Below are 64,597 nucleotides of genomic sequence, written 5' to 3' on the forward strand. Positions count from 1 at the left end.
AATTCTACCTCACAAATCCGGCTAGACCAGAGCATGTGCACTGGCACAGATAAGAGCTGGAAACACAGGGAATCCAGGACAGATAAACCCCTCAGGACCAATATTGAGAGTAGCAATACCAAGAGGGGAAGGGGAAGGCAGGGGAGAAAGGAGGAACTGATCACAATGATCTACTTATAACCTCCTCCATGGGGGATGGACAACAGAAAAATGCATGAAGGGAGACATCAGACAGTGTAAGACATGAAAAAATTAGTAATAATTTATAAATTATCAGGGGGTTATAAGGGAGGGTAGGGAAGGGAGGGGGAAAATGAGGAGCCGATACCAAGGGCTCAAGTAGAAAAAAACTATTTTGAGAATGATGCTGGCAACCTATGTACAAATGTGCTTAACACAGTGGATGTATGTATGGATTGTGATAAGAGTTGTACGAGCCCCCAGTAAAATGATCTGGAAAAAAAATAAGAGGCCTCTTTAGAGCATTGAAAAGCAAGGATGCTACTTTGAAGACTGAGGTGCTCGACCCAAACCCTTAGATTTTCGGTTGCCTCACATACATGTAAAAGTTGGACAGTGGGTAAAGAAGACTGAAGAAGACTCGGCGCATCTAAGTTGTAGGCTAGCAAAGCATATGGCAAGTATCATGGACTGCTAAAAGGACAGGCCAGTACTTTGACTCATTGTTAGGAGAGACCACTCTCCAGAGAAGGACATCGTGTTTGATAAAACAGACAGTAAAAATGAGGCAGGCCTTGAGATGGATGGACACACAGTGGCTGTAGCAAGGGGCTCAAGCACAGGAACCAGTGGGAGGATGGCCCAGGACTGGGCAGTGTTTCTTTCTTTCTTTCTGCTGCAGAAGATCACAGTGGGTAAAATCCAACTTGACGGCACCTAACGAAATAATGTCTGCCTTCTGGAAACCTTTCTTTGAAATGGGTAAAAAGATGACTATCTCCCAATTACTCCGCCTGGCAGCTGTCTTCCAAATGGCTTGTCATAGACAAGTGAGTGCGTCCAGTGCTTCAGCAGCTTCCTGGAACATTTCTATTGGCGTTCCATCCATTCCTAGAGCCTTGTTTCGGGCGAATGTCGTCAGTACAGTTTGGACTTCTTCCTTCAATATCTCTTGGTCCTTGATCATATGCTACCTATTGAAGTAGTTGAAGTTGGCTTGTTCTTTTTGGCTCGGTGACTGTGTATTCAGTCCTGATGCTTCCTGAGCTGTTCGACATTTTGCCCATGAAATGCTGCAATACTGCAATGCTAGATTTAAATCTTTTCTTCAGTTATTTCAGCTTGATGTCTACTGAGTAGTCTTCCTATGTGGTTTTCTAATTCTAGATCTCTGCACATTTTATTATAATGCTTGTCTTCCTGAGCTGTCCTTGGAAATGATCTGTTCAACTCTTTGACTTCATCGTTTTTTCTATTTGCCTTAGCTACCCTGTGATCAAGTGCAAATTTCAGAATCTCTTTTGACATCCACTCTAATCTTTTCTTTAGTTCCTGTTTTGTTTTTGGTTGAGGGATGGTGTTAATGACATTTTGCTTTATTCATGTGTAATGGTCCCCAACATTCAAACGGGTCCTCAGGAGCGACTATGCAATTGTGAAAAATGATAAAGACAGACAGATAGGCAGCGGGGCACAGGGGCTCCTAGTCCTTGTGTCGGGACCAAGAGAGTGAACATATTTTCCAGTGGGTATCTATAACGGGGCTTACAGATCTTTCAAAGGCATACACATCATACAGCGAATATATTGCATAGTCAATGGGTAATATCATAAGCAGGTAACAAGCAATGAAGTGAGTCGTCGTCTTGACCTAGTGCTAGTTGACCTTGGAGAGCCCTGAGCCCTCCCCAGGGGAACAATCCGTGATCCACATTAGAAGAGAGTTGCTACATTTTACAAAGATTGGTCTACCGAACCTGATTGCTCTTACCTACAGAAAACCTCCAGGCATAGTGACTAGCCAGATGCAGGAAGCAGAATCTTTTAGGTAACTCCTTTATGGCATTCCTTCATGGGGGGTTGTCGAAGGGACCATGTTCAGTCATGATAATGTGTATTAAGATTATTTATTTTAAAAAGAGGACCTGATGCAAAGGGCTTAATTGGAGAGCAAATGCTTTGAAAATGATGATGGCAAAGAATGTACAGATGTGCTTTACACAATTGATGTATGTATGGATTGTGATAAGAGTTGTATGAGCCCCTAATAAAATGTTTTTTTTAAGATTATTTATTTAAATCTCATAACCGTGAGGGCCTTTCCCCACCGGAATCGGCTTTCCAGACCTGGGTTCATAAGGGGTTTAGCTGCATTACATTGTCATGCAGTCCCTCAGTTTACCACACTCGATGTCCTCTCAAAGCTCATCAGGTCACGAGTGTTCAATGTATCAAACTTATTCTTGAGCTGTTTTCAAAATTTACATGGGCTATACTCGAGGTCATATTTGGGTTCTCATGAACTTGTTTTAATTTTCTTCAACTTCAACTAGAACTTAGATATGAGAAATTAATGGTCTGTTCCCCTGTCAGCCCCTGGCCTCATTTTGACTGCTAAAATTAAGCTTCTCCATGGTCTCTTCCCAAAGATGTAGTCAATTTGATTCCTGTTTATTCCATCTGGAGAAGTCAATCAAGGTTTACGTTGTTGGGAAAAGGTATTTGCAATGGAGAAGTTATTAGTCTTGCCAAAATCTATCATGCAATCTCTAGCTTCATTTCTATCACCAGGTCATATTTTCAAACTGTTAGGTAGGATAGCATAGGGCTGGGGATGCATGCCCAGAGGGCCAAGCTGCGGAAACAAAGGAGTGGCAAACTGCACATGCTCAGAGGTTCAGGTTTCCCACTGGTAGGCATGGGTAGGTGCTGAACCTGGATTGGCCCACCTAGGCCAGGTGAATTCAAATCAGTAAATGGGATTGATCAGGGGTCGTCCACCACGCCTCCCCGTGGAATCCTTGAAAAGGCAGGAGCCCAGAGTCGAGGGAGGCTAATTTTTGCGTGACACCAGACAGCTTCCAGCCAGGCTGTATGTTCAGGAGGAGTCCCATGGGTGCCGTGTAAACCTGAAACTTCTTCTAACTCTCATAAAACTCACGTAGATCACAAACCAGGCTTCACCGTGAATTCTTTCTCATGTGGAGCCAAGGACCGAGGTATAACTCTAGCTCCAGAGAGATCTAACATAAGTGGTGCCGTGACTCGGATCTATAAGGACTCTGGCTCCGGTGGCTGGCTCCATGCAGGCTTTCCTCTAGGCCGCTAGCTGCGGCCGCCATCTTCCGGACCACGTGAGTCACCACGCCCTGGCAGCATGGCACCACCTGGTGTCCACCATTTTGGCTACGGGGCAACGGAGCACGTGATCCTGCCAAGATGGCGCCCACCGCTCCAACCACGTGCAGGGGCCATGCGTAGGTAGCTAGCTGGCTGCTTAGGCCCCGGGGCCAAAGGTTTCCCTTTTCCCCTCCATTCCCTTTAGCTTTCTCCTGGTTTCTCAAACAAGCTGCTTTGGTGTTCTACCAGTGTGGGTTTGTTCCGTGCTACCGGCTGGCTTTCTGTTGCCCAGGCTTAGGTCAAGGGCATACGGGAGCCAGCACGAGTAACTGTTAACTTTCGCCTTCCAGTGATGCTGCCTTCAGAACTTTCTGGGTCAGCTCTTAATACAGCCCCGCTGCCAGGATGCTCCAGCCGGAAATTCCGATTCTTTAAAAGTTCCTGAGCTGCCAGTAGGCGTCTTTGAAGGCCATGGGACCACACTACGCAGTGGCCCTCCTAGCTTGTGGTCTAGAAAGCGGTCGGACCAAAATGTCGGCTGCAGCGACTGGTCTTCGACCCCTTCCCTCAGGCGGGGCACCTGCCTGAGGCCCCAGATTCATGGCACCCCAGAGGTGAGCACTGAATCTGCAGTTATTGATCTTAAGGCATCAAGCTCTCAATAACCTTCCTTGTTTTGTGTTTTCTAGATGGGACTTACCAGCTCGATACCCAGGAATTGCCCCCTTGGGTGTATCCTGTCCAATTGGGATAGATTTGATCCAGAGAGGCTGGACAAACAGAAGCTGATTACGCTTTGCAATTCTATTTGGCCATTTAGAAAAAGGAGAATCGTGGCCGCCAATGAAACACTTTCCCTTTCAAACCTGTAACAGCGAGAACATTTTTGTGGAACGATGGAGAGGTGGTGGGAGAAGCCGTATGTTATAGCATTCTTCCTTTTGAGGAAGAACAAAGATCTTCATTCCCAGTGCACCCAGAACCCCCTGAGGGACCCCGCACTAGAGGGCAACTATTCCCCCAACCCTGAAACAGCCCTGAATATTCTACCTGTAGTAGAGGCAGCAGGGGAATTTGGTCCCCCGGCAATTTACAAGCCTTTTACTCTAATTGAACTCAAGCAAATTGAAAATAACCTGGGCAGCTACTCTAACAAACCCTAACAGTACATAGAACACTTCCAGAACCTCACTCGAGCCTGTGATTTAACCTAGAAGGATGTAATGGTCATACTGGGACAGACCATGACAGACTTTGAGAAAGAGCGAGTGCTCAAAGGTGCTAGGAAGTTTGCAGAGGAGTTACATGTGATGGATGAAAAATACCCTGTAGGGAAACTGCTGTACCCTTCACAGACCTTGCTTGGAGTCACAGTGAGCCTCAGCACAAGTGGGCACGGGAATATTTCCTGATCACGGGTGGACTAAAGGCAGGTAGGCAAAAGGCCATTAATTATGCCAAGGTGACAGCGATTCACCAGGGACCTACCGAGTCTCCTGCAAGCTTCTTAGAGCGGCTAAAGGAAGCCCTAAAGAATCATACTGCTGTAGATATTGATTCCTATGAGGGGCAAGTCTTGCTCAGGGACAAATTCCTCACACAGGCTGCACAGGACATTCACAAGAAACTCCAAAAAACCTAGTGCAAAAGCCTGAAGGAGCTACCTTAGATGGTTGCTTATGCTAATACGGCCTTTTACAATAGGGAGCGGGAAGGGGAGGCTCGAGCCCTGGAGAAGGAGAGAAGGAAGGATATTATGCATGCCCAGGTATTGGCTGCACTCAATAACTGATGCCCGTCAAATGCCTCCCAGGTTACCCAGACCTTTGAACCAAGTACCAAGTGCTACATTTGCCGGCGACCGGGTCATTGGGCTAGGAACTGCCCTGACCGGAACAAGCCTCTTCAGACGCCATGTCCCCACTGCAAGCAGACTGGCCACTGGGCTGGCCTCTGTCCTTAGGCCCAAAACCTGGAGGGGAGGCGCCTACAGGCCAACATGCAGCCGATAACGGCGGAGGAGGATTGAAGGCACCCGGTCCAGACGGCCCAGCACCAATGATAACCGCTACTGCTCTGGAACCTAGGGTGAGCATCGACATGGCAGGAAGGTCAGTGAACTTCCTTTTAGATACTGGGGTCACCTGTTCTGTCCTTATTTCCTTCCCTGGACCCCTGACACCCCGCACCTGCTCCATCCTGGGAGTGTCAGGAAAACCTGTAGTTAAACATTTTACTGAACCTCTCAGATGTCTTTGGGATGACTTCTATTTTTCTCATAGTGTCCTAGTGATCCTGAATGTCCAGCTCCTCTCCTAGGCCGAGACCTACTGTCCAAGCTGCACACCTGCATAGTCATCGGGCCTCATCCTCATCCCTCTACAGCTTTCCAATTGTTCCTCACAGTGAAGGAGCCTCAGATCCCCCCACAGGAACCGTGGGAACAGGTCATAACTCCTGAGGTTTGGCACACAAAAGTCCCCGGCAAAGCTAAGTATGCTACCCCTGTAAAAATTTTCCTCAAAGATCCTATCCTGGAGAAGACTGGCAGATAGATTTTACCCAGGTTCCTGCTGTCCTGGGATTTAAGTATCTTCTGGTGTTTATAGACACCTTCACTGGGTAGATTAAAGCATATCCCACCCGCACTGAGAAGGCTCATGAAGTGGCTAAAAAAACTACTTCAGGAAATAATTCCTTGATTTGGACTTCCCAAATCACTGCAGAGTGATAATGGGCCTGTTTCATCTCCCAAATCACTCAGGCAATCTCCCAACACTTGGGGATAACCTATCGTCTCCACTGTGCCAGGAGACCCGTCTTCAGGGCAGGTGGAGAGAATTAATCAACACCTGAAGTTACCCCTCAGAAAGCTGACACAGGAAACTCAGATGAGCTGGAAAGACGTACTTCCCATAGCTCTGCTGCGTCTTAGGATTGCCCATGGAAACCTACGTGTTTGAGCCCCTATGAAGTTTTATATGGGCGGCCATTTCTTGTAACAGAGCCAGCTGTAGACTCTGAGGGAGCCTTAATACAGCAATACGCCACCCAAGTAGCCCAGTGTCAGGAGGCATTCCATCAGTGTGGGCTCACTCAGGCCCAAGGGGAGGAAAAGTTACCACCCTTGTGCCAGCCAGGAGACCTAGATCTTATAAAAACTTGGAAGGACAGGTCCCCTATTTCCCAGCTCCAGCCAGTCTGGAAGGAACCTTTACCAGTAATTCTCTCTATGCCCACTGCTGTCAAAGTCCCAGGGCAGAGTGTTTGGATCCACCATACACGAGTGAAACCCTGGAAACCCTCACCATCTGACCCCTCGAGGCAGAGGCTGCAGACGGATACTCCTGTGAGCCACTGGACGGTCTTAGGATGGTATTTCATCGCCACCCCAGGACAGATGAGGGCTGCACAGATGATTCTACCTCAGACCCCTCACAGCCTTTAGGCCAGTGAACACGTTCACCCCGTTCCTGTGTTTACAGTGACCAAACTCTCATGCCTGTTAGTCCCAAGATTTCTTTTGATTTCCTGTGACACTAACCTAACTTCAAGGGCACTGCCACCTTACAATCTTACCCTTATCTCCCTTTAACTGTTCACCCGTTGTCTGTTTTTTCTAGTTCTCAGGTTACCAAGGCCTCTGAACCAAGTGTGCCAGCTCCAGGACCACTAGCTCCAGGACCACCTCAACCTTATCCATCCTGGGCTCTAAATGGACAACCCCTTCTAACAGAGTAGGAAGGGTATGGACCCAAAACCCCACTTTGCCCCCTTTGCCATCAGGAAGTAGCTAGAGATGTCATCATCCAGTACCCCAAAGATTTGGGTCCATATCTCTTCAGGGGGGAATGTTAGGTAGGCTAGCGTAGGGCTGGGTAATGTCCGGTAACACATGCCCAGAGAACCAAGCTACGGAAACAAAGGAGTGGCGCACTGCACACGCTCAGAGGCTCAGGTTTCCCGCCGGTAGGCATGGGTGGGCGCTGAACCTGGATTGGCCCACCTAGGCCAGGTGAATGGAGTCGATCAGGGGTCATCCACCACGTTTCCCCATTGAATCCTTGAAAAGGCAGGAGCCCAGAGTCGAGCCAGGCTACTTTTTGCGTGACACCGAGCAACTTCCAGCCAGGCTGCATGTTCGGGAGGAGTCCTATGGGTGCCGTGCAAACCTGAAACTTCTCTCATAAAACTCACTTGGATCACAAACCAGGCTTTGGCGTGAATTCTTTCTCGCACGGAGCCAAGGACCGAGGTATAGATCTAGTTCCAGAGAGATCTAACACAACCAGTGTTCCTTTCTCTTGGTTTCTAACATTCTCATTCCAATCACTGATTATCAATGCATTTTGATTGCATATTCGATCCATTTCAGACTGAAGACATTGGTAGAATTCTTCAATTTCTTCATCACCACCTTTAGTGGTAGATGTGTCAATTTGAATAATAGTTGTGCTAACTAGGCTTCCTCGTATGCTTATATATTATCTGATCACCCACAGTATTGTACTTGAACGTAAACCTTGCTTAAATGATTTTATTGATAAATGCCACTCCTCTTGAATTTGTCATTCCAGCATAGTAAAGGTTGTGATTGTGAAATAGACATGTTCATACCACCACATTGAAGCAGAATGGTCAGAGAACACATTTCCCTGAGGGCATTTTCCGGATCGCCCCCACCCCCACCCCTGCCCCCAGACTGACCTCCACAGGTCATCCGTTTCAACATCACTGTGGAATGCAGGTTGGTGGGTGCCAAGTCTTTCTCTAGAGGACAGGAGTGTTCATTTCCCACCACCGCGCTAGGAGGACAAGCTAGAGATGAAATCCAGGGATGGGGTCATAAAACAAGGTGCCTGAAACCTTACGTTTTTAGTATAAAAGTACTAAATAAACTTTTGTTTTACTTCTGTCAATACCACTTAGTGATATATGTATTTTAACTTGCTTGCAGTATGAGTTAGGGGGAGCCAGCCCCCAACCACTAATCATGGGTTCAGTAAACACAATTGTATGGTTGAGATACATAAGTGTATTATATTAAAGTCTTTGAGAGCATGAGATAGAAGAAAGATTACAATAATGGGGTCAGACACATTTCATGGTAGCATTGCTCACCTCAGCCCCGCTTGGCGGTCCAAGTGGAGAGAGGGGGAAGGGAAAGAGGACAAGGGGAGAGGGAAACAGGAGAGAGGGAGCCCTGGAGAGAGGGGGGCAGAGACCAGCAAAAGAGGCCTCTATTGATAACCCAGGCTTATATATGTTTGGGGGGCATACAAGCCCACTAATTACAGGTAAAGACATACTTCACAGGAAGGGGTTGCACTATGTTACACAGCAACGAGAAGGGGTGACCTAGGGGGATCCATGCAATAGGAAGAGGAGGGATTGGGGGTACACATGTGACAAGATGGGCAGATCCTAGAGTCAGCGTGGCAGCTGGATCTCCATAGGAACCATTAGCAGTAGGGTGTAAACCCCACCTACAGGAACCAAGCTAATGGTTGCAAGCTTCAGGGAGAAATAGTCCATTGTTCCCAGCAGCAGGGAGTGGGGCCACCCCTGTGGTGGGGTGAGAGCCACTGCCTTCAGAGAAGATGTTTGTAAGCATCTGACCTCCCCCCACACTTGCCTTTTCTTCTGTTCTCTGCATTCTGCCCTCCCTGAAGAATATAAAGGGTTTTCAATATGGGACAATGTTCCTCTGCTATCATAAGGTTTTCAGTGGCCAGTCCTTCTGAAGCAGACAGCTGCTCTTAGTCTGGACCGCTCTGGGTGACCAGGCTGGTGTGTGAAATGCAATGACTTAGCTTCCAGCAACACAGCAACACACAAGCCAGACAGACAGTGGTGGCAATGAGGTCTAAAAAGAGCTTTGAGGGGACCTCCCTGCCATCAAAAGGAAAAGCCAGGAGCAGGGTGCATCCTTTGGGCCCTGGGCTCCTGTGCTGAGAACCTCCTGGGACAGTGAGCTCTAAGGCTGAGACAGCAGGAGGCAGCACCCGATGGCAGGAGAACAAGAACCAGAACACCTTCAGGAGATGGCTTCAGTGGGTTTTCTGCCCACCTACCGTGGGCTCCCTGAACCATGCTCAAGAGAGCAGAGTGGGTTTCGGGCAGCAGATTTCCTGGCTGAGTGGGATGCCTCCAGGCACTTATTAAGACAGCTAACAGCTTGACACTGTTGGAGCAGAAGCTGAGATCAAAGGCTAGCAGTGAACCCTTCCCAAAGCCTACCAGCCTACAGCCCTGGCAGAGAAGCTAGAAGCTGTGTGGATTAAAGAAGTGTCCTGAGTTGTTTCTTTTACCACCAAGTTGATCTTGAATCCTGAATTGTATCCCCTTACTTCCCTCATAAACCCCATCATCCGTGGCGTGGTCTGTGAATTCTGTGTGCCATTTGCATCAATTATTGACTGAGTAGTGAAATAAGCACAGTGGGTGGGATGGCTGATGTCAACATTGGTTTTTAAAAAAAGTTGTAGAGCTATGTCTGACCTCCAACCCCTAGGAACTAGCATCAGACTAGTGGGGATGCCGATTTCCATCTGTTCCCCTGGTAAAGAGGGAAATCACCAGATGTGCCAAATGCAGGGTGCATGCTTTGACAGCACGGACTGCGGAGTCAGCAGCTTACTCTGCCACATTCTGGCTGTGCGGCCATGACCACCATACTTGGCCTCTCAAGGGCTCCATTGCCTCATTTAGAAATGATGATGATTGTGATAGCCTTGTAGGGTTGGAGTTAGAATTTAAAGATTTAAAACAGAGCCTAGTATTTGAATGTTCATGCACATTACGATGTTATCACCCTGAACTTACAGTTTTGTCTCAGGGGCAGTGGTAAAAGGACTCGAAGAACAAAGATCTCCATGTTTACTCCAACTGCTCTGAGACTGGAGGTTCTCAACAAATGTTCTGTGGCTGCTTCCAAAACCAAGCCAGTTAGCTCTCTTCCCAGGTCCAGCCCAGACTTATTTAAAAACCTCATCCTGGAGTCCCCTTGAGGCACGGGGAGGGCCCAGCTGTGCGTCCCTCCGTTCGCACTGCTGGGAGATGGCACAGCGACTTCTCCTGAGGAGGATCCTGGCCTCCGTCATCTCCAGGAAGCCCCCTCAGGGTTGGTGGGCACCTCTCCCCTCCAGGGCCCTCCAGATTGCACAGGGCCCTCCTGGTAGCCTGGCAGCAGCAGCATCACGCAACCCTGCCCGGATGATCCACGCCTCCAGAGCCTGCGCCACCACCTTTAATGGACAGGACGGGCCTAATTTCCAAGACCGAGTCATCAACAGTGAAACCCCCGTGGTGGTGGATTTCCATGCACAGTGGTGTGGCCCCTGCAAGATCCTGGGCCCGAGGCTGGAGAAGGCGGTGGCAAAGCAGCATGGGAAGGTCCTGATGACCAAGGTGGACATCGATGACCACACAGACCTTGCCATTGAATATGAGGTGTCTGCTGTGCCACAGTACTGTCCATCAAGAACGGTGACGTGGTGGACAAGTTCGTGGGCATCAAGGATGAGGACCAGCTGGAGGCCTTCCTGAAGAAACTGATTGGCTGACACGCGGGGAGGTGTCCGACAGTCCAGGGAGGGCCGGGCCCCTATTGCCAGCTCCCCCTGGCTGGCCCTTGGGGCCTGTGTCTAGGAGACATGCAAGTCCATCGAGCTGCCAAGCCTGGGGTATCCACTCGGGGGAGTGCTGCTCCTGCTGTGGACCCTAGCCAGCTATCTTCCTGGCCACCGCCCTCCAGGGCTAACCAGTTCTCCCAGGAGGCAGCGGGCCAGCCTGGGACCCTTGGGCCAGAACCGCTGGTCCTCGTCTCCTTAGCCTTTTCTGATCAGAAACCAGCCCTTCTCTGCCCTTGTCTCTCCTGCTGCTCCTTTGTGGCGAAAAACAAACCAAATGCAACAGTGAGAGGAATAGGTCATTCTCCCATCTTTTGTAGGTCTCTCCTAAAGAACCTTAGGGTCCTTCCTGTGAAGACAGGCTCTGGTCCCCACTCTGACTGACCCAGTCAGCAGACACCCCCTCCCAGGCCCAGGGGCGGAGAGCAAGCCCTGGCAGGGTGGGAACCTCTGCAAGGTCCCAGCACCCCCTGCCTTCCGCTTCTCTGAGCAGGTGACTCAACTGTGAACCAATCAGACCAATAAAAGGAGGGTTTGCACTGCCAAAAAAAAAACAAAAAACACCTCACCCTGAGCGTCTGCGAAGAGAGACCTGAGGATCTCAATATTACCTGGAAATGTGTTTGGAAGGGAATAAATAACCCACCCATTGGGTCTATTTCATCTCATGTGACCCACTTAACTTCTATAGCCCAGTTTCCTCATCTGTAAAATCTATTCATAGTAATTACCATAAGCACAGGTGTTGGAAAGAACCAGGCGTCGTAGGCGCTATTGTTGCTTAATTATTTCAGAAGCAATGCCTCGCGGAGGGAGGGGAACTCGCACCAGCTGGTTTCTGACACAAACCAACCTTGACTTTCCCAACGCAGGCACAGGTGAGAACACAGCAACTCTTCCTTCGCCCTCGCCCGGCCCCGCCCCGTTTTAGCCTGGCCACGCCCCTCTGGTAGTCTCGCGTGCTTTGCAAGTGCGCGAGCTGCGGCCGAGACCTGGGGCCGGCGGTTGGATGGACGAAACCATTTGGTACGCCCCGTGGGGGGTGAGAGTAAAGCCGAGGCCACCACGCGGTTTCAACCTTGAACTTTGCGGCGCCAGATGTAGGTCTTACTGGAGCGTCCACGACGTCTGCGGATTCTGCGCCTCGGAAGAGGGAGCCTACTTCGCTGCCGCGAGAGTGGCTGTGTGTCTGTGAGGCGACCTCCCCTCCCGGCGGGGAGTCGATGGGAGCGGCGGACGGCCTGCGCGGGGGAGGAGGCGGCCCCAGCGCCATTTTATTAGAGCGAAGAGGTAGTTGTGAGCTCTCGGGGGCCTCGCTGCTTGTCTCCTTTTCAAGTTTGCGAGCGGCGGCGCAGTAGTAGGTGAGTCGCAGGGGTGTCGACGGCTTCGTCCCTCCGCCTGGGGCGGCCTGAGGCGGGCGCAGCGGTCTGGGCGCCCGCGGAGGAGCGAGCCGTGAGGCCCGGCCTGCCTCGTCCGGCGCAGCGGCCTCGGGGCAAAGCGCGCGGTGGCGGCCGGCGCCCCAGCAGGGAGGCGGGCCGCGGGGCCGTGCCGCCTGAGGTGGCCTTTAGGCCTGGCTTCGCGGCCCCCGCGGTGCTTTCCGCCGACTTTGACCCGGGGGAGGCTGCCTGTGGAGGCTTGGGGCCCCACCCGGGCGGCGCGGAAACGCTCCTCCCGCGCCCGTCGCCCATTGGTCTCTGGGAGGCGGCGGCCCTGACCTCACAGGACTGGCCGCCGCCGCCGCCCGTGTGACAGTAGTGTCGACGAGCCAGCGGCGAGGAAGCCGATGGGAACTTTGTGCCTCCTCTTGTTGCCTGGCTCGCGCCTGTTCAGCCCTTAGGTCTCAGCGTGCCCGGCACCCTGGTGGAGAAACCTACCCTGACTGTGACCCACTTGAGGTTCTGTCGGCCCGCCGCCAGTGTTAGAGCGCACTTCACGGTTACGCACTGGAGGCGCTGCCCGCGAAGCAGTTTCGTGACACAGTTACCCTGGCCTGAGGGTTGCCCTTTATCTCGGCCTCCCGGTCTTTTTCAGGAAAGCTTGCAGGATGTCTGAATATATCCGGGTAACCGAAGATGAGAACGACGAGCCCATTGAGATCCCCTCGGAAGATGACGGCACTGTGCTCCTGTCCACCGTGACAGCCCAGTTTCCGGGGGCCTGTGGCCTGCGCTACCGGAACCCCGTGTCACAGTGTATGAGAGGGGTGCGGCTGGTGGAGGGAATTCTGCACGCCCCCGATGCCGGCTGGCGGAATCTGGTCTATGTTGTTAACTATCCCAAAGGTTTGTTGCCCATGGGGGCTTTGCGCTAAAGCTGGGTGTCGAGGAAAAACATGAACAGCAGGCTAGCTTTTTCTTCTTTCCCCCCTTCAGCAACGCAGGTTTTTAGACTAGAATGGAAGGCTACTAGTCTAAATTAGTAAGAACTGAAGATTGCAGAACGCCTTTTCTTTTTTTTTTTACATTTTATTAGGGGCTCATACAACTCATCGCAATCCATACATATACATACATCAATTGTATAAAGCACATCTGCACATTCCCTGCCCCAAGCAGAACGTCTTAAAAGAGGAAACTGTTGAAATAAATTGTCGGGTCCAAACTAGCTGCCATCAAGTCCGTTCCAATTCACAGTAACTCTGTAGGAGGAGAAAACCTCATTTTTCTCTTGCTTGGTGGCTGGTGGTTTTAAACTGCTGACTTTAGGGTTGGCAGCACTATCAAGTAACCAACTGTGCTACGCGGCTTCCTTGTGAACAGGGGTTCCCAATTGATGGTAAAATGCAGGAGTTCTTAATACTTTGTAGGTTTATCTGTGCTGCAGCTAGATTCTTGTAAAGTGACCCAAATGTTGGGTTGTGTTGGCCCTTGCAGTCTCAGCACATTCGTTCAGCTAATGTGACACTCCCTCGTGAAGGTCAGTTGCAGCAGCTTAGTGTTTGAATTAGTATGGTCACAAGTCAGCCTTATTCTTGCTGCTGCTTGCTATTGATGCTCTAAGAGCAGCAAGAAGATTAAGGGCCAAATATAAGTACATTGTAGCAGTAGAAAGGTGTGTTGGGGGTGGGGGAGGTGTGTTAGCTGATACATCTGCCTGATATTTTTGTCATGTAGTCTTGGAATAAGATCATACCATCACAGATAGTTGAGATGCAGAACATTAACTTAAACACAATCAAGGTTTTTAAGTATGTTTTTTTAATCAATGGCTATAGATTAGTATTTGCCCGAATTTAAAGTGCCTAATTTCTTTTTTCTTCCTGTGCCAAATAATTGGCTTTAAAAAGTAACATTTTCTTTATTACATTTTGTTTATATGTGTGTTCATTATTGGATGTTGTCGGTTATAGTTGTAGTGTCTGGCCCATAGTAGGCACTTAGGAAATAGTAAATTTGTGTAGCAAGTGTCATTCTGCCATTTAGATGTAAAAGACTTCATTTTTTTGGTATATAGCTTTTACAATTATGTAAAGGCACTGGTAGCTAAGCAGGCATATTTATATAGACACACAAAGATGGTATTGTTGTGACCTTTTCAGTCTGAAGTCGAAATACTTGTTTGATGTACCTTTTGAGAGTATATAAATGGCGTGGGGGATGGTAGCTGACCTTTTCTAGCTTGAGGGGAAAGGAGAATCAAGATCAGCAGGTAAAGGCAGATAACCTATGTGGCAGAGCTCGGTTGTATCTTCTATCTACATTTTTTGCCAGTTATGACACACACTACTTCTCTGCTGGGCTCTGCAGTGGCCACACAGAACTCACAAATGCTACTCAAGTGTTAGGGACACTGCAGACTTTGGGATGAGAAACAATTGAGGATAAAATTCTTAGATCAGGAGGCCTTCATGTCTATGCCTACAGGCGGATCTCCCTTGGTCTGCCCTCTCCCCTGCTCAGCCAAGTATTACAAAGCTCTTTAGCCAGCCTGTGGGCATCCAGAGTACACGCCCCGCCGATGCTAGCAAACAGCGTGCCTTAAAGCACGCTCACCTCATGGATCAAGAAGCTACTGTACTGCCTCCTGCTGGACCCTTGGTTTGCCTGTGCCATCTGCTGCCACTCTTCATGTTCAGTGGTCCTGCTCACTGAGCTCCCAGGTTTGGGAAGCTTCCTACCCAGGACCCCGCGGCTCTTTTTTTAAAGCATGATAGGATGACAACCTTAGAGTTGCACACTTCTTATTGTTGTGGTCACACTTCTATAGGTATGCTAAGCACCTGCCCTTAGTAAGCTATCCAGTCCCCTTGGTGGGCCGCAAGCCCCTTATTTGCTTAATCCCATCCACTCATTAGGTAGGAGTTAAGGGAATGGCCAGTGACCATAACAGTTGTAATCTTAAGATTTTTTTTTAAATCCGTTGAGTATTCCTGAATCTGTAGCGGGAATGCCCCTCAGTCACATAGTCAAGGCCTTATTTTGTCCTTGAGAGTTAGTTAACTTATTGCCAAAACTTTCCGTGTCCTTCTTGTGTGTAGAATTATCTTTGACCTTTTTAGTTCTAGACTTTAAGAGGGAGTGGCATGCATTTTAAGAAGTGTTAATGGAATTTTCTAAAAGATTTTTGCACATTTCATTCAGATAATAAAAGAAAAATGGATGAGACAGATGCTTCATCAGCGGTGAAAGTGAAGAGAGCCGTCCAGAAAACGTCTGATTTGATAGTGTTGGGTCTCCCGTGGAAAACAACTGAGCAGGATTTGAAGGAATATTTTAGTACTTTTGGAGAAGTCCTCATGGTGCAGGTCAGATGATTGAACAGTTTCTTCACCCTTGAACGAGAACTTAACCTTCCTTGGGTTATCTTAATGTATGCAAAGAGAATGCTGAAAAGAAGTGTGTCGTGCCTAGTCTTTGTGCAGCTTGTCCTGTGTATTTTGCCTTTGGGACTATAAAGCCATTATATTCCCAGTGACTGAATGGGAGTGTGGGTAACATTAGCTTTCTTTTCTTTATAATTTAGGGTTTTTCAACATTGCAGTTTAAAAAAACCCATAGCAGTCTAGTTCATCTTTCCATTCATTCTAAGTGTTTCTGTTGAAATTTTGTTACGTAAATGAGTTTACTCCTGTTTACATGATCTAGATTCAACATTAACCCATCTGTTGCTTATAGCTCATAAATAATTTGGCTTAGGTTTTAATTAAACCACTAGTTAGGCTTGACGCTATTGAAATGGTATGTTAAGGAACTGATTTAGATTGTGTGCCTGCACCTGGGTACACTTAGAGTAAATGTAAATCATCTTTTCTAGGTCAAGAAAGATATTAAAACTGGTCATTCAAAGGGATTTGGTTTTGTCCGTTTTACGGAGTACGAGACCCAGGTGAAAGTCATGTCACAGCGACACATGATAGATGGACGTTGGTGCGACTGTAAGCTTCCGAATTCTAAGGTACTTTGATCCACCTTTCTCTGTGCTTTGAGGATTTTTGTTGGCACACTTCCTTAGAGCCCCTAGGAAAACCAAACTCCACTGCCATCAAGTTGATTCTGACTCATGCCGCCCTATATATCAGTGGTTCTCAACCTTCATAATGCTGCGACCCTTTGATGCCGTTCCTCATGTGGTGGTGACCCCCAACCATAACATTATTTTCGTTGCTAATTCATAACTATAATTTTGCTCCTGTTCTGAAGCGTAATGTAAAATATGTGATATGCAGGATGTATTTTCATTTTTTAAAATTGAACATAAACATAAAGCACAGTGATTAATCACAAAACAATATGCAATTATATATTGTGAAATGTTTGTGTTTGCCAATGGTCTGAGGTAGCCCCTGTGAAAAGGGTTGTTCAGCCTCCCCCCCACCCCCAAAGGGGTTGTGACCCACAGGTTGAAAACCGCTGCTATACATGGTTTCAGAGGCTCTAAATCATTACAGCCTTGTGTTTCTCTCACAGAGCAACTGGTGGACTTGAACCGCCAACCTTTCAATTAGTCCAAGACTTAACATGACTTAGAAAACACTGTAAGATCATAAATAACTCTTTGAAAAGAAAGTGACAGGTGTGTTCTTGAATTTTATCACTGGCCTTATTGAAGCCTGAAGGTAGGTTGGATATTTTGTGTTAATGTGCAGTAAACACAGCTGAAAAATTATCACTTATTCCTCTTTTGTTACATCTGTCTGTAGCTAGCATAACAATAATCAGTCTTGTTGCAAAGACTAGCTTCTCATCAGACTTGCGTCAAACATCATCATGGCCTTTGCCCCAAAGCGTTTCCAGACGTGGTGCTCTGGGTCCACAGAGGCCTTCTCGCCTGAGCTGTGTTTTAAAGGGAGGCCTTCCAAGGCGGGCGTGTGCTGATAAGTTTAGGCTGTGCCTGCTTTTTAGAAGTTGATCTTATAGGGCAGATTAGTTTTGTTACTCCTCCTGTAGATCGTGTTCTTTTTGTTGCTTGCAAAATATGTGATGTTTTTACTCCCTTTTGACTTGACCAGCAAAGCCCAGATGAGCCTCTGAGGAGCAGAAAGGTGTTCGTGGGGCGCTGTACGGAGGATATGACTGCGGATGAGCTGCAGCAGTTCTTTTCCCAGTATGGAGAAGTGGTAGATGTCTTCATTCCCAAACCATTCAGGGCTTTTGCCTTTGTTACATTTGCGGATGATCAGGTATTTTTCGCTTTCATAATTTTGTCCCAGATAATTGGGTAATTTCTCTTGAACTTTTCCCGGTTAACAAATAGCCATCTTTGGCAATGTTTTCTGACTTTGTAGAGTTGTGCATTGCATGTATTCCTAGACAACTTGTGGTAGATAGTTATTTCTCAGGGTATACGATTGATTGGGGTATTATGTTTATTTTAAAAATAAATTGAAATATTCCTGCTGCCATTACTAAAGCTAAAGATGTTTTGGGAGGAGGGGCTTTAATGAAGTGAGCATCTCTCCCCACCCCCAGCTTAGGGCAAGGTTCTAGAAGTTACTGGTCCTTTTTCTGTGTGCTTCCATGGTGTAACCTCTTACTTGGCGTCCCTTATTCCTTACAGGTCGCCCAGTCTCTTTGTGGAGAGGACTTGATCATTAAAGGAATCAGCGTGCATATATCCAATGCTGAACCTAAGCACAGTAACAATAGACAGTTAGAAAGAAGTGGAAGATTTGCTGGGAATCCAGGTGGATTTGGGAATCAGGGTGGATTTGGGAATAGTCGAGGGGGCGGGGCTGGCTTGGGAAATAATCAAGGTAGTAATATGGGTGGGGGAATGAACTTTGGGGCTTTTAGCATTAATCCAGCAATGATGGCCGCAGCCCAAGCAGCATTGCAGAGCAGCTGGGGAATGATGGGCATGCTAGCCAGTCAGCAGAACCAGTCAGGCCCGTCGGGTAATAACCAAAGTCAAGGCAACATGCAAAGGGAGCCAAATCAGGCCTTTGGTTCTGGAAATAACTCTTACAGTGGCTCCAATTCCGGTGCCCCAATTGGCTGGGGATCAGCCTCCAATGCAGGGTCGGGCAGTGGTTTTAACGGAGGCTTTGGCTCAAGCATGGATTCCAAATCCTCTGGCTGGGGAATGTAGACAGTGGGTTCTGGTTGGTTTGGGTTGGTTGGCTGGTGGTTGGTTGGGACTGGCGGGAACTCAAATTTTTTCTAAACTCATGGTAAGTATATTGTAAGATATATATGTACTAAAAATTTTCAAGATTGGTTTGTTCAGTGTGGAGTATATTCAGCAGTATTTTTGACATTTTTCTTTAGAAAAAAAAGGAAGAGCTAAAGGAATTTTATAAGTTTTGTTACTTAAAGGGTTGAAGTATTGAGTGGCTGAACGTGAACTGCTGTTTGCCTGATTGGTAAACCAACACACTACAATTGATAACAAAGGGTTTCTCCTGTAATATTTTCTCCGTGGACTTGTCAAGTGAATTCTTTGCATGTTCAAAATGGAAACCATTGGTTAGAACTACATTCTTTTCTCCTTGTTTTAATTTGAAGCCACCACATGGAGCTTTCCTTGGGAGGCTCTCCTTCCTGGAGATCCCGGTGTCAGTGTTTGGTTCATTTGTTTTTGTTTGTTTCTAATGCTTGTCTCCCCTCATGTACAAAAGTACAATAAGAAGCCTTCATTTAATCTCTACAGTTCATCTCATTTCAAATGTTTGTGGAAGAAGCACTTCATTGAAAGTAGTGCTATAAATATTCTACCGTAGGAATCCTTCTGTCTACATGCTTTCTCATTCAAGAATTCGTCGTCACACTGCACAGACTGCGTCTTTGACGGTGGGTGTCCCATTTTTATCCACTACTCTTTATTTCATGGAGTCGTATCAACGCTATGAACGCAAGGCTGTGATATGGAACCAGAAGGCTGTTTGAACTTTTGAAACCTTGTGTGGGATTGATGGTGGTGCCGAGGCATGAAAGGCTAGTATGAGCGAGAAAAGGAGAGAGCGCGTGCAGAGACTTGGTGGTGCATAATGGATATTTTTAACTTGCGAGATGTGTCTCTCCATCCTGTGGCTTTGGTGAGAGAGTGTGCCGAGAGCAGTGATAGCAAATCACGTACGAATGTTTTTGCATTCAAAGGACATCCACATCTGTTGTAAGACTTTCAGTGAGTTTTGTTCCTAGGTAACCCCCTATTAGTTGAATGTGTTAAGTGAAAAGATACTTGTATCTCCCCGACCCCTTGTCAACTGCTGTGAATGCTGTCTGGTGTGTGTTCTCTTCTGTTCCTGATCTGTAAGTGTGGGAACGTGAACTGAAGCTGATGGGTGGAGACCGTGGGCTGAGCTTGTGGTGTGCTTTGCAGGAGTACTTGGAGGCAGAGTTCACCAGTGAGCTCCGCTGTCTCAAAGAAGGGTGGACGTTCTAATGTCTGTTAGCCCCCTCCCCCCCATAAGAATGCTGTTTGCTGCAGTTCTGTGTCCTGTGCTTGGATGCTTTTTTATAAGAGTTGTCAATGTTGGAAATTCTTAAATAAAACTGATTTAAATAATATGTGTCTTTGTTTTGCAGCTCTGAATGCAAAGAATTCATAGCAGTTAATTCCCCCCCCACTTTTTTTAAAACCCTTTTGAGATGGAACTTTCATAAAGTTTCTTGACAGTAGTTTTATTTTGCTTAAAATAAACCTATTTGAAAAGTTGTCTCAGGTCAAATGGATTCCTCACCTGTCATGCATGACAGCTGACACCCAGACTTAATTGCTGTTGGTTCTTGCATTGTTCAAGATGAGTGTTCTTTCCCCCCTCGTTCTCTTTTTAGTGTGGTTTTTAGTAAGTCTGGGTGACCACACCTAAAATGGTAAGCAGTACCCTCCAACTTTGCCTCAGAGCCTCTGGGCGTTTATTTGGGTGATGTTAGAAATTGGCAGTCACCAAGCCGGCAATCCTGCCTTTTAAAAATGTGATGGGCAAAACAATGTTGATGTCGTCACGTGCTTTGTAGCAAAGCATAGCAGTTTAAAGAAAGGAATAGGGGCCCTTTCTAATTTGGGGTTTGGAAAGTGGAATTGCCATAGGGATAAAGTAGAAGAAGCCACAAATTACCTTGTGCCTGAAATCCATTCAGAGTACCAACAGCTTTGCAGAAGTAGGAGGGTGGGTGTGTCTGGAGTGTTCAGTGAAGTGGCCTTTGTCCTCAAAGGGTGGAGGGATATAGTCATGTTACCAAACTCACACTCTCCCAAAGCATTGCTAAGCATGTAGAAGCAGTAATATAGTGGCTCTTGTACGTTTTTATATGTAACGACTAATTTTGTGAGAGCTGAGGGCGCGTTTTCTAATTGGAAAAATGTTACAACTTTTGTGTTAATAGCATACCTAATACCTTTTATCTAATTAGCTGATGATAGATAGGTTTGTCGGTGTGTGATTACGTGTTTTGAACATTGATCAATGAAGTCATCCTTTAGATGTGTGATCACAACCTTAATTTGTTCCCCCACTTTCCTGTGTGAAAGGCTCTTGCGTTGTGTGGGGTTCTGTTTTTGTTTTTCCTGCATCTAAATCTGCATGATTTCCCAACCCTGTCCCATCTGCACTTTGCATTGTAGCACTTGACTGTTACTCAGCGGCAGTAACAGGGTAGCACTTAAAATGGTATTCGGGGAGCTCCACAGACTTAACTGGAAAGCCAGCCTCCAAGGAACCCAGGGGTAAGTTAACTCCTCACCGGCATGGCTTTAATCCCTTCTTTACACTGTGTAAGCATTAGTGTCCAGTAGAGAAGGCTTTCAGTGTTGCCTTTTATTAATGTGTTTGTGGTACTACCTTGCGATGGGTATGCCACCCTTTTCAAAGAAAAAAGCTTAGAAGTACTTCAACTATTTAGCAAAAAGTTGTTTTAAAAGTCTTACCTGGTCATCTAAATGCATTCATTCTAACATTTTGAACCAGTTAAATAAAGAGTTTTGTTGTCACCACAGTTTAGTGTCTGGAGTCTTACTGGAAAAACATTTCTTTTTGTGACAAGGATGCTGGAAACTGTTAACCTAAAAAGTGAGTCTTAAAAAGTTTATATTGTGCTTGTTTCGGCAGCACATATACTAAAGTTGGAACAATACAGGGAGGATTGGCATGGCCCCTGCGCAAGGATGACACGCAAATTCGTGAAGCATTCCATATTTTTAAAAAGCTGTGAATGTGTAGAAGAGAGATTTGACCAAAACGCCCATTGAATTTTTACATATAATTGTGACTACTAGCTAGGCTAAATAACTTTTAAAAATAGAACTATGTAAAATAGTTTAGAGAGGCAAATGACTAAAGAGAAATTTGGTTTTTATGTTTGGGTCAGAGGTAGAGTTGTGTCCTTAATATGAAGAAGTAGAAAGGGGAGTACTTGTACTTCGTAAGCTCTGATCATGAGAAGGACACTTGCTGAGTACTGAGTGAGCAGAAGGTCCGCACTGTCTATTAGGCTCAGTGCTTCCCTCGGCTGATGCTCTGGTCGGTTGGCCAGCCCCAAGACCCCCAACTAGTTCATGTTCTCTCTAAGAAGGGAGGACTCAGACTTAAGTACACACTGCCTTACAGTTGATGTGTGCTTCCTCTTGACAATGCAGAGTAAGCTGCGCTCTGAACGTAAACTTTGAGGTTCTTTCCCGGTGTTTTAAACATAGCAATAATATTTTTAGCATTGGAATAACTCAATTAGTTTAAAAAATGATCTCCGTTTGTTTGGGGTTTTTTTCTGGTATCGATAGTTTTTTTTTAATGTAAATTAGTCAATACCTGGGCTGAAGTGTCATGTTTCTGATTTATTTATAACCAAGTGAGTCCAGGTTCTTCCTGCACCCGTCTTGCCCCATATAAAGCACTCTTAGAGCAAGCCCAAAGCAATAGGCTGTTTATAGAAATGCACACGGTAGTATGAAAAGATCCACAAAATTGTAAGTACATGCAAATTAGGCAGTGAACTTAGAATGCTTTGGTAAGAATATTGCCAAGCTGGTTTTATGTCCCTTTGGCTCTGCTGGGACGTGGGTGTGGGCAGGCCAGGCTGCGCCTGTCGTGGCTGGCCTTCTGACTTAAACTGTTTGTTGTCTGGTTGGACAGCATGACAGCTGCTGTGTTCGGGATTCTGTGTTGATACCGCTGCTAACATCTTTTATGGGTTTTTTAATATGTAATTAAAATGTATTAATTATGTTATTGATCCAGGGGATGTAGTTAAAGACTTTGGTGTAGACGCCGTACTGCCCTGCTTCCCCACAGTTAATGGAGCCCCAAGACACTATTCCTCCCACAAACCACCGCTGGGTCTCGTTATCTAGAAACACGAAAGCCCCGCCACTGTCCCCCCTGCAGCTGTCCTTGCCCCCACCCTCTAAGCCAGCACAGAGCATGTTCGCGGTGACCCTGGCCCCTGTGGAGGAGTCGTTTGCATAGGCAGCAGTGCATTTTTGGTGGTCAACAACTGGTATGTCAACAAACATTAAGCTTCTGGCAAGAAAACCCCTTTGGGTTAAGCCCCATCCAGCTACTGTTCCAATGTCATTGGTCCTCATGAAGGATTCTGCATTGCTTCTTGGCAGACAGATAGGCATGATGGTGCTATTGATTATGACTTTGTCCTTCAGCTTGATCAGTGCTATGTCATTGTTGAAACCGGCATCATGACTGTAGTCTTCGTGTACATAAATGGCTTCCGCCCAGGCTTGTGTATAATGTGGTGATAATCTCTTCAGAGCACCCATTCTGATGTCCAAAGAGGGTGCATCGTCTTTCTGCCCATAGACTGCGTGAGCAGCTGTTAGGATCCACTCATCAGATAAAAGTGCACCTGCCGCTCTCGTTTCTCCCAGCAGCAGGACTTGCCAAGGAAAATCGCCGAGCTTTGCATTTTGCCCTCCGTAGATACGGCTTCCGGTGGTACGGCTTGATAGCCCACACACTGGGGAAAGAAGCAGATTCTGTAACACCTTTATAAAAGCCTAGGGGGGGTTGTAAAACAGCACAATTCAACTACCTGGTAGTTTTTTTGGATTTGTGAGCTCGGCAGAAAATAAGTGGAAATTAATTTTCAGCATCTTATGTTTTGCAAGTCCATGGTCTACATACAAGATGCAGGGAATTACTGAAGAGGGCAAAGGAGGATTGAGCTGATGCTCAGTGGGTGACAGGGTGGAAGAGTGGAAGGAAGTAACCTTTATTGCCTCTGTTTCCTCTCTTTACAATGGGGTCTTAATATGATTCATAGAGCAGGCAGTAAGTCACTGTCATAAGAGCTGCAAAATTTCTGCTTTGAACATTTTAAAGATTTTAGGAATTTACGGTTGTAGCCTGGACCATTCCAGTTCAGAAATTATTTTTTGATTATCCAGTTGATTGTTTCAGACACTAAGTTTCCCTGTGTCTTTATTTGCTATCTGTGCTCATTAATGTAGCTTCTGTGCTGTTATCTCCAGATATTTGTGTCCAGACTTAAACCATATAAGCTAAAATACAGTTTTAAACAGCCAAAAAACACAGGTAATGGTGCTCGCTTCGGCTGCACATATACTAAAATTAGAACGATACAGAGAAGATTAGCATGGCCCCTGCACAAGAATGACACGCAAATTCGTGAAGCGTTCCATATTTTTTTTAAAAAAGAAAAAAACACAGTGATTATAATCTTTCTGAGGTGGCTTATCTTCAGGACCATTTCAAGTTCTATTAATGTTTGAAACTTAGGTGCCATTGAAAACAATTGCTTTTGGAGAAAAAGAGTATCGAGCCAGCAGAGTTCATGTGTATAAGGGTATAAATGGGCTCAGCTCATTTTAAAAATCATTTAATTTTTTATGCTTGCCTAGTTATAAGGTCCAAAATAATCATGACTGGTGTAGTCTGCACCCAACCACCTCTCTGTTGGCAATGGGATAATGAGGACAGATCGTGTGGAGATGCGAACGGCCTGAGAGCCAGTGCTGAAGTTACATCTCTGCTCCTACCCACTTCTCTCCATCAATTATGAAGCTGGGTATAAATGCACCCATTACCGGGCTCGCAGACTGGGAGTGATTTCTCGCCTTTGGCACTCGTCCAGAATCCATCAGCCTCACACACATATTTACCTGCAAATCATTGGAAACGCAAAATTGTTTAACTGAATGTATAAGGTGGTTGTCATTTGCTTGAATACCCCTTGAAAAATGTTGATTCTTGAGCATCTGTGGGAAATAGAGGTGTCTGAATAACCGTTTTACATGAGTTCATAAATAGCGGTCTCTGCATTACCATGTTTGCTTGCAAAGTGGAAACCTTTTAGATGTGTAACTTGAATATGTATCAAGCTCTCAAGTGCTTAATGATAAGGTGTTTGACTTGTTGAATTAAACCATTTGGAATATATTGTGTGTTTGTCGTAGTCATTTACTAGATAAGATCTGTTTTCAGATTCCTGCAAATTGACATGAAAGTCACTCCAGCTGTGATATTTCACTTAGCAGGAGAGGAGAGTGCCTTCTAATCTTTGGTCTCGCAGTAGTCAAAAATGTTGGTTAAACTTGACTTTCAGACCGAGGGCTTCGGTTCCAATGTCACCCATCCCCAAGTGTGGGGCCTGTTCTTACCGTCGTGACTGGTGCTCATTGTGTAGAAGTGTTCGGCACAGCTATACTGAATCAGAGACTTGTAAGTGGTCACCTCGGCACCTGTGATGTATTCCACTCGGCCGTTGGGTAGGTCTTCAGGAGGGCCACAATCCACGACTGTTAAGACACACGGTTTTTAAAAGGACTAACTCTAAGAATGAGCTTACTGTGGACATTCTCCATCCATCTCTCCAAGGGGAGAGACTCGGGGGTGATTCAAACCTCACCAGCATCCCACCTAAATGGCTAGCTTGGGGTGAAACCATTTCGGGGGGGGGGGAGGAGTGAGAGGAAGATGATCAACTGTGGGAGAGGAGAAAAAAAGTGTTAAAACAGCTTGATTTGGAGGACACGTTATGAAGCAACTGATTAGGGAAAATAAATTCCATCTCAGACACAGCTCTAGACAGGTACTATTGTTGGCATTAAAAGGTTACCTTTAAATGGTTTGCATCTACTTGAAAATGGCCAAGTGCTGTGTATTCTAATTCCTAAATCCATGGTGATGCTGCCTGTCTAGATAAGGAAATGGGTGACGAGATGTCCAGCACAAAATGCAGCCCAGACTCAAGCTTTGGATTCTGAAGACGGCTAGCCCTGATTGGTTTCCTAACATTCACTGGGAGTTTCATGAAAGTAAAGACTAAAGTTCAGGGACTTGTAGAGACAAGTTTTGTACGTGGGTATGAGAAGTGAAAAACTGTAGAAACAGGAGTCAGATTAAAAGACTACTTAATGGAATATGCCGTCAGTACGAGTGGATCTATTAATGTTGGGGTTAATGGAAAATGCCATTAGGTGACAAGTCACCTCCAACTCAGCAGACCTGTTAACAGCAGTGAGATACTGCCCAGTCCTGTGCCTGCCGGCCTCACTAATTGTTCTTCAAACTTCTGTTAGCCTATACCAACAAAAAGTTCATGGGGGGGAAATTAGATGTAAAAGTTCACGACTTTTCCCCCTGAGCTTTTTCAAGTTCCCCTCTTTATCCCATGCATGTGGTTACTTTGAACACCTTAGGGCAGACTGCTGGGAGGGGCCACTGCTGTGGTGGGGTGACAGATGCAGTGGCCACAGCATTGAGTTCCAAGCTGCCCACCGACAACAGGATTGACTGGTTCTGTCCGTCCATCGTCCACAGGACCACCGCAGCAACGCAAATAGGACATGGGGCTAAAAAAAGAAGTGTCAGACTCTAAAGCCTCAGTGGTGGTTATGAGGGGAACTGGCTGAGCAGTGTGCCACTGTATTTTTGGTTTTGTCAAGAGAATTGAAAAAATAGGCAATTTTTTTTTAAATAGGCAATTCTTAATCCACAAAATATGCACAGATTTTGTGTACACACAACTACCATGAGCCGTCCGTGCGGAGCCTGTGTTCCTCGGAAAGCAAGGTCTAGGCTCCAATATAAAGGCGTCTGGCGGTGTGGCTGGGAGGGTGGTAGTTTGAAGGTACCCACTGGCTCCTCAAGACACCCAGGTAGGCGCTGCTTCCACACACCCCAACTCAGGCGAGTCAAGGCTGGCATCTGACAGCACCAAGTAGGTGTCTGAGGTGTGGCTGGGGACTTGGCTACAAGTCAAAAAATCAACCTTTGAGCCCTCTGCAGGGCAGCTGAGAAGACATCTGGTGCTGTAGTCAGCCTTGGAAACTCCCTGAGATCTCTGGGAAGCAGAGTCGACTGGTCACCTAACAAAACGACACTGGTGGCATCTCCACGCTGGTGGGGACTCGGGGACCACTGTCTGCTTGATAACTTCCAGCAACGTGTATTCTACTTGTCTAAAGCAGATGCTCGCTAGAGTGTGATTCTGCTGTGAACTTTGAACAGTTCGCTGAGACAGGAAAGTTTGCACCTCTGGAACTCAAGATCTCACAGCCCAGTTAAGTTACGAAGAAGTGATGGGTTTCCATACGGCTGCATTCTGGCATCGGTCGGTCCCAAGATCCATCTCTCTGACAGATGGTAGCAAATGACTTCAGGGGCAAGTAACCCTAGGGAGGAATTCAGAAGACACTCATGTCTTGTGTTTGCCATCCAGTCCACTCTGCACACTGCGCTGACATGTCCCACACATGCCCCTGAGGGCCAGCAGCTGTTTGCTATCCCCAAGCATCCTCCCGCACGCACTGGCTTACTGCGAGCCCAATTGATCTGTGCTACAATTTATACCTTATTGAGTTACTGTTTTGCTTTCTGCTTTAACCCGAGATAATATCTCATAAGTTCCACAGATAACCCATCAGTATTTCTTCATCAATGCTGAAGGTTTGTGATTTTCTTGCTCTGGCAGAAGCCCCCCTAGTCAGACAAGGAGCCGAGGTGCCTGCAGCTTTCTATCCCGTGGCCGTTGCTGGGGGAAAGGTATTGCAGATCCTTCAGCAAGCTTGCCGAGTGTCTGCCATCAGCTCCCAGTGCGGGAAGCAGCCACAAGGAAATCTTTTTGACTTTGATTTTGTGTTCGGTTTGTTCTAAAATCCAACCTGAAAGGGAGACGGCTTGGGGAGAAACTTTAGCCTTCCGACCACCTCAGGCTGGTAGTTTCTTAATCAGACACTCAGCAGGTCTGTGGCCCCAGAAGCTAGGAAAGAGCCTTCCCAAGAAGTTTTGCAAGGTGGGGAAAGCTGCTCCCTCCTCCATTCTGCCTTTGTCCCTCCCTCCACAGGACCGTGGGCTGCCTAGCCAGCTATCATTTCAATGTTATTGCTTTTCACCACTGGGACCCAGTGACAATTTTGAGGAACATAAAGGAGGACATGTTAATCTCTTACCTGTGCCCCTAAAGCCACATGCTAAGCATTTTTTAAAATTATACTCCCTCTCCCTTAACAGTGATCACTATTTATAATTTTGCCGAATATACTGTTTGCAAGGGCCATCTAATTTTTGTGTGTGAGCCCAGGCGTAGTTGCATGCAGAAGGTCATGTGGGCGAAAGAACCTTCATTTCACACGAGGGACAGTCTGTTGGCGGAGAGACTAGACCAAGGAGGGCAAGCCTGCCTCTGTTCCCCACCCACTCTTGTACCAGATGCCAAAGAGGGGAAATCGCCCAATTTGATCACTGCCCCACAAAAAAAAAAAAAAAAAAAATTCACGAAGCAGAATTCTTAAGGCTAAAAAGATTCTCTGCAGCCATCCTTTTTGTCCTTAGGCAACTTTTCCCGTTTGAGAAGCCCCCAGCAGCCGTGTCTCCGGTCTGCATTTGCCCACACGGGCAGGCGTGTCTGGGAGAGTTCGCGCGGGCGTGGAGCGCACACCGCACACCGCACACTTCGCTCACACGTACCTGCAGCAGCTCGTAGCCCGGCTCGCAGGAGACGGAGATGCGGTCTTTCAGGATGTAGCGGTCCTGCACGGGCGAAACGCGGCCACGGGGTGGTGCCCTCGGATCAGGGCACGGCTGGGCTGTGCAGGGGAGAGGCCTGGTCTGTTCGTGCCAGGGCTGCATTTGGCACAAAGTGCAGGGCTTTACGGCTGAAGGGCAACGCTTAGCATATGAGAGGAGAGCGTTCTGCAAGTGGGTTAGGCTCCTTAATGCCCTAACGCCCAGGTGCTGCTTGTACACGGAGAGTGCCTGCCTTTTCGGAAGCCAGGTGCATGCGTGGTGGGGCTGGGAGTACGGCTCCTGGAAGGTCGAGGTCCCCAAGAAGTACCTCAGAGGAAAAGCCTGGCAGTGTCTTTCCTGAAAGCCCTGGGGAGCACAAGAAGGGAACAAACCCCCAGTGGGCAGGTCACCAGCCCCCACCCCGAGGCCTGCACTCGCCTCAAAACTTGGCCTGCCCTCCACAGCTCCCCCTCCATGCCCGCCCACCTGCAGTCGCTGCTCTCTCCTGGGCTGGCGGTTGGGGCTCCTGGAGCAGCTGGGTCCCGATCACAGTCTGCGTCCTGGATGCCCCAGGTCCCCTGCTGCCCAGAGGCTCTCCTGAGGGGAGCCAGTCTCCAGGGACAAGATGGGGGGGGGGGTACTTCCCAAAGCCATTCGACACCCAAAGCAGGCTCCCTGCCCACTCTGCCCTCCCCCATGCCCTCTGGTTTCACCCTGGAGCCTGGCCAAGCCCGTCTGCCCCTACTGGCTCCCTTGGAACCAGCATATCCATTGGATGGACCAAGGAGCCTGGTGAGGCAGTGGTTAAGCACTGGGCCGCTGGCCAACATGTCAGAGGGTCAAAGCCATCGGCTGCTCTGAAGAAGAATGATGTGGCAGCCTGCTTCCAAGCACCAAGAGCATATGAGCAGGTTCTGGGGGCTGTTCTCCTTTCCGGAGACCTCAGCCAGTCACTGTGGACTCACTGGCAATGGGTTCGAACCTATGGAAAGTAATGGGCCTTCCAAAGCAGACAAGGGACACAGGGTCCCCGTTCCCAGCAAGCTTCCCCAGTGCCTCTCCTGTTTTATTGGCATATCATTCCCGCACAATTCAGTCATTCAATCACATCACGAAGTACATGATCATCACTCTCCCTACACTTCTAACCGCAAGGTCAGCAGTCTGAAACCACCAGCTGCTGCTTGGGAGACAGACAGGGCTTTCTACTCCGCAGAGTTACGGTCTCGGGAACCCAGGGGCACTTCCAGCCAGCCCGACGGACAGGGCGGCTGAGTCTCCAGTCGACGGCGGTGAGTGTGGTTTGGGCTTCCCGTCAAAGGAGTCGCCTTCCTGACCAGCTTCCCTCGTGTTCAAGAGACACACCTGTGACCTCATGGTCCCCGCTACCCACCACACGCTGAGCCCAGAGGCCTGACCTGAGAGCCTCTCTTGGCAGGAGACGGTGTTCTCCCGCATTTGGAGGTTGGGACGGACAGCTCAGAAAGGATATGACCAGTTGGATGCCCATAACCAGGAAGCACAAGAGCCCAGACGCAGTGAGGCTCGGCCGCCCGACTTGTTTTGTTCTGTTGGTGAGTGTGTGCGTCCCTCACTGGGGAACATTCACCAGTCACTGCCGCCCTGTTCTGGGGAAGATCCCCTGGCATTCTGACGGTCCGCCATTGGACAGCTGGTGGAAGGTTTGGCCAGGCTCCAAGGGTGGAAGCAGGGCCGGTGAGTGGTGGAGAGATGGAGCCTCAGCCCACGACAGACTCCTTGCCCCGCAGCTTCAGTGAAAGCCTCCATCTGTCCAACCTGCTCGCCGTCCAGAGTCATCCCCAGGGCTCCACACCGTGCCGCTGGGCTTCAACACTGGCTTATTTCTGCCCGGAGAACCCTTCTACTGGCCCCCAGCACCCCCTCACTCTTTAGCTCCAACTTGAGGGGTTTCTGATCCAGGAAACCTTTCTTAGCCCCCTTAGCTAAGTCATCTATGCTCATAATTACAGGTCTGGAAAGCCGACTCTGGTCGGGGGAAGACCCTCACAGTTATGAGATATAAATAAATCTTAATATACATTCTCAGGACTGGACCCAGTCCCTCCAGGAACCCCCCCATAAAAGAACTGTCAAAAAAGAGCTACCATATAAGATGAATCATCATCTGTCTGGCTACTTCACTGTGCCTAAAGGTTTTCTGTAGATAAGCAATCAGGTGCTATATCCCACCCACCATAGATGTAGCAACCTCCTGGGGAGGGACCAGGGGGGTTGGGGTCAGCTAGCAGTAGGTCAAGATGATGACTCACCTTATTGCTTGTTTATTGTGTTCCCTGCTTATATTACCTATTAATTCTGTCTGATGTTAGCTGTATAATGTGCATGTCTTATGACAGATCTATATGCCCATTGGAAATTACATTCTCTCTCTGCCCTGACTTGGGACTTGAAGCCCCTGTGCCCCGCTGTCTGTCTTTAATATTTCCACAATCGCAAACTCGCTCCTGAGGACCCGTCTGAGTGTTGGGGACCCCGCACCCTGACAGTAGAGGAGCCTGGTTTGAGTAGGAGGAAAGTGTGGAGCAAAACTCATACTCAAAGAAGAGACCAGGCTTACTGATTGGATAGAGACTCCTAGGGCCCTTTGTCACCCTTCAGGTCTGGAACTGAACCCTCCCCCATGTGGCATCATCATCCACTGCGATCACTAGGGCAGCATTGACCCAGGACCAAGTCCAGAGCAAAGGCACTGAAGGGGGAACGGAAACCGGGAACGCAGGGAGGACATGGGGCGAGTAGGGGACATAAGGGGATTACAATGGATGCATTGAAACAAAGTGATGTAAAGTGTTGACGGTCAGATCTGAGCTCTGCCCTGTAACCCTACGCCTCGTTCACAAGACAAGGCTTAAAATGAACAACGTCACCCACTTGTGGGGTTTCTGTTTCAGCAGCACTGGGAGACTAGGAACTGATGGCTGGGTGGAGGGAAGGATGGATGATGGATGGATGGATGGATGGATGCATGATGATGGATGGATGGACAATGGATGGATGCATGATGGATGGATGCATGCGTGATGGATGGATGGATAGATGCATGCATGCGTGATGGATGGATGGATGCATGCATGATGGAGGGATGGAGGGATGGAAGGAGGGATAAAGAGTGTTTCCACTCTGAGGATCATTGCCTCCTAGACCACCCCACTCACAGCTGCTCTGCCTCCCAGGCCTGGCCCAGGAGAGTTCCCTCCGGGTCACCTTGAATACCCCCCACGTCACTCTCTCCTGGCTCACCTTCTTGAACCCTTGACCATCCGTCTAGGCAGAGATGGAAGCTCTGAGCTTTCCGTTCTCACCTGTGCTTGTGTAGTGTATCTTCCAGCCTGTGTGGTCCCCCGACTGGTCAGTGACAAAAGTGATGTTCACCATGTTGCTCTTCGTTTCAATCCTGGGGGGCAGCTTTGTTCCACAAAAGGGGCCATATTGTTCTCTCCCAGTTTGGATCTGGAAGAGGAGAGGCTCATGAACGTCAGGCCCTGCTGCCATGGGTCCCATAGGGTGGGAGAGATGCCTCCTGGGCCCTTGGCAGCTCCAGGGAGAGGCAGGCGGCCTGAGGCATGGATGGGGGAATGTCCTTCCCTTTAAAAGGCATGGCCCAACTTGGAGCCCTGTGGAGAGTGCCAGCGGGGGCAGGGCTCTGCTGAAGGTCCTATGGGTGGAGGAGGGGATGCTGCTGGAGAGCTCCTTCCCACTTTCTGGCCTGAACCGCCTGTCTCACACATGGAGCCCCCCCCACACACACACCCTGGGCCCCCACCTCCAGGGGATAAGGGCAGAGGGGCAGGCTGGGTCAGTACGTAACTATGGCCCTGGATCAGGGAGAGCAACCACTTTCCAAGGCATGCAGCTTCTCCTACCCCACCCCCAACCCACGAAGTGTTGGCAGTCCCCCCTCTGGGCTTGTGATTGTAATCCCATGGGGGTGGGCTGTCAGTTTTAATAAGGGAGGACTCGTGCAGGCTGTGTCTTGAATCAATCACTTGCAAAATATTAAAAGACAGGCTTCCAGCAAGATGGGGACCCGGGCAGACACGCTCTACCTCTGGGACAAAGACACGAGAGACCAGAGGACCAGATCCAGAGATGACCCTGAGCGTCAGAGGACAGGACAGAGACGTGGACTGGATGCCGATTAGCAGAAGCTAAGTAAAAGGGCCAGAAAGGAGTCAGACAGGTGAATTACCTGCAGACTTGATGTGGCTGCCATCTTGAACTTTTATAAACACACCCTGGCGGCTGGTGACCAGAAAGGTGGGACCCGGCTTTGCTCCCAAGACCCACCTGGGGACCAGAAGAGTGGCCAGACCCCACCCTCACCCACCCAGCAGCCACTGACACCCCCACTGCCAGCAGCCCCAGTTCTGCCTGAGGTCAGAGCCGCAAGCTCATTGGCTGGGGACTGGGAGCCCCGCCCCCAGCAGTGTCAGATGACTGGCCACTTCCTCAGGCAAGAACTCCTTCCATCACCAGTCGCCCCGCCCACCCAGCCCCCACCCATGGGTGCACTCTGGGGCCAAAAGAACTCCAGGAACAAGCATCCTGACCTCCTCGGCCACCAGCTGAGCTGGGATGAACTGCTTTCGGATCAGGTGCCCTGACCCCAGACGACACATGACTGGTGGGCATTCCGTGCTGGACAAGTGTCCCCCTCAGCCCCTGCCCCGTGAGCCCTGGGCTGGCACAGCATCCTGACCAACAGGAGGGCCTTGCTCCTCACAGCTCTCTCCTCCCTTCACTGTGTGTGTTTCCCTTTTCGGTCCCTTCCCTTAAATAGCAACCCCCCCCCTCTGCTTTCACCTGTTTCTCTCCCTCCTTCTCTTCTTTCCCCTTTTTCCTTCGTCTCCTGGGGTTTTGTTTGTTTGCTTTTTCCTCTACTGTTCTCGGCCCCACCAACCCCCACCTGTTTGGATTATAGTTTTTTACTTTTTTCTCTTCCTTTGTTATTTTCCTTTCTTCTGGTTAGTTATGAAATTATTTTTCTAACTGTTCTTTGCCTACTTTCTCCTGCTTATTTTTCTTTTTGCCACTGCTTGTTTTTGCTTTTTTTTCACCCCTTGTCCCACCAGACAAGAGAAAGTGACCAGCCCCACGCAGCCCAGCCCACAGAGCCTCCTACAGCCCCAACTACTGCGTGAAGGCCACTACCCATCCCTGTACTATCTGAGCATCAGTGGACAGCAACTCGAAACCCAGAACAAGCCTAGCTACAAATCATAATGACCCTACAGAGCAAGCTAGAGCTGCCTCTGTGGGTTTCTAAGGCGGTCATTCTTTATGGGAGTAGAAAGCCCAAACTTTCTCCCCAGGAGTGCCTGGTGATTTCAAACTGCTGGCGTTGCAGTTAGCAGCCCAACACGTGACCACTGTGCCACCAGGCCAGACCTGCCCTCAGCTGTTACCTGAAGAGCAGACGCAGGACTGCACACACATTCTCTGCCACACTTACCAGGAGACGGTGGTGAGGGCCTCAGGTCACACCAACATGCGATCATCAGTTACATACAAGCGCAACACCACAGTGCCTTAGAAACAACAGACGGTTCAGGCCACAGGAGGAAATAAGACAAAGAGGCTCAGACACAGCCAGACGACCACCACTCTCAGGGAGAAATGACACGGGACCCACCTGGTACGGAATTCAAAAAGACCCTGTAACGGATCGGGAGAGACCAAGGAAGGCAAGGGAAGCACAGGAAACAGCTGTGGAGGAAGTCAGGAAAATATTCCAAGAAGAAGTTTTAAAAATGCATGAAAAAATTTTAAACTACAAAAACAGCAAATAGAAATGCAAAAGATGGAGGTTAAGATTTCAGAGATTGATGATACACTGAAAGGGTCCAGGACTAGAACTGGATCGATCAAAGTCTGAACCTGTGAGCTAGAAGACAAATCTTTCAATACTAACCTTCCAAAGGAACCATCAGAAAACACGACAGAACGTTTTCAAAGAAAGCCTAAGGATTATGTGGGGCACAATCCACAGGAACAATATGTGTGTCGTTGAAATTTCAGAACAGGGAGAGACCTGATCAAACTTTCCAAAACCAAAGACAAGGGGAAAATCCCGAGAGTGTTTCAGGAGATATAAAGTGAGCTAGAAAGGGTAGCCACTAAAACTACACGCTGATTTCTCAGCAGAAACCAGGCAGACAAGAAGGCAATGGGTGGCAGGTAAATCTCTGAAACAGAGAAACTGCCAGCCAACCCAGAACTATCTACCCATCATAACTGTCCCTCAAACCCAAAATTAGGGGTCTTCCAAAAAAGCAGAAATCAGGGATTTTCAAAGCCCAGACCAAGCTTTCAAGAAATGGAGTTCTTCAAACAGAGAGCCAAGGGCCTACGATTAGCATACAACCCAGATATCGAAATAGCCAAAGTAAAACATATGGCAGAAACTTGGGAACCAGAGATAGCAATTTGTAATGAAGACAATTACAAAGTAAAAAGATGTAAGGATATAGTCACAGAGCTTCAAAATGGAGAGGATCCAAGTGGATTCCAGGAACTTGGGTGGGGAGGTTGGAGGACAGTCAGAGGAGTTCGAGGGTTCAAGGCAACAGAGGCCAAGGCTGTGGTAGACACGCCCATCAACAGAGGCCAAGGCTGTTGTAGACACCGCCCATCAACAGAGGCTAAGGCTGTGGTAGACACGCCCATCAACAGAGGCCAAGCTGTGGTAGACACGCCCATCAGTGAGTAGACATGTGGCTAGAGACATGTGGACTGAGCAGATGTGAGACCCACACATGCATAATGGTTTGATAGAAGCTCTTCACGCATGAGTATTGACCTTGACTCTGTCTATGGCTGTGGGAAAACACACAGGGGTCAGAGTTATGGAAACACATGGGCTATAACCAGGTACCTTGAAGGAAATGGGTCGCTGAGCCTGGGGGCTCAAGACCATAGTCTCAGGGGATGCCAAGGTCAACTGGCATAACATAGTCTTCGACATCTGCATCAGACTTTAGGGAGCAGTGATTGGGGTCTTAAAAGCTTAAGAGCAGATGTTGAAGGTGCCACTGTTGGCCTCTAGCAAAATGAAACAGAATGACGCAAAGTGGACTGAAATAGGTGGTACAATAATTGACGAATGGACCCAGCCAACACCCGGGTCCACCACCCTGAGCCCTGCAGAGTTAGGCGGTGCCCAGGTACGGCAAACAACTGCTGTGAAAGGGGGTCGCCTTAGAAGTCCTGAATCGAATGAGGGGGAGGATGTGGAACAAAATTCAGAATCCTGAAAAAGCCCCGCTTCGCTGGTCGAATAGAGACTGGTGGAGGCCTGACACTATGGTCCTTGCTCACTCTTTGGAATTGAACTTGGGACAGAATTCTTCCCCGTGGTTCAATTTTTCAGTCAAACAGTAGACGGGTCGATAAGGGGAATGGTAACACAACCGATGGGTGCCCACCTTAGAATAAGCAAACATTTGGGATCCAGGGGTCAGCGTTTGCCCAAGGACAGAGTTCGGAAAGGTTAGGAAAGAAGTCAGGAAACATAGGGAGGAGATGGAAATGAATGCGGTGAAACAGGTGAAATGGACGATGTGTTTGATAAACCTTGGCCTAATTCACAAGAGAACGATTTTTGTGGTCATTGTTTTTAAAGAACGCAATACTCAAGGAGCAGGTGAAGCCAGCAGAGAATGGGAAGGCCCGATGCCAAGCCAAAGGGAGACTTCCGGGACCGGGAAACAAGTTGAAGAGCAAAGTCCTTCCTCAGAGGCCACCCAGAGAGAGCAAGCCTTCCCCTGGAGCTGCTGCCTGGACCTGCGCGTGCAGCCTCCTGTACTGTGAGAGAAAACCCCGTTCTGTTGGTCTCAGCCACCGCGGTGGCATCTCTGGGACAGGAGCCCTAGAAAGCGGAGGTCGGGACCCCAGTGGAGAGATGGGCAGCCAAGCCAGGTGGGTCCCAGGAGCGCCACCTTGAGGGAGTCGTAGGGGCACTGGGTTTCGGGGTGCGTCTCCACGTCGAAGGACTCCACAAAGTCTAGGAGGATGCTGAACCCCTCCTCCAGGAGGATGCTGAACGTGCAGCTGGAGAGTCCGGGGTACGGCCGGGGGAACTCCGGGCTGCTGAGCTCCCCGGAGCGCTCCGTGAAGACCTGACCCGAGCACAGCGCTGGGAGGGGAAGAGACGATGGGCTGGGTGAGTGGTGGGCGGTGACCTCTGGCCCTATGGGACAGCCCCACTGGGGAGGCCCAGCACAAGGACAGAGGACACTGGACCATCCGGGCCCTGTCTGAGACCAACAGCACACACCAAACACCGCCCTCAGTGGGGTTGTTTAGGCCGCAGGCTCTCTTGCTGTGCAGCTTGCGCTCCAGAGGCCACCCACACTCAGGAAGGGGGTTGCCAGGGCCCCCCCTCACGCCCACCGCCCCCTGTTGATAGGGGTGAGCGAGGCCAGGCTCTGGAGGGGGGTGCATAGGAGGCACACAAGAGTGGGGGGTCACCATAGTTCCCACAAATTCATGGGAAATGAAGGGTGCGGTCTACATGGACAACCCCCCCCCCCCGCCAGGTCTTTCCCTCCCCCACCCCCACCCCCGCCATCGCCCAGCCCCAGCAATTCCAAAGCCCATCCACCAGAGGGCCCACCAGGGCCTCCTGAAGTCCAGCAGGCCCCACCCTCCCCACCCCCAACCCCCAGCCCTGGGAGACCTTGGGGCAGTTCTGTCAACACTGACCTAGTGAGTCAGTGTTGACAGCTAGTGAGTCTAGGGCTCTCTCCTTTTGGGGAGCGCTGGTGAGTGCTTGGAACTCCATCACTCAAGGGAGGGGGTGGCAACCCCACCCCGACTCCCCCCACCGTCCCCTTGACCCTGACCCTAGGGCAGCAGAGGGGCTAGGGGGCAGGCATTAGAGCCTGCATGCTTCTAGGAAGGGAGGACCCCCACCCTGGCACCCCTTTTTCCCTAGGGGAGAAGGAGCTGCCAGCTGGATTTGGGGGGCCAGACTGCCCCCCTGGGTGAGCACTCCCTGAGTGGACCGTGCTGGGTCAACACACTGGGACTTGAGTTTTCCTCGCTGCACAGAAAGCGGTCCTGGGATGCTCCCCTCAGCTCCAGGCCTAAGGGCGGCAACCCCACCCCAACCCCACTCTTCAACACGGGGCTGGAGCCAACTGTCCGAACCCGGCAGAGGAGCCTGTGGTGCTGTGGAGAGGGGGCCCCCTTGGCTGCAGTATGGGTGAGAGGGAGGCAAGGAGGGGGGGCGAGGGGGCCAGGGTCTGAGCAGCCAGCCGCCCGCCCGTCCCCTTAAACTCCAGAGACAAATTGCATGGCAAGGGAAGCTGGGTTTATTGTCACGTCCGGGGTGGGGGCAGTGGGGGCTGCAGGCCGTGGGGTCCTCTGGCTTCTGGCCCGCTAGGCAGGCTAAGCCCCGGGAGGGGCTAGTGACTCTTCTCTGGAAGAGAGGAGAGAGACAGAGAGAGACAGAGAGGCTCAGGGATTGGGCCACAAATGGGCTTGGGGTCCAGGAGCCTGGCCAGCAGGAGGGAAGTCAAGCCGTGAGACCAACACATGCCTGCCCCCCTCCCCTCCCCAAGGGTTGTGGGACAAAAGGGGTTTGTAAGCCTGAGGTGGCCAGAGGAGGCAGCCTTACGTCCCCCCACCCTGGGAGAAAGGGCCACAGAGTGGGGAGCAGTGGGCAGCAGACAGGGAGGAGACTGCAGGGAAGAGGCCGCCGGGCTCGGGGCTCAGAGAAGGGGTGGAAAGAGGAGGGCTAGGAGGCCAGTCCCGAAGCGGGTCCACCAGCCCAAGGACCCTGTGGTGTCGGGCAGGGACTTGGGGACAGCTACCTGGCCCCCAGGCCCCACTCACCTGAGCAGGTGTGCTTGTTCTTGTGTAGCACGTAGCCAGGGCGGCAGGAGCAGTAGAAGCCACCAAGGTAGTTGTGGCAATGGTGGTCACAGGCAGGTGGCTCTTCCGGGCCCACCTGGCACTCGTCAATGTCTGGCGGAGAAGCAGGCCAGGGGAGCAGTCCACGGGGCAGGAATGGAAGCCCACCCAGGCCCAACACCCTTGGAGGGAGACTCTGAGGCCCCAGGAGCCATGGTGTCCTGCGGAGGTGACCCAGCCTGGGAAGGCGACAGCCCGGGGTCAGACCAGGGGGGCGGTGCTGCAGGTGTTAAAACAAACACCGGACCAACCACGGACACCACGCCACGGCCTGTGAACGGCTCCTGCCTCACGGCCTCAGTGATCCAGACAGTTCTCTCGCCTGGCCCCTGGGTGGAGGAGGATCGCCGGGCCTTTCTTCTGAGGTGCTGCTCAACGCCACGCCAAACTCACCGCCATCGAGTCCACGCCGACTCATAGCGACCCCCTGGGGGTCTCCGCGGCTGTCGCTCAGTCGTTCTCCCTCAGAACGGCTGGTGGTTTTGAAATGCAGACTACTTGGATTGCAGGCCAACATGTAAGCACTCCACCACCGGGGCTCCCTCGTGAGGTGCCACTGGGTGGGTGCCACGCATTTGACTAGACTAGTGGCAACACAACCCGCATCATGGCCCAGGGCCCTGCAGTGAGTCCTGGCTAACCCCGCAGCCTGGCGGGCCTTACCCAGCAGAGCTGCACACTCCTGCCTGCCAGTGGGGTTCTCGGCCCTCGCATCTCAGGGGGCCGTAAGGACTAGAGGTGACCAGGGTCCCTGACACAGAACCTGGCACAGAAGTGGCGGCGTGTGTGTTGCCCAAGGCCCTTCCGGGGGCAGGAGGGCAGCCTGCAGGAGACCTGCCGTGACTCGGGCCCACCGCCCCCTCCCCCCACACTCACCCTCGGCTGCATAGAAGGCCTCAAAGCCGGTGAACGGCTTCTCGTTGGAATAGTCGGAGCGGAAGGTGACCTCCAGGTTGGAGCCCGGGGGGGAGTGGAAGATGGTGTCTCCCGGCACCTGCTCCGTGTCCGTGCTCTCGTGACCGCACAGCGTGGCCATCACCTTGGTCCCCGAGCTCAGCTGTGGGGTTCAGAGTCATGGCAAGGCAGGGCAAGGTCCCAGCAAGGTCAGCCCTCTCTCCTGGCTGAGGCCAGACCCTGCTCCCAGGGTGACTCTGCCCCCACTCCCGCCCCAGGCCCTGCCCCCACGTGGCACCTTCACAAAGTCGTACTCGCAGAGATAGGAGAGCTCCAGGTCGAAATGGGTGAAATAGAGGCGCAGGCGGTAGCCGGGGGGCGCGGTCAGGGTCCAGTGCTGCTCTTGCTCGTTGGGGTACTTCCCTGGGAAGCCAGGAGACGCCAGGCGCCCAAACATAGGCTCAGGCCAGCGTGGGACTGGGGTCGCGGCTGCCATGCCACACAGCAGGGCCAGGAAGGCCAGCAGGCTGATGGCAGGGCAGGGGAGCAAGGGCCCAGCCCTACAGTCACCCCTCATGCTGGCCAGGAAGCTGGGGGGACCTCCTACCCACCTCATGGCTGGCATGCTGGTCCTGTTAGCCAGGCCTGGTCTGCAGCTTACGCTGTTTTCACCTTTGGTCTGTTTATCTAACTCCCTGGCCCTGCCCCCTGCTCTCGGCCCCTAAGATTCTGGGACTTGTCCTCATGATGCCTGCCTGCGTGCCCAGCAGTCCAGGAGCCAGGGGCTGGACCTGGAAGGCAGACAGCCCTAGGGACACGTCTTGGCTCTGGTTCCCTTGACAGTGGGCAATACCCAGAAGACGATGGTGCAGGCACACAGAAATGAGGGGTTGAAGGTACACTTGCTTCCCTGGAAACTGGTCAGTTTAAAAGACACCAGTCCAGCAAATGATGAACACGGGAGAGGAGGCGGCAGCATCTGCCCCAGGGAGCTGGGAAAGCAGGTGGCCCAGCAGGTGGAATAAAGTGGTTTTCAACCTGTGGGTCGCGACCCCTGTGGGGTCGAACGACCTTTTCATAGGGGTCGCCCAATTCATAACAGTAGCAAAAGTACAGTTATGAAGTAGCAACGAAAATGATTTTATGGTTGGGGGGGCACCACCACATGAGGAACTGTATGAAAGGGGTGCAGCATCAGGTTGAGAACCACTGTCTAGAAAGCCAGCTTCCAGGCTGTCCGTGGGAGAGCCAGAGACAGACATGAATTGGCCCCAGTCCAGTGTTCTTCTGGAAGGGACGAAGAATCCAGCCAACCCCTCTGTCTTCCACCCCCTTGATCCCAGCAGACTTGGAAGCTTCTTCTGGGTGACAGTACAACAGAGGGTCCCTGGCCCGCTGCCGGTGGTAGAGGGCGGAACACAGGAGCATTGGATGACATGGAGCGTGGAGAGGCACAGGCTAACTCTGCTTCTGGGGCTCGGCCACCAGCCAGGCCTCTCCCTCTTTTTTGGAAGTCTGACCAGCCTGGAAGCAAAGATCTTCACTTCGAAGTTTCTGCGAGGGCTTTAGAAGGTTCATGGATGATGGCAGGTGCAGGTAGGTTAAAATGTAACACCTTCACATTTGACCCCTAGACCAGCAGTTCTCAACCTGTGGGTCATGATCCCTTTGGGGGTCGAACGACCCTTTCACAGGGGTCGCCTGATTCATAACAGTAGCAAAATGACAGTGATGAAGTAGCAATGAAAATAATGTTATGGTTGGGGGGAAATCACCACAATATAAGGAACTATATTAAAGGGTCGTGACATTAGGAAGGTTGAGAGCCACTGCTTTAGACCCATTTTTAAATTGTAGTTTAAATTTTTTTCAACTTTCTTTTTGATTGAGGTTTTCTGCTTTGCTTTGTTGTTGTTTGTTTTCGTTTTGTTTTTAATGTTTTTCTGTCTATGAAATCCCTGATTGGTAAGTCTATATAGACAGTAGCTGGATTAATGGTTTCCTGGGTGGGTGGCAGGGAGGCTGGTAGGGAATGATGAGCTGATAACACGAGTACAAGAAAGAAAAAAATGTTCCTAAAAAGTTGTGGTGATGACTGTATCACTCCTCTTGGAGAACGATTGAATTGTATGAAATGTGGATCATGTTCCCTAAAATTGTCTTAAAAATAAATAAAATTTCTATGATCTTTTAGTTCCATTTTTCCATGAACTTTTTGACTCCCTGTGTTAGTCTGGGTGGACTAGAGAAAAAAATCCAGAGACACTCATATGTGTGTCAGACAGAGCTTTAGATCAAAGAGTAACTGTATATTGAAAAAAACATCCTAGCCCAGTCCAGATCATGTTTCTAAGTCCAAGATTAGGCCATATGTCCAATATTAGTCCATAAATTCTTCTTCGGACTCACGCAGTTCATGCAATAATGCTGAATGCAGGAAGATCTCAGGCCGGTGCCTAAAAAGTCTTGTGGATCCAATGATGGTGGAAGCATCTCACCACAGACAGAGGTGTCCACGTGGCTCCTCCCGCTCCCCCAATGTGGCTGTTCAACAGGTGAAGCAGAGACACTCAGAGGGCTCAGCAAGTCTTTGCCAGACGTGTTTTGTCAACAGGAAGACAAAGGCAGAGAGAGAGAGGAAGTTCTCAGAATCCTCATGAGAAGGCCACACCCACAAGGAGGGATCATCATCAGGCCGTGACCTGATTGACAGGCTAGACTCCGCCCCTGCACTTATTCATCAAGTTGACATGAAATTATGTGACTGCCACACCCCCGCTTGTACAAGCAAGTGACAGCCTTGTGACCACAAAGAAAGTCAAGTTGACACCACATTCCTGTGCCCAGAGCTTCCGATTAGCATTTTAGTCCCTGTTTTTAACGTAGTTGACGGGCGTGTGGTAAAACTACCTTACAAGACGTGGAGCTGCTTTACAAGACACGGAACTTCATTGCAAGATGCTGAATGACATACCACCTAAGAACATAAGTGACTCCAATTTGAGAGAGACTGAAAACCCAGTGAGAAATGCTGAGTCACTGCAGACTCACTGCTAAGAAGTAAACCACCTTCCAGAGCGGCACCTAGAAGCTCCCTAGACACCTCTGGGGGACCCGGATAAGATCTTGGGGAATGCCGGAATGACGTCAAAGAGCCAGCAAGACCGCCCATAAAGGCCCGGGTAGCGAGACTGAACTCAGAGCTGGGAACCAAGGAAGAGCCATCAGCTCCTGCTCTCCCCAGCTCCACCCGGGTGAGGACACCCATGAAGGCAATGGCCAACGGGACTAAGGGCCAGCAATTGATATGCTGAATCAAGCTTGTGTTGCCCTTCTAGCTAATGACTTAAGTTAATTTTAAGATTGTTAGATTGTTTGATGTGTGTTTGAAGTGAATAAACCGAGCATTCAAAAATGTCAAAGAGCATTCAGTAATTATTGATCACGTCGCTCGTGACAATATTAATACATTCATGAATTACTTAGGAGGTTTGTGAAGGAGGCAGGGTGGAGAGGGAGGGGAAAAATGAGGAGCTGATACCAAGGACTCAAGTAGAAAAAATTTGTTTTGAGAATGATGATGGCAATAAATGTACAAATGTGCTTGACATAATGGATGGATGGATGGATTGTGATAAGAGTTGTACGAGCTCCAATAAAATGATTTAAGAAGAATCACTTGGGAAATCTGAAACAGGAGAAAGTGAGAAAAAAACAAACAAAAAAGCCAAAATGCTATCAGAGGAGGTTCAGAGTTTCAAGGTTCTCCACTTCCCCAGTTCTCGTCCTGCTCGAGAGAGGCATTTTCAAACCAGAATCAGAGAAAAGGTTTGAATAGTGCGAGTGAGTTTGAGGTCCAATGGGCCCTTAGTTAGTCTAAAAGTCCTGGCAGAACGTACAGCTGAACCATATCTTTCCCCAGTGGCGGACCTCCTCCTCCGGGCTGGCTCTCTGGAGCTATGCACTCCCCCTCCAGCATACCTCCTCCCTCAATGTGCGACATTCTAGCACCCCAGACCGCATGCTAGGCCTTTGTCACAGCCCCTGTGATAGGTAGGTTTATTGTGCCAACCTGGCCAATAGGAACATGTGGGATTAATCAGGTCACAGTTTGATTGGAGGGCGAAGAGATAAGTGGTTTGGCAAGCCCCACCCCCCTCCCTCTCTCTCTTGTTCTCTGGTGATGGGACCAGCCTGCTTGCGACTGCTTTAGCTAGTTCTCTACCTCAACTTGTGGGACAGCCTGTCAGGGGAAGCCAGCCCCTAACACATCATTACGGGTCAGATAGGCGCAATTGTACAGTGATAATAAGTAAAGATCATAGTAAAGTCATAGAGAGCATGAGAGATAGAAGTGAAATAAATGGGAGTCAGACACAATTCATGGTAGCATGCTCACCTCAGCTCTGCATGATGGTCCACGTGGAGGGAGAGAGAGTTTAATGGTAGCCCCAGCCCCTTTTATATTCTCTGGGGACATGCAAGCCCCCTAATTACAGGTGAGGACATACGTCACAGGAAGGGGCTGTATTGATATCTCCTCTGGGCCTGCTTCACTAAGCTCCTGAGCTGCTGACTGTTGGTGACTTGCCTTGCTGTTTGTTGCCTGTGGTCAGATTGCCTGCATTGCCCGAGGGAAGACTCAGCTGTCTGCTTCCTTGACCTTGGCCCAGCAGCCCTGGTGAGTTGGATTTCTATAATATTAACTATTCCATGGAAGTGAGTTGAACTGAGTGCTCAGTACTGCTGTGTGGACTAATTAGTTGTTATATTCCTTTGTGTTGTGTTTATCAGCTATCTATCTATCTATCTATCCATCCATCTGTCTTATTATCATAAGCGTCCCGGTTTTGTTTCTCTAGAGAACCCGGTCTAACACAGACCCCAAATCCAAGAGTCCCTTCAGCTATTTTGGTTGTTGTTAAGTGCCATTGAATAGGTTCCTACTCATAGCCATCTTTAGGCCTCTGCTTAACAGCACCTTGCTAGTGCTGCTCAGTGCCAGAGTGGGCTCTGACCCATGGCCACCCTGTGCACAACAGAACAAACACTGCACTGTCCTGCGCCGTCCTCACAACGGTCCCTGTGTCTGAGCCACTGAGGCAGCCACTGTCAATCCATCTTGTTGAGGGCCTTTCTCTTGTTGCCCCTCCAAACACGATGTCCTGGGACCGGTCTCTTCTGACAACATGTCCAAAGGATGTAAGACGAAGTTTTGCCATCCTTGCCTCTAAGGAGCACTCTGGCTATATTTCTTCCAATATAGATTTGTTTTTAGGAGTTCATGGTAATTTCAGTTGTGTTTTTTTTTTCCAGTACCACGATTCAAATAGAGCTGCCAGATTCAGGCTGGATTCAGAAGAGGACATGGAACAAGGGACATCATTGCTGATGTCAGGTGGAACTTGGCTCAGAGAAGAGAAAACCTGAAAGACGTTTACTTGTGTTTTATTGACTTTACCAAGGCATTTGGCTGTGTGGATCACAACAAGCTACGGGTAGTCTTGAGAAGAATGGGCATTCAGAACACTTCATTGTGCTCATGTGGGATTTGTATATAGGTCAACAGGAAGTTGCACAGACAAAATAGGGGAACGCTGTATGGCGTAAGATCAGGAAAGGTGTGCATCAAGTTTGTATCCTCTCTCCTTACCTGGTCAATATGTACAACGGGTACCCCCCCAAAAAAAAATAAACCCACCGGATTTTTCCCCCGCAAAGCTGTGTGTTTGAGTATTTTTATAAAACAATCTTATCACCTTCAAAGCACTCTCCATTACACTTAATACAAATTTGTCAAATCTGTGATTCCATTCTTGGAAGCATTGTTCCAACGCATCTGTTTGGATGGCTGACAGCACCTCCTTCGTTTTTCTTCACCTAGTCGTCAAATCGCTGTCCCTTCATGTCCCTCTGCATTCATGGAGACAAGAAAAAATTGCACGGAGCGAGATGGGGGGGAGGGAGGGACGGGGCGAGAGGCATCCTGTCTTTTGTCAAATACTGGAGCACTGAGATGGCTGCGTGAGCAGGTGTGTTGTCACCGTTGCAAAGCCAGGCCCCCGTCTGCCACAAAACTCGCTGAGCTGAGCTCCAAGATAGTCCATATAACGTCCCCATCTCTTCAATGGCCCATCATCGGTCTTCTAGCACAAGTGCACACATTTTGTCTACATTTGTGTCCGTTCCGAAAGCTGCCGGACATCCAGAATGAGGTTTGTCATCTGTAGACATGTCACCTTTTTTGAAATGCGAAAGTCACTCATACACTTGAGTTTTTCCCATAGTGCTGTCCTTGTAAGCTGTGTTCAACATCACAAGTTTCTGCAGCATATTTCCGGAGCAGGAAACAGGATTTCCCAGTCACACACTGTTCTCTTAAATTGGCCATCACAAACAACAAGGTTCGAGTGAAACTGCTTTTACGAAAAAACTCACTGTGACCAGAAACACTGTCTGTAGGTGGCGCCGCTGGGTGCACAGACTAGAGCACCTTGCTTGATGCTCACTGCACAGGAACAATGCAGACTGTGAACGCTCTCTCCCCAGTGGAGCTTTTTCTGTTGTTTTTTTTAGTGGGGAGGGGGAGGTACCCATATGTTGAGCAGATAATCAGAGAAGCTATGTTATGTGAGGAAGAATGTGGTATCAGGATTAGAGGAAGACTTATTAACAGCCTGCAGTATGCAAATGATTAACCTTGAATATAAAGAGGATTGGACGCCCTTGCGGATGAAGATCAAGGATTGAAGCCTTCAGCATTGCCACTGAATGTATAGAAGACCCAAACTTTTATCACTGGACCAATAGGTAAGATCATGATAAAGGGAGAAAAAGCTGGGGTTGTCAAGGATTTTGCCTTGTTTGTATCCATAATCAGTGCTCCTGGAAGCAGCAGTCAAGAGACCACAGGATGAGCTGCATTAGATAATGCGGATGCACAAGACCTCTTTAAAGTATTGAAAAGCAAGGATGTTGCCTTGAGGACTAAGGTGTGCCTGACCAAGGCCCTGGTCTTTCCATTGCTCTTATGCGTGTGGATGTCAAACACAATGAATAAGACTGAAGAAGTCGTTGCCGTAGTAATGTGAATATCTTGTCTTTCTCCACCGAGCCTTCACTCTCTTCCGTTGACAAGGAGATGTGCCTTCTCTGCCCTTAACCTTCCTTTGTGCTGGAGAGGTAGGTACAGGGAAATGGGCTTCCACTCCCTTTGGTTACAATTTCTCCTAGATCCGTGCCCTCTGCACCTCTCCTCCCTTTGCCAGCCTCTCTCTACCTAATACAACTCACAATAAATTGCAGACACAATGCAGGAGAAGAAAACGTCCCAAACCAAGACAAAGCCGTCCTGAACATCTTCTTTAGAGGAAAAGCAGATGGTATTGATACCCAGAAGCAAGGACAGTCTGCTATTTTACAAGCACACTCAGAGAGGGGAACAGCAAGGGATCTAAAATTGATGGTGCGGAGGGTATAGTGTTCCTGGTGGTGTTTGATCAATTGAAATGTATCCAAGAGGAATTACTGAGAGGTGAACTATGGGTAAACATGATAGTGGGGCAGGAGGGAAGAGAAAGGAAAAAGAAGAAAGAACGAGAAAGTAAAAATAAATAGATACATATATAGTAAAGATATAAATATAGGTGTGTTTGTCTATGTGTGTGTGTACATGTAAACACAACAAGGAAGCAGATGGACTTGGGGCCTCTGTTTAAGTCTGACCTCAGTACAAGATCAGTTTCCTCTAATAATGTGGCACTGTCTGATGCTCACCTTCCCAACACAATCACTGAAGACAAAACGGGTGCATAAGCAAACGTGGTGAAGAAAGCCGATGGTGCCTGGTTATTAAACAATATAGCGTTTGGGATCTTAAAGGCTTGAATTTAAACAAGCGACCAAATAACAGGGAAGTCACAAAGCCCACACGGAAGAAGCACACTAGCCTGTATGATCATGAGGTGTCGACAGAAGTGGGTATCAGAAGTTCAAAAATGCAATCAAATTGACATGAAGGAGCATGGACAGAGTGGAGACCCAAAACCACCTGTAAGATAATTGGGCAGTCCCTCGCAGAAAGGCCACAGGAAAGGGACGGTAAATCTAGGGAGCAGTATAGCACTGATGAAACACATTACTATCCTCTAGTTCTTTAATATGTCCCCCCCTTACTATTATGGTCTTTATTTTACTTCATTAATCGTGTTAGACCTCTGCATGTTCTTTTGACCCCTGTATGTTCTTTTGTATAATTAAGAGTGTTTGATGCATGAAAGCCAAGATAGATGACCCTTCAGAAACAGTCACAGGAGTAATGATTCCCAGAGGGTACAGGAAGTGGGGGTGGGGAGGGAAGGGGCAGCTGATCGTAATGATGACTGTGTAACCCCACTAGAGGGGAACACATGACAAAATTGCAGGTGAAGGGATACATTGATCGGTGTAAGATACAACAAATAATAATAATATATAACAATAAGGGTTCCGGGGGGGGGGGGTAGAGGGGAAAGAGATAAAGGAGAGCTGATATCAAGGAGTTCAAGAGGAAAGAAAACATTTTGAAACTTATGGTGGCAGCAATTGTAAAATTGTGCTTGATCTAACTAGATTATAGATTGTTATACTATTTATAAGAGCTCCCAATAAAATGATTAAGAAATAAATTTTAAAAATTGAAAATAAATAAATTAAAAATAAACAAATAAAAAAGCACTCAGAGAACAGAAAAGATATTTTGCCAAAAAAAAAGATATCATGAAAAGAAACATTTAAAAAATGCTTAGAAGCTACAATTAAAGAAATCATCTTAGAAAATGAAGTACAATGAAGAGTAGAGAAACAAAGGATAAGAAAATTAGAGAACATAGCTTAAATTCTTTTTTCCAATTTATTTATTTTCCTTTTTTTAAATCATTTTATTACATAGCTTAAATTCTTGAATACAAAATTGGTCATCTGAAATGTAAATTCCCATCTAATTCACAATGAGAAGCTAGAAAGAAGGACAAAACAAGAGAGCCAGTGACACTCTGGAGGCATAATAATTAAGCACTTGGAAGGTCAGTGGTTCGAACCCCCCAGCTGCTCTATCTGACGCCACAGCCTAAACCCCTATGGGGTCACTGTGCTTTATCACACAGGGTTTCCATAGCACCGCAATAGTCTGGCTTAACAATGATATGGATAACAGGAATCAGGAAAAAGATAAAAGAGAAGGGGGTAAAATATAAACAAAATCATAGATTAAAATTTCCCAGCACTTGACGAACATGTGTTTGTTTCTGGCGGGCCTGGAGTAGAGCTCTCAGTGGGCTACTGCTGGACTTCTGTCATCAAAGACATGACAGCTTCCGGCTGACTCTCCCTTGATGACTTGCTCACCCGAAGCCAGCTGCCGTGTTGTAAGACACTCAGGATCCTATGGAAAAGTCGTGGGGAGGAGCTGAGACCCCCCAGCAACAGCCAGCATCATCCACTAGCCACACAGGAGTCTGGAAGCAGACCCTTCAACTCTAGTTCATGCTTCAGGTGGACGGCACCCCCAGGCCTCAACTTTAGGGAAATTTATGAGTCATTCGATGCTGAATCACCCAGCTACGCCACTCCCAAATTCCTGACGCACAGAACAGAAAGGCTATTACACTCTTAAATCTTGGCTGGTTTTAAATAGGTCAATAGGTAAAAATGGAATGAGGTAAATCTCAAAATGCTGAAGGAAGGTTATTTTTAACATGGAAATCTATACTCATGCAAAAAATCAATCAAACAAGGATGTAGGATCAATTTCACCTCCCTGGACTCCTTTCTCAGAAAGCTACTATAGGATACGCTCCACTGAAACGAGAATAAAGCAAGAAATGGGAGACTTCTGACTCAGGAGACAAGAGTGCCCACAGGTAGAGGTGATGTCCATCCCAGAATGCAGGTAAAGGAATCAAGAAGACTCCACACCGATTCTTAAGGAGAGAACACTTGTTGACCCAGAGTTCTGAAGATGGACTTAGAGTCCAGAACTAGGACGAGTGAAGAAAGTTATTGGTGATTAAAATGAGTAAGTTGAATAAAATAATAATTTATAAATTATCAAGAGTTCATAGGGGAGGGGGGAGGGGGGAGGGGGGGGGAGGGAGAGAAAAAGGAGGAGCTGATCCCAAGGGCTCAAGTAGAAAACAAATGTTTTGAGAATGATGAGGGCAACGCATGCACAAATGTGCTTGACACAATGGATGGATGGGTTATGGTAAGAGTTGTACAAGCCCCCTATAAAATGATTAAAAAACAAAACAAAAAAATGAGTAAGTTGAAAAAAATGAGGAAAAATCAATGGTGGAAAATAAAACCTTGGTGATAAAAAACAAAAAAAAAACCAAGTAAATTGAAAAAAATGAGGAAAAATCAATGGTGGAAAATAAAACCTGGTGATAGAAATACTGATAGAATTTTGCAGAACCAACAGCTTCTTTATAGCATTTTTCTCACCAGCATGAATGGTGGCTACATATGGCGACCTCACCACATGGAATACACTGAAACCAGATGGATCACATCTGCAGAAAGAAGATGGAGAAGCTCCGTATCATCAGCCAAAGCAAGGCCGGGGCTGACTGTGGAACAGACAAGTTCAAATTGAAGCTGAAGAAAATGGAAACAAGTCCTTAGAGCCAAAATATGACTGAGAGTCTGTCCCACCGGAATGTAGAGGTCGGCTTTAAAGACAGATTTCGTTTCACTGAACACGAATGAACAATGATTAGAGACATGTGGGCCAATATCAAGAACATACACGAAGAAAGCAGAAAGTCAGTAAAAAGACATGAAATAAGGGGATGCTAAAGAGACTTTGTAACTTGACCTTGAACTTAGAGAAGCCAAGGTCAGTGGGAGAAACGATGAAGCCAAAGAGCTGAAGAGAAAATGTCAAAGACAGTTCCAGAAGTCAAGTATCCTAATGACATGTACAAAGTCCTGGAAGTAGAACCCCGAGAGAAAAGAATGTAGTCAGCACATCAAGGGGTCCTGCTGAGCCCAAAAAACGGCTCCCTACCATTTTGAGTTCCTCATTCCCAAGTTTCCCTCCACCTCCACACCTTCACGCCAAAGTCACCTTCCTGTGTCAGAGTTTACTGGGAGCATTCACACTTGCCCATCTGGAAGATACGAGGCCCGCCCGCCCCCCCCCACCCCCCCGTAATCATTCACCCCAGGATGTATTAGCAAGAGTGGTTGATGGGAATCAGCTTCTTTCTCTTCTAGCCCTTTCTCTCTGCTCCCCTTGCCCTGTCCTGGGCCCTGGGCCTGCTCTTGTCTCTTATCTTGCTCTGGGGGTTACTCTCTTATCTCAGTCCTGCTTGCTCTTGCCTGGGCCATTCTGATACTTCCCTTCTCGCTGCCTCTTTGCTCTCCCTTCTAGTGTCCAAATACCTCCGAGGGTCATATTTCTCCATAAAGCCTGTTAATTGATACTCACACCCCCTCCCATCTCTTGATCTATCACCCATCTCAAACAGAAGAACTGAAAATAGATGAATAAATAAAGTCAAGCCTCAAGGTATAATATTGATTCTATGAGCAAAATATTGAATGATTAAAGAAGCATATATATATAAAGAAGCATATATATATAAAGATAGATATATAACACAAGAAATGAACAGTTAAATTATAAACCAATAGATATATAACACAAGAAATGAACAGTTAAATTATAAACAGATAGATATATAATGAACAGTTATTAGGCTATCCCAGCACAGGCAGCAAACAGCTAGGCAGGTCACCAACTGTCAGTCCTCAGCTCCGGAGATGTAAATTTCATTTGAGTGGTCTTAAAGGGACCTCAACTTACAGCGACACAGTCCACAGGCTAGGCGTCCCACAGGTAGCGTGCCCTTTAAATTGAGGAAAAGACCAAGCAAGGCAGCCGCCCATTGGTCCGATGATTAAAGAGTGAGAGACAAGAAACGCGAGGCTCACCAAGCTATTTATCTCTCCGCCCTTCAATTAATTCCACTTGTGTTTATCGGCCAGGCTGGCACAATAAATTATCGCAATCCACCCCTTGCCAACCTGGCACCTGTGCATAATTCTTTAGCCATATATACTTATATAATTTCCCGACATTGATGAAATCACACTTACACTTATCAACAATCAACTATCATACATATAATGAAAACACACTGAGTCAAATTGTATCTGATATATCATACCTGAACAAAGGAAAGATATGCAATAAGCACATACAAAGAAAATACACTGACAATTACAAACCTCGCTTTTGCAAGTGATCACATGGTCGTAATTGATAGGTAGAACTACCTTCTTCTACTACCCATACTGTATTACCTTTGCCCTCAGCAAAGGTTTTTTGCATGGTGGAGTTACCCAGACCTTCATTCCAGAGGGGCCTGGGTCATTATAAGTCCTGTCAGGATTGGGTTGCTGTAACTTACTGCGGGGAATAGACCCAGCATCAAGCTGGGTCCGAAATGAGGCGTGCGGATGAAAGGAAAGAAAGAGCTATGTACAAAGTATGGGATCGGGAGGACTCCAATCTGATGGACTAAAGTCCTGAGTATATTTGAAGCTTGGTTTTTATATTTTTCTTACACAAGGGAATTGGCTACAAAACAAACATCAAAGAACTTAAACATTCCTAAACTTTTATCTATGCAAATGTTACTTAACTAGTCACAGTTTCTCAACCTTAGAAAAATAAAAGCACTAGGTTCAAAGATAATCACATGGATATGCAAGATTCAAAAGAGCCTCAAAGAGATAGTAAATAACTGAGTTATCCCTCAATGTTTTTAGCAGCAAAGTCACAAATAACAGTCATTTTGCAATGCTTTTGTCTGCAGAGACACAGAGACTCAGGGGACTAAATAGTCATCCATTAGTAAACACCTTGATCAGCCAGATGCTTCCTACAATTTACCATTTACTTTAATCACAGGGCATGGTAGCACTGAGTCAGCCTATGGGATCTCCTGGATTCCAGACATATCCTCCATTATGTAGTACCAGTCCAATTTCTCCTTGGTAGTCAGGATCAATCACACCACTTAGTACAGTGACACCCTTCCTGACCTGTTGATCCAAAGGCATGAGAAGTCCAAAGGGCCCAGGGGGCATTCTCAGCTGCCAGTTCAGTGGAATCCGTGCTGTGTTTCCAGGTGGGAGAGTTTCTTTCTTTGGGACCAGGACCTCCAGGCCTGAGGAACACAGGGTTGCTGGGACAGGAAGCAAAAATGCTGCAAGGGGATCACTAGGAGTAATAGTGAGTGGTGCCACTCCAGCTTCCACCCCTTGGTTCCTGGGCCCATGAATTCTGGCTATTGGAGACACAGCACCATATATTGGCCGCTGGTTTAGAGCGTATACAGCTTCCTGGAGAACATTGCCCCAGCCCCGCAAGCTGTTGCCACCTAGTTGGCGCCGTAATTGTGTCTTCAGGAGCCCATTCCATCGTTCTATCAAGCCGGCAGCTTCAGGATGATGAGGAACATGATACGACCAGTGGATTCCATGGGAATAGGCCCATTGCCGCACTGCATTTGCTGTGAAGTGAGTTCCTTGATCTGAAGCAATGCTATGTGGGATGCCATGCCGGTGGATGAGGCATTCTGTAAGTCCACGAATAGTAGTTTTGGCAGAAGCATCACATGAAGGGAAGGCAAATCCATATCCAGAGTAGGTGTCTATTCCAGTAAGAACAAACCGCTGTCCCCTCCATGATGGAAGTGGTCCTATGTAATCAACCTGCCACCAAGTTGCTGGTTGATCTCCCCGAGGAATTGTCCCACATCTTGGACTTAATGTTGGTTTCTGCTGCTGGCAAATGGGACACTCAGCAGTGGCAGTGGCCAAGTCAGCCTTGGTGAGTGGAAGTCCATGTTGCTGTGCCCATGCATAACCTCCATCCCTGCCACCATGTCCACTTTGTTCATGTGCCCATTGGGCGATAACAGGAGTGGCAGAGGAAAGAGGAGGGCCAGTCTCCACAGCGCGTGTCAGCTTATGCACTTGATTATTAAAGTCCTCCTCAGAGGTAATCCTTTGGTGAGCGTTCACGTGAGATACAATTACCTTTACTTTCTTGGCCCATTCAGAGAGGTCCATCCACATACCTCTTCCCCACACCTCCTTGTCACCAATTTTCCAATCATGGTCCTTCCAATTCCCTGACCATCCAGCCAAGCCATTAGCCACAGCCCATGAATCAGTAGACAGTCTCACATCTGGCCATTTTTCCTGATATGCAAACTGAGCGGCCAGGTGCACTGCTCAAAGTTCCGCCCATTGGGAAGATTTCCCTTCACCACTGTCCTTTAGGGAGATCCCAGAAAGGGGCTGTAGTGCTGCTGCTGTCCACTTACGAGTGGCACCTGCATATCATGCAGAGCCATCCGTAAACCAAGCATGAATTTTTTGGTCTTAAAGTATGGTAAGGAACTCCCCAGGTGGCCACAGGTGCAGACTGGGAGAAAGGAGGCAATGTGACAGAAGTGGAGACTGTGGGCATTTGGGCCACTTCTTCATGCAGCTTACTTGTACCTTCAGGTCCTGCTTTGGCCCGATCTCATATATACCACTTCCATTTAACAATGGAGAGTTGCTGCACACGGCCAACTTTATGATTACGTGGGTCAGACAATACCCAGTTCATGATAGGTAGTTCAGGCCTCATGGTGACTTGGTGGCCCATGGTGAGGCTTTCAGTCTCCACCAAGGCCCAGTAACAGGCCAACAGCTGTTTTTCAAAGGGGAAGTAGTTGTCTGCAGAGGATGGAAGGACTTTACTCCAAAACCCCTATGGTCTACGCTGCGATTCACCAATAGGGGTCTGCCAAAGACTCCACATTGCATCTTTATCTACAACTGACATCTCTCGCACCATTGGGTCAGCTGGATCATATGGTCCCAGTGGCAAAGCAGCTTGCACGGCAGCCTGAACTTGTTGAAGAGCCTTTTCTTGTTCTGGGCCCCACTCAAAACGGAGGCTTTTCGTGTCACTGGATAAATAGGTCAAAGTAGAACACCCAAGTGAGGGATATGTTGCCTCCAAAATCCGAAGAGGCCCACTAGGTGTTGTGCCTCTTTTTTAGTCATTGGGGGTGCTAAATGCAATAGCTTATCCTTCACTTTAGTAGGAATATCTTGACATGCCTCACACCACTGGACCCCTAGGAATTTTACTGATGTTGAGGGTACCTGAATCTTCATTGGGTTAATTTCCCAACCCCCTTGTACACAGATATTGTACCAATGAATCTAGAGTCTTTGATACATCCTCCTTAGTGGGTCCAATCAGTATAATGTCATCAATATAATGGACCAGTGTGACATTTTGTGGAATAGACAGGTAATCAAGTTCCCTTCAGTCTAAATTATGGCACAGGGCAGAAGAGTTGATGTACCCCTGGGGGAGAGTTGTGAAAGTATATTGTTGCCCCTGTCAGGTATGGAGACTGGTATGGAGAAGAAGGCATTAGCCAGAGCAATAGCTGCATACCAAGTACCAGGAGAAGTATTAATTTGCTCAAGCAATGTAATCACATCTGGAACAGCAGCTGCAATTGAACAGCAGCTGCAATTGGAGTCACCACCTGGTTAAGTTTACGATAATCCACTGTCATTCTCCAGGATCCATCTGTCTTCTTTACAGGCCAAATAGGTGAGTTAAATGGGGATGTGGTAGGAATCACCACCCCTGCATCTTTCAAGTCTTTGATGGTGGCACTGATCTCTGCAATCCCTCCAGGAATGCGGTACTGCTTTTGGTTTACTATTTTCCTAGGTAATGGCAATTCTAATGGTGTCCACTTGGCCTTTCCTACCATGATAGCCCTTATTCCACATTTCAGGGATCCAATATGGGGGTTCTTCTAGTTACTACGTATGTCTATTCCAATGATACTTTCTGGAACTGGGGAAATAACCACAGGATGGGTCCGGGGGCCACTGGATCTACACTGAGGCGTACCTGAGCTAAAACTCCATTGATACCTTGACTTCCATAAGCCCCCACTCTGACTGGTGGGCCTTCGAAACATTTTGGGTCTCCTGGAATTAGTGTCAGTTCTGAGCCAGTGTCTAGTAATCCCCGAAAAGTTTGATTATTTCCTTCACACCCCCCCCCCCCAATGAACAGTCACTCTTGTGAAAGGCCACAGGTCCCTTTGGGGAAGGCTAGAAGAAAGACTAACAGTATAAACCTTCAGTGATGTAGCAGGATCCTCCTTACAAGGGACCTGGCCTCCCCTTCATTCAAGGATTGTGGGTCTGTAAACTGGCTCAGGTCTGGGAATTGATTGAGCAATCGTGACAGTCTATTCTGCTGTTCACCTGATCTACCATTCTTTCACTTGTACAGATCATGTAAATATTTAGTAGGCTCCCCACCTATTTCATTCCTAGGGACACCGTGGCTAAGTAGCCAATGCCATAATTCCACACGAGACAGGTTGCTTTATTATTGAAGACTTGTTGTCTATTATAACCACGCCCACCCTGTCTCTGTTGATTCAGTGCTGACACCTGTCCTCTACCATCATGGGGACCAATCAGCCCCATTGTGGACAAATGTCGGAGTTCGCTTAGGGCAGTGCCCACTGTTAATCCTGGTGCACATAGAATAGCAATTACAGGAGTCTTAAGAGATGCTGGGGCCCACTCACAAACCTGTTCCTTATGGTTGTGGTAAAGGGTATGTCTTCAGGACACCCCCCTTTTGGATCTATGGGAATATCTTGATAGATCCATTCTAACATACCAATTTCTCTAAGCTTTTGGATGCCTTCCTCTACAGTGTACCAAGGTAGGTCAGGTACTTCAAGTTGGTCCAATCTAGGCCATCTGGCAGTCCATGCTTCATTGAACCAACCAAATAAAGACTTAGATCCTCTCTTAGTCTCTCTTGCAGCGGCTGTGCTTAGGGGTCCCATATCCAGAAACTCAGACCGGTCTAATATTACATTTCGTGCACCAGTGTCCCACACCCTTAGTAACCATTCCCAGGGATATTCTCCAGGCTTCTGCTTGTACGTATTTGAAAACTCAAGCAGATCTTTATGAGCATAGCGTGCTTCTTCTTGGGTAATCATCTCAACCTCACCTTTAGGAGCTTTCTGAGACTTAATTTTAGTGACAGGTTTAGTGGAAATAATGGGTGGTGAGGGTGTGTCCTGGGCGCTATCAGCAGTATCTTCTAAGGCATCTCCCTCAGGCAGTGCTACTGATGCAGCCGCACCTGGTTTATCAACTCGAATAGCTTGGCTAATCTGCTCAGGTGTGGAACGTGAATTAATACTTTCAGTTGGGAGGGGTGGATCTGTTGACTGGGGTGAATTGATTGTTTCTAAGGGCTCAATATCCTCCTCTTCTGGATCATCAGCCCATATGTTCCCATCCCATGTTTCAGGGTCCCAACTTTTCCCAATCAATGACCTTACTTTGGTTTCAGGCATTGCTCTAGATCTGCAATTCAGCTGCCGTCGTAATTCAGCCACTCATAGAATGAGACTCTGGACCTGGTTCTCAGCAATGTCAGCTCTTCTACTAGAGGAGAGAAGGCTCTCTTTTGTAGCACAGATGGAAGTTTTCAAATCCATTAGTCTGCACCTGAGGCGCGCTTTTGAGGCTCTGAGATCATCCCTTTCGTTAATCACACTTTCCATTGTAAGAAGGACCAGCCAACCAGCTTCCCTATACTTGTCATTATCACAAAACTCCTGGAAAATATCAAACATACGATCACCCAGAGCATCTCCTTTAACCAGCACCTCATCTATCAGTGGTGCTACTTTAGGTATTATCTTTGCTATTTCACACCATGGATTAGGAAGAGTAGCAGACTTATCCATGCTTTGGGATGTTGAAGTAGCCTCACTAGTGTTAAGACTAGCCAGGCTGGAGAGCCAAGTTAAGAAGCCCAGATTTATGATTTTATTTCTCTAGAACCACTCCTGGTACCAAAATATGTTAGATAGGGTTCTCTAGAGAGCTAAAACTAGGTTGCTGATAATTATATATATATATAAAGATAGATATATAACACAATAAATGAACAGCTAAATTATAAACAGATAGATATATAATACAAGAAATGAACAGTTAAATTATAAAGCAGTACAAATAGCTAAGTGCGACTCACTCCTGTGAGAGAGTTGTGAGACACTAGCAGTCCTTCAAGTCTTGAGGGCCGTCCGGTCATCCTCTGTGGAGAGAGAGCTAGACTTAGCTCCAGAGATGTAAATTTCATTCGAGTGGTCTTAAAGGGACCTCAACTTACAGGGACACAGCCCACAGGTTAGGCATCTCACAGGTAGCGTGCCCTTTAAATTTAGGCACAGACCAAGCAAGGCAGCTGCACACTGGTCTGATGATTAAAGAGTGAGAGACAAGAAAGGCGAGCCTCACCGAGCTATTTATCTCTCCACCCTTCAATTAATCCCACTTGTGCTCATCGGCCAGGCTGGCACAATAAACTATCTCAGAGTGCAAACTGCATGCAAGGCTCCAGAAGTTGACAGACACCAACTGAAACATTTCTACAAACTGATGTTGCGCTGGAAGCACTTTTTCATCTTTTTCATCTGTGCTAAAAAATTTGGAAGACAGATACCTGGTCAATTGATTGGAAGAAATCTATTTGTGCTTATTCCAAAGAAAGGTCACCCAACAGAATGTACATATTAGTAATATAATTCATATAACATGCAAGTACATTTTCACCGAAGCTAATTCGAAAACATTTACAGCAAATTGGGGTGGAGAAAGCTGATGGTGCCTGGCTATCAAAAAGAATAGCATCTCAAACAAATAGTCATCTAAGTGAGGTGTCAACTAAGCCCTCATGAAAGAAGCACATTAGCCTGTGTGATCCAAGAATTAGAGACAGTAAAATCCAAATCCAGAGGAGGGAATGATACAGAGCTTAAATTGTGAACACATGATGACAGTGGAAGGCTAAATCCATTTGCAGGGCCCACACCATGAGTGAGCCTGTAGTGAACCCCTCTGACCACAGTCGAGGGAAGTGAACGACCTTGCTATTGGAGAGGGTTGTAAAGTCGATTATCTCAGATGTGGTTAAAATATAATACCTTGTCATTTGAGATCCCTTCTGACCCAGTTGTTGGATATTAAGAAGAAGAAGAAGAGGGGGAGATACACATGGCTGAGTCCCCAGCCGTCTCCTGAGGCTATGGGACAGAGATGTGATAACCTTGCCATCTTGGATTATTGCAAAACCAGTGGGGTTAACATTTGTCTCCCTTTTGACCCATTTGAGTTCGTTCTGTTTTTTTGGTATTTCCAGCTTTTTTTTTTTAATTGAGGTTTTTCGCTGGTCTGGTTTTTTTTTTTTAACATTTTATTGGGGGCTCATACAACTCTTACCACAATCCATACATTGATCAATTGTATAAAGCACATCTGTACATTCTTTGCCCTCATAATTTTCAAAGCATTTGCTCTCCACTTAAGTCCTTTGCATCAGGTCCTCTTTTTTCCCCTCCCTCCCCGCTCCCCCCTCCCTCGCTGTTTTGTTATTGTTGTTGGTTTCTTTTTCTTTTTGCTGATGTGTGTGTGTGTGAGTGTGTGTGAGTGTGTGTGTATGTGTGTGAGTGTGTGTGTATGTGTGTGTGTGAGTGTGTGTGAGTGTATGTATGTGTGTGTGTGAGTGTGTGTGTGTGTGTGTGTGTGTGTGTGTGTTGGTTGCAGTGTATAGGATCCAGGATGGGAAGATCTAGACCAGCGGTTCTCAACCTGTGGGTTGCGGCCCCTTTGGGGGTCGAATGACCCTTTCACAGGGGTCAGCCGATTCATAACAGTAGGGAAATGACAGTGATGAAGTAGCAATGAAAATAGTTTTATGGTGGGGGGTCCCCACCACATGAGGAACTGTCTGAAAGGGTTGTGGCCTGAGGAAGGTGGAGAACCGCTGATCTATAGACCCAGTAACTGGGTTAATGGCTCATTGGAAGTGTGGGGGTGGCTGAAGGGAACTGGGGAACTGGTAGCAATGAGCAAAGAAGGAAGAAAATGCTCTGGAACTGATTGTGCTGATGATTGTACAGATCTTTTGATACGACGGAACTATTGAAGTTTATGATATTTAAATTACATGCCGATACGACTTTATTTATTTTTTAAATTTACAGCACTAAATTGACAGCAAGCTGCCAAAAATTTAAGATTTAGAAGAGGACATGAAATGAGGGATATCACTGCTGATGTCAGATGGATCCTGGCAGAAAGCAGAGGCTTTTATTTTGTTTTGTTTTTGCATTTATTTGTGTTTCATTAGGAATACCTGGTGGAGGGAACCAATGACAAGGATCTACATGTGACCTCCTCCCTGGGGGACGGACAACAGAAAAGGGGGTAAAGGGAGATGTCGGACAGGGCAAGATATGACAAAATAATAATTTATAAATTATCAAGGATTCATAAGGGAGGGGGGAGTGGGGAGGGAGGGGAAAAAAAGAGGACCTGATGCAAAGGGCTTACGTGGAAAGCAAATGCTTTGAAATTGATGAGGGCAAAGAATGTACAGATGTGCTTTACACAATTGATATATGTATGGATTGTGATAAGAGTTGTATGAGGTCTTTACCGCATAATGAAAAATTAAATGCTTGTGGAAGAAAAAAAAAAGAGTTGTATGAGTCCCTAATAAAATGTTTGAATGAATGAATAAATAAATAAATAAGAATCCCGGGTGGCATCGTGGTTATGCTTAGGCTCTGATCTGCAAGGTCAGCAGTTCAAAGCCACCAGCCAGTAGCTAGGAAGAAAGACAGGACTTTCTTCTTCTGTAAGCAGTTACAATCTCGGAAACTCACAGGGGCAGTTCTACCTGGTCCTATCGGTCACTGTGAGTCAGCATCGACTCACAGTGGCATTGAGTTTTCTGAGTTTGTGTTTCACTGACTGCGTGGATCACAACAAACCATGGGCAGCCTTGAGAAGAAGGGGCATTCCGGAACACTGCATGGTGTTCATTCAGAAACTGAACACCACGAGTGGGGAATGTCGAAATCAATACCAGCTAACGTCACACGCCTCACCAAAGAGAAGCAATTCCAACTGCCATGTTCTCACCGACATCGAGTTGATTCCGACTCACAGCCACCTATAGAACAGGGAAGAACTGCCCGTGTGGTTTCCCGAGATACTTTAACTTTGCGTGCCTAAGCCTCTTCTTTCTCCCACAGAACGGCTGGTGGTTTCAAACTCCTGACCTTGCAGTTAGCAGTACAACTTGTAACCACTACCCCACCTCCCCAGCCCTCACATTATGGGTGATTTAATTAAATGTGTGACCTAGTTGGCTCACAAATGTTGTTATAAATAGCCAAATGGCCCTTCGCAGAAAAAAAGATTCTCCGCCCCGTTGTACAGAGACCAAGAGGTAGACCAAAGGACCACTGTCAAGTTTACAATCAGGAAAGGCGTGCACCACGGCCGCCTTCTTTCACACTTGTTCAGTCCCTAACTTGAGCACATAATCTGAGAAGCCGGACTACACGAGGAGCGGCAGGACTAGCAGACTCATGAACACCCTGCCGTTCGCAAATGATAGACCCGTGCTTGCTGAGAAAGGGAGGAGGACAGGAGGCACTTGCTGATGGCGGTCAAGACTGCAGCCCTCCTTATGAACTACAGATCCGTGCTATGGTAGCTGGTAAGTGCCACTGAATGGCTTCCAACTCATAGCGACCTTTATGCACAACAGAACAAAACACCGACTGGGCCTGCGCCGCCCTCACAGTCGTCCCGTGCCTGAGCCCAGGGTTGCAGCCACGGCTCAGTCCATCTCCTGAGGACCTGCCTCTTTTCCACTGCCCCTCCCCTTTACTAAGCATGACGTCCTTCTCCAGGGACCGGTCTCTGCTGACAACATGTCCAAAGTGCTTGAAATGAAGTGTCACTATGCTCGTCTCTAAGGACATCAGCACTCCGCCTGTACTTCTTCCAAGACAGATATGTCTCCTGGTACTTTCAATACTTCCTCCCCAACACCATAGTCCAAATGCATTGCTTTTCCTTCGGTCTTCCTTATTCAGTGTCCACCTTTCACATGCAAACGAGGCAATGGAGAATACCAGGACTTGGGTCGGGTGCAGCTTCGCCATCAAAGTGACATCTCTGTTTTTCAGAACTAAATCTGTGCAGCGTGTTTCTCCGTGCAATGCACCCTTTGGTTTCTCGACTACTGGTTTTTTGTTTTTTTTTACCCATTTTTTAAAAAGATCATTTTTATTGGGGGTTCTTATAGCTCTTACAATAATTTATGCATCAATTGTACATATTTGTACAACTACTGGTTCTATGAGCATTGATTGTGGGTCCAAGCAAGACCAAATCCTTGACAAGTTCAAGTTTTTCTCCATTTACCACGATGTTACCCATTGGTCCAGTTGAGAGGATTTTGGTTTTCTTCACATTGAAGATGCCTGCAAGGGCTTCAAGTCCTGCTCACTTTCAGCAAGCAAGGTGTGTCATCTGCTTAATAGCCTTCCTCCAACCCTGATGCCACATCGTTCTTCATCTAAGTCAGCATCTCTGACGGTTTGCTCAGCACACAGACTGACCAAGTACGGTGAGAGGATGCGACCCTGTCCTGATGTTAAACCAGGCAGTGTTCCTGGTTCTGTTCACACCACTGCCTCTCGGTTCATGAACAGTTTGCACATGCGCGCACGTGGTCTTCTGGGATGGCCATTCTTCTCAAGGCTATCCATCGCTTGCTGTAATTCACAGTCAAATGCCTTTGAGTTTAGCGAGAACCACCGCGACTGCGGTAAAGGTCAAGCCAAGTGAACATCTTCGAAGATCCAGCTGACATCAGCACGACACCCCTTGTTCCACGTCCTCTTCTGAGTCTGGTCGGAACCTCGCAGCTCCCTGTTAATGTTCCATTGTTGGAGGATACGGAGCAGATTTTACGTGCATGTGATATCAGTGATATTGTTCTGTAGATTGATCATTCTGTTGGGGCACCTTCTCTGGAATGGGTCCAAATAAGAATCTCTTTCCCTTGGGTGGCCGGGTAGCTGTCTTCCAAATTCCTTGGCAGAGATGAGCGAGTGCTCCCAGTGTTTCATCCGCTGGTTGAGACATTTCTGTTGGTGTTCCCTCAAGTCCCAGGGCCTTGCTTTTGACTAATACAGTGCTGTTCGCAGTTCTTCCTTCATTATCCATTGGTTCTTGATCAGACACTACCTCTTGAAATGGCTGGATGTCGACTAGTTTTTTGGGGGGGCAGGTATAGTGACTCTGTATTCATTCCATCTTTAGATGCTTCCTGCATCATTTCATCAAATCCCTCAGTCCTACAACTCAATGTTTACATTTCGTCTTCGGTGCTTTCAGGCCGTCCTTCCTTCTGCTGTGTCCTAACTCTAGTCTCTGCACATTTCATCAGACCGTTTAACGTTGTCTTCCCAGTGCCTTTGACATTCTCTACTCAGCTGTTCGAGGGCAGCCTTCTTCCGGTTTGGCGTAGCGACTTGCTGAGTGAGAGCACCCGCCAGAGTCTCTTCTGCGAGCCACTTGGCTCTTTTCTTTCTGTCCTGTCTTTGTTGGTTTGAAATGAAAGACTTCAAGTCCATTTCAGTTTTACTCTCCCCCCTCTTTTAGCCCCTCAGGCCGATATTTAGATCTGAAGGGCAAGGAGTCTGGAGGTTGGTGTTCCCCATTAATGCAGTTACCGGCTCTCAAGATTTACCCATCCTAGATTTCAGATACTGGAAAACAAATAGGGCAACAAACCAACCCAAAGAAAACCCTCAACCCAGAGAAAGTTGTTGTTGTTGTTGGGTGCCGAGTCAGTTCCAGCTCTCAGCGACCCTGTCACCGCAGAAGGAAACACTGCTTGACCCGAGCCGACCTCACAGTTGGTCCCATGCCTGAGCCCCTTGTCTCGGCCATTGTGTCCACCCATCTCCTTGATGTCCCTTTCTCCAGGGACTGGTCTCTCCTGATAATGTGTCTAAAGTCTGTAAGAGGAAGCGTCACCAACATGCCTCTAAGGAGCGCGCTGGCCTCACTTCTTCCAAGACACGTGCGTTTGTCCTTTGAGCAGTCCGTGGGACTTTCAGTAATCTTTGCCAGCACCACGATTCAAACTCATCGATTCTTCTTTGTCTCTCTCCTTCAGTGTCCAACTTTCACATGCATAGGAGGTGATTGAAAACACCGTGGCTTGGATCAGGCACACTTGTCTTGTGTAACAGATTCACCCAATGCAACGCAACTTTTGTTCTCTTGGCTGATGTTTTTCTGAGCACTGACTGTGGATCCGAACAAGAGAAAATCCTTGACACCTCCAATCTTTTCTCCGCTTCTCAGGACCTTACCTGTTGGTCCAGGTGTGCGGATTTTAGTCTTTCCATTGAGTCGGCATCCATGCTGAAGGCTGCAATCTTTGCTCTTCATCAACGAGTGCTCAAGTCCTCCTCACTCTCAGCACGTACGGCTGTGTCATCAGCATCTCAGGTGGTTAATAAACCTTCCTCCAACCCTGATGCCGCATTCTTCCTTCATGTAATCCAGCTGCTCTGACGATTTGCTCCGGATACAGATTGAGTAAGTATCGTGAGAACACACAACCCTGACACACACCTTTCCTGATTTCCAATTGTGCCATGTGCCCTTGTCCTGTTTGCACAACTGCCTCTTTGAGCCACGTGCATGGTCCTCATGAGCACAATGGAGTGTATTCTCTGCTGGGAGCCAACATCCATCTGACATCAGCTATTATATCCCTTGTATCTTGCTTCCTCTTAATCAGGCCTCAACCTCTGGTGGCTCCCTGTCAATGTACTGCTACAACCATTGTTGGATGATCTTTGGCAAAATTTTACTTGCATGTGATATCAGCAATTGTTCTATAGTCTGAGCATTCTGTTGGGTCACCTTTCTTTGGAATGGGTACAAATATGGATCTCTTCCAGTCAGTTGGCCAAGTAGCTGTCTTCCAAATTTCCTGGCATAGGCGAGCAGTGAGTGCGTCCAGCTTCATCAGCTTGTGGAAACATTTCAGTTGGTGGTCCAGCAGTTCCTGGAGCCTTGTGTAAACAAGTCAACGCTTTCTGTGCAGCGTGACCGTCCTCCAGCGCCATTGGTTCTTCCTCTTAGTCTACCTCCTGGAAAGGTCAATGTCAACTAGCTCCACATGGTGCAGTGACGCTGTGTTCTTTCCATGCTTCCTGCCTCATGCAATACTTGGAAAGAACTGAAGAAGAAATTCAAGTCACCAGTTGCAATGTTGAAAGAAAAGATGCGCCCAAAGTGAGATCAAATGATAAGGAGCTAGGTCCTAACCTAACTGGTTCTGCAGCAGTCCCCTTCCCCTGTGCACGCCCCCAGGCAGCAAGGGGATCCACACCCGCGTCCATGTTCATACCTGACCCAGGGCCAAATGGCGTTCCCCAGAGTCTCA

At 48.0% G+C, this 64,597-nt stretch overlaps 2 protein-coding genes, 2 non-coding genes and 1 pseudogene across 6 annotated transcripts; 4 read left to right on the forward strand and 1 right to left on the reverse strand.

Annotated features, from left to right (window-relative positions):
- Nucleotides 1-10,359: 10,359 nt before the first annotated feature.
- LOC142449129 (thioredoxin, mitochondrial pseudogene) lies at nt 10,360-10,979 on the forward strand (annotated as a pseudogene).
- A 1,160-nt stretch (nt 10,980-12,139) lies between these two features.
- On the forward strand, nt 12,140-19,877 carry TARDBP (TAR DNA binding protein). 3 transcript variants are annotated; one of them, XM_075550844.1, is made up of 7 exons: nt 12,140-12,292; nt 12,963-13,213; nt 15,512-15,675; nt 16,185-16,325; nt 17,380-17,550; nt 17,928-18,054; nt 19,020-19,877. In XM_075550844.1, exons 2-7 carry the CDS (start codon nt 12,976-12,978, stop codon nt 19,073-19,075), a joined length of 897 nt encoding a protein of 298 aa, XP_075406959.1. In that variant the 5' UTR covers nt 12,140-12,292; nt 12,963-12,975; the 3' UTR covers nt 19,076-19,877. The 3 variants fall into 3 exon arrangements, with proteins under 3 accessions (XP_075406959.1, XP_075406957.1, XP_075406954.1); XM_075550842.1 differs by having other exon boundaries at nt 19,090-19,877; XM_075550839.1 differs by having other exon boundaries at nt 17,928-19,877.
- A 1,527-nt stretch (nt 19,878-21,404) lies between these two features.
- Nucleotides 21,405-21,511, forward strand: LOC142438192 (U6 spliceosomal RNA). The gene has a single exon (XR_012782618.1). It is a non-coding gene; the product is annotated as a U6 spliceosomal RNA (small nuclear RNA).
- Nucleotides 21,512-22,514: 1,003 nt separating this feature from the next.
- MASP2 (MBL associated serine protease 2) lies at nt 22,515-39,766 on the reverse strand. The gene is made up of 11 exons (XM_075560096.1): nt 39,753-39,766; nt 39,440-39,668; nt 39,124-39,304; nt 38,170-38,301; nt 36,270-36,466; nt 31,635-31,782; nt 28,252-28,370; nt 26,879-26,957; nt 24,942-25,079; nt 24,369-24,443; nt 22,515-23,278 (listed from the first exon to the last, which is right to left on the reverse strand). The coding sequence occupies exons 1-11, from the start codon at nt 39,764-39,766 to the stop codon at nt 22,515-22,517; spliced, it is 2,076 nt and encodes a 691-aa protein (XP_075416211.1).
- On the forward strand, nt 23,863-23,969 carry LOC142438168 (U6 spliceosomal RNA). Its single transcript, XR_012782596.1, has one exon. It is a non-coding gene; the product is annotated as a U6 spliceosomal RNA (small nuclear RNA).
- Nucleotides 39,767-64,597: the final 24,831 nt, after the last annotated feature.

Source organism: Tenrec ecaudatus, chromosome 1, assembly GCF_050624435.1.
Source record: "Tenrec ecaudatus isolate mTenEca1 chromosome 1, mTenEca1.hap1, whole genome shotgun sequence".
Taxonomy (NCBI): domain Eukaryota; kingdom Metazoa; phylum Chordata; class Mammalia; order Afrosoricida; family Tenrecidae; genus Tenrec; species Tenrec ecaudatus.

Coding starts and splice junctions, on each gene's coding strand:
- TARDBP (XM_075550839.1), top strand. CDS start 12,976: ATGTCTGAATATATCCGGGTAACCGAAGATGAGAACGACGAGCCCATT. Junction 13,214..15,511: donor TGTTGTTAACTATCCCAAAG/GTTTGTTGCCCA, acceptor CATTTCATTCAG/ATAATAAAAGAAAAATGGAT. Junction 15,676..16,184: donor GAGAAGTCCTCATGGTGCAG/GTCAGATGATTG, acceptor CATCTTTTCTAG/GTCAAGAAAGATATTAAAAC.
- MASP2 (XM_075560096.1), bottom strand. Junction 31,783..36,269: donor GCCCCTACGACTCCCTCAAG/GTGGCGCTCCTG, acceptor CTCCTCTTCCAG/ATCCAAACTGGGAGAGAACA. Junction 28,371..31,634: donor GATACACTACACAAGCACAG/GTGAGAACGGAA, acceptor TCCCCTGCACAG/CCCAGCCGTGCCCTGATCCG.